Consider the following 71,384-nt stretch of genomic DNA (forward strand, 5'->3'; position numbering starts at 1 on the left):
GACTCACTCAACGGGCCTGGTGGGCACGACCACCTCTTAAAATACAGCTCAGTCCTCAGCGAGAGATCTGCCACACTGCACTGCAGTCAATGCAGATGGAGCTATGTCTCCACGAGCAGGACTAGGAACTCAGAAACAAACATAGGACCATAGAATTGCTTGAGTTAGAAGGGACCCTTGAAGTCCAGCTAGTCTAACTCCCCTGCAATGAACAGGGACACCTACAGCCCAGTGAGGCTGCTCAGAGCCCCCTCCAGCCTGACCTTGGGTTTCTCCAAGGACAGGGCATCCACCACTTCTCTGGACAACTTGTTAGAGTGTCTCAGCACACCTTTTGTAAAATACTTTGTCTTTATATCCAATCTAAATCTCTACTCTTTTAGTTCAAAACCTTTTCCCCTTGTCCTGTCACATCAGACTCTGCTAAAAGAGTCTGTCCCATTCCTTCTTACATCCCCTCTGTAGATAATCTAAAGCCACTGTCGTGTCTCCCTGGAGCCTTCTCTTCCCCAGGCTGAACAGCCCCAGCTCTCTCAGTCTGTCCTTGTAAGAGGGATGTTCCATCCTTTGAATCATTTTTGTGCCCCCCACTCTGCATGCACTCTAACAGTGCCCATGTTCCTCCTGTACTGAGGGCTCCACCTCTGGACACAGTCCGCCAGGTGAGGTCTCACCAGCACAGAGTAGAGGGGCAAGATCCCTTCCATCATCTTGCTGGCCACGCTTCTTTTGATGCAGCCCAGGACAAAGTTGGCTTTCTGGGCTGCAAGGGTACACGATGTCACTGGCTTTAGTCTGCTCACCCCTGAGCACACGGGAGCTCTTCTGTAAGGCCATCATACTCTCCTCTGAGCTTCAGAGTCTTGTTTTCCCTGGAGTGCGGAGAAGCTGCTGGAAGCCAAAAGAGAGTGAGCAGAGGACAGGGAGTGCTGGGAGGGCATAATGGGCTGGAGGGATATGCCAAGGAAGAAAACTTCTTCTAGGAATCTATATATATGCAGCTCTGTGAGGTGGGGTTACAGCAGAGGCTTGTTCCCTGCCCAACTGCAGCACTCTGGGGCCAGAGCTGCCTCCCAGCCACCTGCACTGGCTTCAGAGGGGAAAAAGTTGTGCCTGGCTGCAGTCCCTGTGGGCACTACGGGATAAGCCCCTGGGAGCTGACGGTGCTGGAAGTCCAGAAAGTTGGACTTCCAGGGCTGACAGCGAGCCCTGCATGAGGAGTGGGAAAGCCCAGGGGAAATAAAGCAGTTCTCTAAAGCGTCACCATCACACATAATGCACATCCCCAGATGCTGAGGATGCTGACCCTGATGATCCTCCACCTCCTATCAGCAGCAGTGGTCCAGAAGCAAGGAGGATGATGAAACTCTTGGGAAATATCCAATGGAGATCAAACTCAAACTGGTGTAAGTGTTAAATTTTCCCTTGGGTTTCAGCTCATTGGGAAACTGCACTGTTGAGCTCTTCAGCGGGATGCGAGTGGCACTGAGTCTGTCACCCTGCCTGCTCTGGAGCACACAGCTGGTGACTGGTGGAGTCTGTCCCCAGAGAAATGCGTGGATGTGGCACTGAGTGACAAAGTTAGTGGGCATGGTAGGGATGCGCCGACGGTTGGACCCAATGATCTGATGTCTTTTCCAGCCTTACTGATTCTACATCTGCTTAAGCATGTAACACCCCTTAAGCTACAGGGAAACCCCAGGTCCAGCAGCAAGGGGTGGGTAAGTAGCTCGCACAGCCCTGCTGAGGTATGTGCCACTGAACAACAGCACATAAATAGTAAATACAGCAAGGTCATGAACTACCTTCTGTTTGTGTTTCTAAGAAAGGATGTGTTCCTGCTCTCCCATCCAGTCCCAGCCATTCAGCTCGGAGCATGTAGGGCTGTACAGGGGCTTCCTGCACCAACTACAGTTTCTTCCTGCGGAAATTCCCTTTGGGGGTTGAGCTGTTACTGGAAAGTGTACTCACACGCGCAGGAAAACCATCACAGTGAGAAAGAGCACACTCTTAGCACCATCACAGCAGGGCAATAACTTCCCTGGACAGGAAGTTCAGCTGAAAGTCATCTTCTCTTCCAGCACTACTGTCCCCACTGCAGTGGCAACGTGGAACGACAGCCCCAAACCAAGTGCAGCCTTCCTGCCAGGGCCATCTAAGAGGAGGCAGATAGATAGGACAGGTCTCGCAGTGTCCTTAGGGCCAGAAGGGCAGGCAGGGAAAGCCCCCTGGGCTCACAGGGCACAGGGAACCCACATGAGCCTGTGCTCACAGGAGGTCCCGGCTGTGCAGGCAGAGCCCTGCATGTCAGGTGGGGTGAGGAAGTGGCCCTGGCTGCCCCCAGTCCCGGGGACAGGGTGAGTGCAGGAGGGCTTTCCATAAGCGGAGTGGAAAGCTCTTAATTTAACCTGTGCCCGCCACCTGGCCTCAGCTGTGGCCTTGCCTCTGTCCATCACAGCTTGGAGCTTCGCAGGCATGCCTGGCTACTGCTCTGGCAGGCTGAGCCCAACAAAATCCTTCACAAGCTGAGAATGAGCAACACTCGTAACCCTTTCCCTACTGGGCATGGGAGGAACACATTACAATGCAGTGTGCACCCACGTGGTGGGCATCCCATGCTGCTCTCTGCACCAGTGAGCTTCCCACAGCCCACAGCAGGACTAGGTCCCCCCAGCAGGATCCCGTCACCCTCCCTGTGCCACCCCTCCCTGGGGAGCCCCAGTCCCTGCTCCCAGCCCCAGCGAGCAATGGAAGAGCCCAGGGAAATGACAACAGAAACAACTGCATTAGGGGTGTGACAGAATGACTGATGATTTAATGCTTCTTGAAGTTTCATGTTTCCTTCCACAGGGCATTGGTTTTAAAAACAAACAAAACGAGGTAAAATAAATTAATTTATGTACACTTTACATACACTGTGTCACGTGGAGCTTTGCAGCAACAGTAACCAGAAATCATTACAAAATAGAAAGTTGCATGGCTGGTGCAGGTCCTCAGCAGCCTGGAACCTACAAGGTTGTCATCCTGAGTGTGGTTGGCAAAGTGATCATGTAAACATGTTTAGAAGCATTTACGGTGGACAATGGATGGGCCGGCTTCATCGTACTCCTGCTTTGTGATCCACATCTGCTGGAAGGTGGACAGGGAGGCCAGGATGGAGCCGCCGATCCAGACGGAGTACTTGCGCTCAGGTGGGGCAATGATCTAGGAAAGCCAAGAGAGACAAGATCAGCACAATTGCACGTGGCATGGGGCATGCGCTGCCGCACGCACCGTTCACAGGAGGACCAGAGAAGGTTGCTCCTGTGTGCAGGTCCTCAGTGCTCAAGCCTCACCTTGATCTTCATTGTGCTGGGCGCCAGGGCTGTGATCTCCTTTTGCATGCGGTCAGCGATACCTGGGTACATGGTGGTACCCCCGGACATGACGTTGTTGGCATACAGGTCCTTCCTGATGTCAATGTCGCATTTCATGATGCTGTTGTAGGTTGTCTCATGGATCCCTGCGGACTCCATACCTGGGGGCAGGAGAAGAGCAGGCATGAGCCAAGTGCTACGCAGGAGCTCTGTACCAGGAGAAAGCAGGGAGCTGGAAGGAGAGGAGACAGGGAAGGGGGGGGCACGCACCAATGAAGGAAGGCTGGAAGAGGGTTTCGGGGCAGCGGAAACGCTCATTGCCGATGGTGATGACCTGCCCATCAGGCAGCTCATAGCTCTTCTCGAGGGAGGAGGAGGAGGCAGCGGTGGCCATCTCGTTCTCAAAGTCCAGAGCCACATAGCACAGCTTCTCCTTGATGTCACGGACGATCTCACGTTCAGCTGTCAGGGGGAGCAAAGGCGTCAATGATTGCAAGGAGGGGGAAGAACAGGAAATGCCCGCAACTCCTCCAGAGGTCTGCTGGGTCTCCAGACTACAAGCCACAAGCAAACGCCCAACAGGGAGCACTGCCAGGGCTTGCAGCGGGGCAAGAGGCTGCAGCATCCCTTGATGTACAAGAGTTGGGAACGTGGGGGAAGGAACAGTGCTTACCTGTGGTGACAAAGGAATAGCCACGCTCAGTCAGGATCTTCATCAGGTAGTCAGTGAGGTCACGGCCGGCCAGATCCAAGCGCATGATGGCATGGGGCAGGGCGTACCCTTCATAGATGGGGACGTTGTGTGTCACACCATCGCCGGAGTCCAGCACGATACCTGTGAAAACAAAGAGCAGCCATCTAGGAGCAGCCCTCCAAAAGACCTGCGCTGGGGCAGAGCAGAGCAGCTGGTGGCTGCAGAGGACCCGTCCTGGCTGTCCTTGGGGAACAGGGTCCGTCGGGACGTCCGCACTCACCAGTGGTACGGCCAGAGGCGTACAGGGACAGCACAGCCTGGATGGCCACGTACATGGCGGGCACGTTGAAGGTCTCAAACATGATTTGGGTCATCTTTTCACGGTTGGCTTTAGGATTAAGGGGGGCCTCAGTGAGCAGGGTGGGGTGCTCCTCAGGGGCCACACGCAGCTCATTGTAGAAGGTGTGGTGCCAGATCTTCTCCATGTCGTCCCAGTTTGTGATGATGCCGTGTTCAATGGGGTACTTCAGGGTGAGGATACCTCTCTTGCTCTGGGCTTCATCTCCTACGTAGGAGTCCTTCTGACCCATACCCACCATGACACCCTACAGAAGAGAAAAGCAGGGGCTCAGTGACCTCTCCACGGGCAGCAGCGCGTCCCCGCTCCACACACGGGACCGAAGGACCCCACGGGAAACCCCGAAGCCAATATCGTACCTGGTGGCGGGGCCTGCCCACGATGGAGGGGAACACGGCCCTGGGGGCATCATCCCCGGCGAAGCCAGCCTTCACCAGCCCGGAGCCGTTGTCGCACACGAGCGCGGTGGTCTCGTCCTCGTCACACATGTCGCCGGCTGTCTGCGGGGCACGGGGCCGTGAGGCTCAGGGTGACGTGACGGCACGGCACGGCACGGCACGGCACGGCACGGCGCTCACCTACCTGTGCTGACTGCGCGTCGGGCCGCTGGCAGAGATGCCTCCCGCTCCTCCGGGTAGCTCGTGGGCCGCCGCCGGCCCCGGAGCCTTTTATCGAGGCGGGCGGGAGGGCCGCCCGGCCCCCAGGAATGCGGCCCCGGCCGTCGCCATATTTGGGTGTCGGGCCCGGCGCGGCCCCGGCCCGGAGCTGCCCAAACAAGGCGCTCCTGGCCGCGGCCCAGGTGAGCGAGGCCGGCCCGTATAAGGAGCGTCTGCCGGGCCCCCCCCCCGGGGCCGGGGCCGAAATAATCCCCCGGCAGCGCCGGGCCCGTTAAGGACGAAGCGGTGGGGGCCTCTCCCAGGAGGAGGCCTCGGGGGGGCTCACCTGTCCGGCACTGCAGCCAGGTACGGGCTGTGCACGGCTGCGTGCCGTCCCCACCTGCGAGTCACCGCTTCGTGCTCCGAGTTAAGGCATCGTTTAAACATACAATAGCGGCACGCAATGGGCACTAAGAGAGGGGCCTAAGTCGAAGCAGGGAAGGCACAAAGCGGGTGACTCAGGTCCCAAGCGCGGCCGTGCTTGTTGGTGTCCGTACCACGTCCCTGCTTCTGGCCTGCTGGGTACGGCGTAGCAGCCCCTGTGTGTCACGGCAGCTCAGCCTCTTAAAGAGGGGTGCGGTCTCACAGAGAAACCATCTCTGATTAAGCGAAGGTACAGCGCGAGGGAAGAGGAGCTGTCCATCGCCCGCAGCTACGGCTGTTTTCACAAACAGGTTCCACGTGGGACACGTGGAAGGTTTCACACAGAAAATCCCATCACCAGCCAGAAGGAAGCAACGCAAGCAGGTTTGCAGCCTTGCACGTGATGTTAATCAGCCTTCAAGACGTTCCCCAATGATACAGCTGGTCAAAGGGAAATACTTCTAATAACATGGAGTCACGAGAGTAAGGGGAAGAAGACTTCAGAGAGAGGAAAAAGTTAAAGAGTTAAGACGGGAGCATTCATGCTGCAAGGAGTCTCCTGAAAGTAAAGGCATTCCTGCCACTGCCACACAGAACAAGTGTCAGTAAGAGAAGCAAAGAACTTCTCAGCTTTTGCATCCTCTGTCCCAACAGCATCCCGCTTTACCTCTGTCTGCTCCCTGTTTATTTCAGCTGTATGTTTTCATTTCCTGTCACGTTATTGTACTGAAGTACATGGGCATAACAGATGCTTTTCTCTCGCGCTGTTTTTCAACTTCTCATGTTATTCTTCAGTTCTGTCATCTGCAACTGGGACTTGAAAAATTGGAAGCCGGAAAAGCACTTGGGAGAACTGCAGCCATTAAATCTACTTACAGAACTCACAGATTCCAAAATACAGGCACTCGCATTGAGCAAGCTTTGGGCCTGAAATCAAATTCTAGTTCTGCACAAAAGATCATTTCCCACAGGTAGCTCTGATACTTAACTCCATTTCATTTGGGCCGTAAGTCAGAGAGCATTTGAATTTAGTTTCCAAAAGAGAGCACAAAGCAAACCGCTGTCTACAATAAGTGAAACTTAGCACAAATAGCAACTGATAAACCTCCCTGCTGCTCCTAGGACAGAAAAAAGTGTGGGCATTTTGCACTGCACGTTGTGTTCCCATTAATGACAAAGTGAGACTTTAAGGAACAGTATAAGCTGCCCTTTTGTACAGGAGCTGTCCATACTCCTTGAGCTGTTTTTATCAGAACCTGAACGTTTGAAGGCACGACATTATTTCTGGTTCTGTTGCACTTGGAAGCGATTTGGAGCTCTTGCATGACCTTTGATGGGCAGCGATAAACGAAGGCATCCTGCTGTACAGTAACCCGAGACAAGAGTGCTGTAAAAGAACATCTTATTACATAATGAAACGGAGCCTGGAGGGATAGCCCCAAATCCCCAGCTTTTCAAGCTTCCTAATGCAACAGCGAACCAACTTCCTTGTAGGAGGACGCTTAACTTCAGTTTAGGCATGGAAGTTATTTTAATGAGGTTATATTTAAGTAAACTCATTGCCTGAAGCCTTCTGTTTTGGCAATAGTCAGATGAAAGGCATTGTACAAATGCCAAATACCTCCGAACCCAGCAGCAGAATAAAACATTAATTGTGAAGACTCCGCGGCTGATCCTTTCCCGAGGACCTGGAGAATGCCTTTACACCAACCGGAATAAACACGTCTCTAGGAGCAGACAGCTGTGGGTGAGCAGAAATGGGTACATCCAGAGAAAGCTTTCCTTGGCTTACCCTGTCAGTCCTAACAGACTGCAGGCAGTCTGGGAAGGCTATCTCAGGTATTTCACTGCGGACAGTCAATTACAGAGATTCCTTGTCCTGCAAAAAATACCCACTGAAATTTTAGGTAGAACGTATCTCAGCACAGAGTGACAGTCATTATTCCCTTTCCCTTAAAATGTGACGTTTACCAACCACACGAAACCACCTTCAAAGCAGAATTTAAACAAGCAGGTGGAATTCTTCTGAAGCTTTAAATGACCGTCTGCTTTGAAACCACAGCTCAGATTTTTACCTACACTTCGTTACCAGCCACGAAGGACTGCAGGAGAGCAAAGTCTGCTTCCTCGAACAATCTTAGAAGATGAGTTGTTAATGCATTTCTTTCCCATATTAGTTAGAACCTCTCTAGATAAAGCTATTCTTCCAAACATGTTCAGACTCTCAGCCCGGCTTACTGTATTAGTACAGGGAGGAGGGGAAGCAGCGGAAGGGGAGCTGTGCTTTTAAAACTAGAAACTGGATTCTCTTCAACCAATTTAACTTCTGACCTTCTCAGCTGTTGGATCAAGTTGCTGCAGCAGGCACCTCGCCAGACAAGTAAAACATAAGGGCATGCAACTCACTCTGCATTCATTCTCTGGCTGCTGAGCTACTTGCAAAAGAAAGGTGCAAGCCTATCAGACTAAGGCAACATTTAAATCAAAAGTTTAAATTATTTTGATGGGTAGCAGGTTTAATGCAAATTTAAATGCATTTTTTATTCCTACATTAGAGATAACCAACTGAGACAGAGGGGTTAAAAAGTTAGCAGCAGCATCTAAAGAACTAAAGTCATCAAGTAAGGAAGATCACGATGGACACCCGCTTTCACTAACTGCTCTGGAGGTTTCTGGTCAGCTTAGGTTCAAGCAGTTACTGTGCATGTCTGCAAGGTGAGCTCCTAAATCTTCTTTTTCAGATGCGTTCTAGAAATCTACAAGTAATTTTTATGAACATTAGAAGGGTAAAACGCTAGTTAACAGCATTTTGAAAAAGTTAGTACCATAAAACATAAAATCAGGATGAACTGAAAGAATGGTGTACTTCTGGGCCAGAGGAATCTGAATGAGTAGTACTTGGTGACAGGATGAACAAGCCAAGCTATCCCCACAGCAATCTTCACTGCAGAGCTGCAATTAGTTTCTGCAGTAGACAGTGTACACAGTGCACAGTACACCAGAAGTGTTGGGAGTAAAGCTTCTATAGAAGAACTACATGCTTCCATAAGCAAAATATAGTCAGCAGGCATTAATGATGTTTAATACTTGATCTCAACTGAACTCACAGACCCCATGAAGTGAGAGCAAGAGTTTCTACTCTCTTCAGTGGGTCCCACACGTCACCTTGTGTGTCTTGGCAACTTTCTCTCCATCAGGCAGGTCTCATAGTAAAAAGAAAACACGACAAAACGAGTTTACAAAATGCATGGAAAATGAATGCTTGATTTTTTCTTTTACCTGAAAACATACTCCTACCTCGCCTGACCGAGATGTCAACGTTGACAAATTCAAAACTGCTGTGATTTTAACCCAGCAGGTGGCTAAACACCACACAGTCATTCGCTCACCTCCCCCCTTCCCAGTGGGATGGGGGAAGAGAATAAAACAAAAAAAAAAAGGAACTTGAGTGTTGAGATAAAGCTATTTTCTAAGATAGAAAAAAGGGAAAGGATAATAGTTATGGCTATTTATATACATTCTACACTTATATATATAAAGTGATGAACGTTTCCTAACCATCCCTAAACTGATGCCCAGCTATTGCCCCAAGCAGTGGAAGAGTGAGAGAGAAACTCCCACTCCCTTCAAAACTCCTTCTGCTTGATGTCATATGGTATGGAACATCCCTTTGGCCAGTTGAAGCCAGCTGTCCTAATTCTGTTCTCTCCCAGCTCCTTGGGCCCTTCACTGAGAATGGGCTCATCTCTATACTGCTGCTTAGTAGCAACTATAAACATCAATGTGTTATCAACATTGCTTTTCTCCTAGAACCAAAACATAGCATCATACTGGGCACTACAAAGAAACCAATTCCATCCCAGCTAAAACGAAGACAACCCTTATTCCATATCACTTACATCATGTTCAGGTCCCATCATTTCTACGCATCCTAACTAATTACCATCACCTATCTTGCTTTTTGACATATATACGACATATACACACACACATAATTCCCATGATCTATGGGCCATTCGTGTGAATTGTTCAAGGCATTAATTTCGTTCATAACTTTGGGCTTCGCCTCTCGTTACAGTTCTTCACCACTTAGGGGATGATTCAGAGTACTGGGTTATTGCATGCAGATGCTGGTTGTGGCTCCACTGGAGTTCATTCTTTAACCTGGGTAGTTCTTACTGTAATAGCATTAACAAGAGATATAACACGATGACATGCAGTACTGTGTAGTAATTTAACATCGTGCAATTTAAATCATTGGCTGTTCTCATCCAGCATCAAATTGCCCTACAGACATGTTCATCCTTCCATGCTATCTATCATGTGCACACAGGTCCCTGAGCAGAAACGATCCCAAGGGCTTGCCCAAGGCTGGAATAACAGACTGTCTTACCTAGCATGTTCTTTATATGCACCACTGGCACCTCATCCCCTTCTACACTGTGTACGAGGTTTCATTGGGCAGGACCAGCCTGACTGGCAGATCTCTGTGCGCTGACTAACCAGGTGGCTTTTGCCAAACACATCCTAGTGTTTGAATGTCCCAGCACCCATTGCTTTCCAGTCTTTAACAGTCCATTGTATCATTTGATTTCTCCAGAGACTGCTGCATGATGGGGGATACAATGCACCCACTCACTGCCATGGCTCCCTGGCCCTGGTGGTTATGAGATTGTTTTGGACACTGGTCCCATTATCTAACACGAGTCTTTTTAGGGTGTTGTGTCATGACAAGAATTGCCTTTTAAGACCCAGGATCAAAATATGGGCAGTAGCATGGAGCACAGGATATGTTTCCAGCCATCCAGTGGTTGCTTCCACCACTGTAAGCACGTGGTGCTTCCCACGGTGAGTCTGTGGCAATGCGACATAACCCACTTGTTGCTAGGCCACCCCACACATATATTTCAGCCATCGCTCTCCATACCAGAGAGGCTCTATCCACTCGGTTTAATTGCAGGGCACGTTGCACATTTATGGATAACCTGTGCAGTAGTGCCCATAGTCCAGTTCACCCCTTGATCTATGCGCTGCATCTCTTCCTTGATGGCCCGAGGTGGCATGGGCCCACTGAGCTAGAAATAATTCACCCTCATGTTGCCAGTCCAAATGCACCTGAGCCACTTCAATCCCAGCAGCCCCTCCACCTGCTGACTGTTGTGACGTTCTACAGTAGCACGACTCCTGGGTACATGAGCATACCAGACACTATGAGGGAAACAATTCCGCCCCAGCTGAAACTACGACAAAGGCCAAGTATATTATTTTTATAGACTTTACTACAAAGTTTTAGAAAAAAAAAAAACAAAAACCACAGACTGCTAATAAAAATACGTATGCATGAATTCAACAGTACTATAGAAAAAAAGTATTTCCAAAAATAAGTGACAATCATTATGTTTGTCCGTGAACATAGAATTCATAGTTCGCCTTTAACACAAATTCAAAGTAGGCATTGTATCTCAAGGAGCCGAGTTCATTTGCTTGCAGGAAGTCCTTCACGTCTGGTAAGTATTCACTTAACTGAACTCCTACAATACAAAACGTTTTGTTACAGAACTGGTGACGGTACTTTGTGCTGCATTTAATATCGTTTTAAGTGAGCACCCATTTCTGCATTGTCTGAATTCCAAGAAAATCTCATTAGAATTCTATTACACATATTAAAAAGTGCAGTAAAATGTAAGCATCTTGTAAAACAAAGTCTAATATGCTTCCTGTCCAAGGAGAGCTTCTCAATGACTTCCCCACTGAATTTATTATTAAACCTAAGACGCTTTCTTATGAAGCTTAGGCATTAACATTGCATTTCACAAAGGAAATATTCGTCACATCATCAATACTGGTAACATCAGTTGCAGCACTTCAGTCTGCACTGTGAAAAATCTTACAAAACTGAAGAAAGTGACAGGACTGAACGCACAAAGCCAGACCTGTTGTGAAGAATTTGTTTTCCATATTTCTGACGTAGTGCCTTCTGAACTCAAGAAAGCATTTGTATGTAGTAGTAATATTTTATTTTACACTTCAAGCTGTTTACTCCCTGCCCTTCCCAGCATAACCTGTTCAAAACTGTAACTTCGATGACCACAGCTTCCCACAGTCAGTTTTAGCTTAGGGAGAGTGGTGGTGGTGACCATTTTGGTTTTCCTTTTTGGGGGAAAAACAAAACACAAAATATTTGAGTTTTAGTTTACACTCTTCAGGGTGACGTGATTTAAGATTGACAATCCTCTTCCTCAAAGGAGAGATGCATTTACCTGCAGCAGACATGCTTTCTGCCTGGACACCTACCTGTGCAGCCTGCTCTAGGGAGCTGCTTTGGCAGGGGGGCTGGACTTGATGAGCACTAGAGGGCCCCTCCAACCCCCACAGTTCTGTGATTCTGTGATTTACTGTTCAACAAGAAACCAGTAAAATATGACAAGTGCCCAACTGAACTAACGATCTGAGGGCACTGAGATTGTGAGCAAGAAAATAGCTCATTTCTTTCATCTCCTTGACAAGAATTCTCATATCATTGTAATTATCCACTGGAATGCATACAGAGGGTTTCATTATTCAAAGGATTCACTTACAATCCCTTTCTCTCACATATTAAGTTTTAAGCAGATTTTAGAACAAACTGTATTTCGGGAAGTTTACACATACATTCACCTTACCTTCTTTCAATAGCTTTTGCAGTATTTTCACAAATATACTATCTTTAGTCGCTTCAATTGGATCATCTTTACCTTCTGAACTGGACCACCTACATAGTCAAGAATAGTTTGCAAAGTGAACTGTGTCAATAAAAATTAAAACAAAAAATACACAGGAAATCTGATGAATTTTCAAGGGTGAAAATACATGCTCACACGCAGGCGTTATGCACGCGGTTACAGCTCAGAGCAAGAGATCTCCTTATCCACTGTTACATTATTCAAGACAAGAATTACCCACTCTCTATAACTAAGGATTGAGATCAAAGCAAGGATTTATCTTCTGGTAGAATAAAGCGAAAGCAGCGATTTGCCAATATGGTTTAAAAAAAAGAAATAAGAAGGGACAGACCTTCATGGTTAACTCTTCCCAATAGAGTCTGAGGGAAGGAAAAACTAAGAAGAAAACTAACACTACTTCTTTTAAAACTGTCCTCTTTGTAAGCCTTTGTGAGCTTTGCTGGACTGGAAAATAAGCTGGAAGATCAAGTTTTCAAAATGCAATTAAGTAGAAGTGGTCTCAATCTTACACGGTTAGCTAGTGGATGGGGCAAAAATCTTGTTGGCACTACATATAATTTGAATGGTCCAAATACCATTGAATATTGTGCACAAAACTGATCTTGGCCCAGGACAGGAAGGATGCAAACCAATTTCTAGATTGGTGACATTTAGGAGTTCTTCCCTTTCTATTATTTAAAAGATGGAAGAATCCAGAAAACAGAGTAGTATGAACCTTTTTCTGCATACACTTGTGTCACATGTGACAACAAATCATGCAGATGTATCTTCTTCAGACCACCATCCTTTGGAATCTATCCTACATACAAGCACGAATCCAAATGGTGCCTATTAACTTCTTCATCACAGATGGCACGGTGCATTTGGAACGTATGCTGTGTCTTTTCTTTCTAAGGTCTTTTTAGAACATGGATATGAGTTAGTAAAGCTGGGTAACTTCTGGAAATTAGTAAGAAAGGAAACAGAATGCCATCTGAGTTATTGAACAGTAGCACTTCTTGATGAAAAGGCTCTTCTGACCAATTGGATTCAGCCTGTATTTGGTGCTGAAGTGGCTCCTCCAAGCAGTATGTAGGGTCTGACCTCTTAGAAAAGAATTCAGCTTCATATAAAAAAAAGCCATTAATATGTTAAGGGGGTTCAGTGGTCAAAAACAAATGAAAGAGAAGTTTATAGGAATGATCTATGCACACACTGCTCTTAAAAAGCTTCATCTTGAGAGGCTTCAAATGGAAAAGAAGTTTCACCAGTGATCATTGTTTTCACCTTAGAATTAAATAAATACCTTAGTATTTAAGAATGAAAACTGTATGGCTACACTGCTCTTTCTCAGGTGTTGAAAATGAGTGGAGGGTTGCCAGCGAGCAAAGCTAATGAGGTATTAGAGAATATTCTTTTATGGGAGTTTCACACATTCTTCATACTTTACTAAACTTATGCTATGAAGTTCAATCTTTTTGATGAGCTGAAGAATAACAGAATGCTAATGTTTCACTCTAGAGCAACTCCTACTAACTTTCATTCATGCTGCACTTACCCATCTCTTCGGAGAGCCATGCAAAGAATTTTAAGTTTAAGATCATTTACATCCACCTCTTCCTCCTACATACCATGTAAGGAAAAAATAGGTAATTTTAGTGTGTTTGTTTAAAAAATTAAAATCACTACTGTTGCACAAATTACACTAAGTAGTCTTCAGGATTTGAACACAGTTAAAGACAACATCCTCTTTAAACAAATGAGCTGACAATAACGTTGAACCACTGAAGACTTCATTCCATTTGAAGACAGAACTCAGACTTTCTATATCCCCAGAAGACCAACTGTCTCAATTTGAAAAAGTATTTATTTTAAAACAAACATCTGCCAATTTGTAGAACAGCGCATTCTAAGCAACTTTTACATGCTAAATGGTGACTGACTCAAGGCTCTTTTCATGGCAAGACCAAGCAAGCTGACACATATCAGCATTCATATCAGATGTTATGAATACTTCACGTAGTGATCCAGCACAGATATGAGGCCATAGGGCGTGGTACCAGAGGCCTGGACATGCTCAGGTGCAAGCAGAGGTGTTAAGACCAAAACGTAGTTTGTATCGTACCTGAGGGCAGACCTACCCCTTCTTGTGCCAGTTAAACATCTATACTATTCCCCTTGAGACTATAAAGTGTTGCTCCCACCAGAGGGGAACCACTCCAATATGCTCCAGTGTCCATGAAGAATGGACATGACATCGGGTAATGGACTGCTGAATTTGGGGAAATGGCAAACATGAGCCTGAAATGGTCCTTGAAGGATACAAGCATCCTCAGCAACATCAAGTACTGTCCCAGTAAAAACACAACAGATTGTCAACAATCACCATTTGTGCCTTGACACCCTGCAACACGATGGGCACTGTACAGGCACAGTGGTGTATATTGTATTATGTACTGCTAAAACAGTAAGGGCTCATTCTGATTTGCTCAATTATTGGCTCATGCTGTGAAGGGGTGGAGTGTATGGGAACTGCTAGATCATGGTCTTAACCAATGAACGAGCACCAGGTGAGAGGGTGTGGCCAACCCAGGGACCCCGCATCCTCCCCTCCTTACCCTCATCTAAGGGTTAGCAACTGAGGGAGCAACATTTCTCTTCAGAGACTGCACGCTATTTGGGGCATCACCAGTCTCCAGAAAGGATTAGCTACCTTCTATATTGCTCTCTAAACTAAACCTTGAATACCTTTATAAGTGTGTGCTCGTCCTAGTAGAAGGCATCACCATTGCCTTCCCTTGCTCCACATCATCAAATCAAGTTTACTGAAGGCTAACAAAACATCACAGTGGTTTTATTAAGATTTTAATTTGGACTCCTTTTAGGTAGACACGCAGGAATTGAAATAATCTGAGAAAAGCACTCATTTTCAATTACCAAGAAACACTGTCCAAGCCATCCAAAGAAGAAATCTGGATTAATTCACTGGAATAATACAGCTTTCACTTTTTAGCAAAGACAGCTTTTAATTCAGGTTTGACTTTCCTCAGATGTTGATTTACCCATGCTTACAGTAAAGTTACTCCTGACCATTTACCAGATCATGCAGTGAACAGCAGTGAGTACTCCTAGCTTAAAAAAGCAAATCAGTAGTTTAATGCTACGGCCGTACTAAAAAGTTGGCAGCCCTTTATCCCACATTATCCTAGGATAATCACAGAAACTGCCAACAGTGGAGATGCAAGAACAGAACAACTGAGAACAAATCTTGGTCCTGTTTGCAGAAAGCCTGTGGGGAAGCAAGGCTCTAAAAAAGAAAGTAGACTATAAAAGGGAACTGAAGATGAGAGGAGTGTCATTTTTCTTCAATGATTTAAACCACATTTGGCATTAAATCTTCAGTGACTTAAAAAAAACCAAAACAAAAAACACATTAGGGACTATTTTTAACTACTGTACACTAAGCCAGTATGCTCTGAACTAACTGCACACACAATAGCCCAGCTTAAATGATCAAAAAGCATTTCTGGATAAGAAATTATTCACTTGTCCTACCTCATCAATATACTCCAGCAGATCAAGTGCTTTCTTGAAGTCATACTCATTGGCCCTTCTGTTCTCATCACATATGTACATCTATGATGTAAAAGATGAATGCAGAGAATTATTTTTAGCCTGCAAACTAATGCAACTGATAGCATGAACAACTCATTGTGGGAAGACCACCATGTATTTTCCACTTATGTGACCTTCTCATGAAAACATGCCTTGATTCACTTGCAAGTATTTTTATAGTAAGGAATATACTTCAGGTTTTAGGGTGGCATTCCACCTACATGACAATGGTCTGTGGACAAATGACATTGGATAGAAAGCTGCTAGGTTTCAAATTTAAATGCCATTTAAGGCAGCAACATTCCTGGACTACTGCAGCTAGAGCTCAGCTCCACAAATAAAGTGAACTCACAGGATTGTTTTAACAATTAAAGAGTGAAGCAGTACACAAGCCTTTCCTCCTCTTAAAAACAGGTATATCTGCCAGTAGCATTTCAATTTCCCCTCCCCCATAAGCAAAAATCTAAACCAGGTCTTTAAAGCAAAACTAACATTAATGCACCTTTTGTTTACACTTTCCAAGTTTCTCGTTACTTGCAATGTGAGAATGAAAGAAGGCTGGTTAGAGAATTCAGAAGGCAAACTGGCATGACGCCAACACCTGTCAATTGTGACACTTCCCAACTCTTCCCTATTGCCAGAAAGAGTCTCAATTAAAGACAGAGGCAATGACTTCGGAATCTGCAGGCAACTAGCACTGTTCTGAAACAAACAAAAAACGCCACATGGGACAAGTTTAACAGCTGCACTACCCATTTCTGATTTTCCACAGGACTACAGAAGAAGTAATTAAGCTGTTAAACTGACACCCAGACAAGGCGTGGCTTGTTTTACAACGTACTGTTGCTACTTATCACGCATGTTTTATTTGCATTACTGGATGATAAAAATATGCTGCCAACGGGGCAGGAACAGTAAGGTTAGTGGTTCCAGGCTACCACCAGAAATGAGTGTAGAAGAGCAATGAGCTGCAGCGATCCCAGAACTAGAACTTTTTTTTTTTTGTTTGGTTTTAAAGACAGGAAGACAGAGTGCTCTTTACAACAGGTGACTGAAAGGCCCTTCCTGCTCTTTCTTTCTATAGACTGTAGCATCTTTCTTCGTTGAATTGGAATTCTTTGTTCCTTCTATTTTCCAAGTTCTGCCCTACCAAGGATGTGAGAGAAGTTGGAAACTGTACTGGTTTTGGAAAATGAGAAAACAGCTTCTGGCACTGACTTTACTTGCTTCTCCTTGTAGCACCCAGAAGCATATATTCAAAGAAATTCTGTGCTAAAAGAATAAAATATTTTTGCATTTGCTGCTGGTAGAAGCTAATTAAGATAAATTCATGTCAGATCTTCACACGGTTAGCAAGTTATAAAAGAGAGAAAAACATCTGTGATCTCATTCATTTTATAACACCAGAAGCAGAGAACATTTTGGAACTTTTAACTGTGTACTGAAGAAAACGTGACACACTTACATCAATGAGCTGAGTTGCAGACAGCACTGGCATATCATTGAGGTTCAGCTGTTTGTCTACCAGTAACTGCTCAGGAAGTGTCTCCTGATGCAGAAGAAAGCGTTCCTGTTCTGATATTTCTTGTCATCATTGAAGGAAAGAAATGTTTTGTATTATTAAAATGTATTACATTTTATGGCACAGCAAGAATTCTCAAGTAAGCATTTTTCAGGTCTGCAAATGTTTGTTATGAAACACTTGATTCGGGCACTTATCTGTGTTGTTTAAGCACAGAAATCCTTCTATCCCAGTGAGCTAGCTGTTACTTTTCCCTCACATTCCCAGTGTAAAGCAGACCAGTAACTCTTTTTTTTCTAAAAACCACAGAACAAATCCATAGGAATGGAGGGATGCCATGGCATTAGGTAGGAAAGCAAGTTAGCTGTGATCTCTAGGAGCCACCTGTGCCATGAACTTACTCCCCCTCATTAATTATTCCTCTGTGAATTGTTTTGTTTTCCAGTATAATCTGCTACAGTGTTAGAAACCTACTGGGCTGAGAAAGAATCAAATAAGAGTAACTGTACCCATACCATGTGAATTCCAACCCTTGCAGTTCCACTGCGTAGTAGAATTATTTATTTTCTCATTTCTAAAGGACTATTTTATCTGTTTAAGAGGATAAGCAGAACGTGGCAGAAATAATTATTCCTTCCTTATAAATGTAAATCTATACACAAGCAGTATAAGTTTTCAAAGCTAATGTCCTCTGTTAAACAGATATGGGTACCCAAGTAGAGCACACCAAATTCTGATAATCAGATCCCTGAAAAATAAAGCTTTCCTTTCCTTATTTTTTATGGTTTTCCTGCTTAATGATGAGATTGCTCACATCAGCATTAGTACACATCTTAAAACCACACTCACAGATTATATGCAATGTTTTATAATTATATAATAAAGAAATTATAATTATATACTGAAAACAGTTTGTGACACCTACTTATCTATTACTCTAAGACTTGCAAGTTCTCATTCAAGTACTGTATGTAATATATACAGATAGATACACAGCTAAATACAAGTAAGCTTGTGAAATCATCTTCAGCAATATTTCAGAGCCTCCCCCTGGTGGCCAGTAATAAACTATCAGCATAGAACATGCTTTTTCACAAACTCACAGAAGCACACACTGTACAAACAATAGCAGGAAGAGTATTTTCAAGTGTGATGGGGTAAGGAAAAACAGGGGAACTCTTCTAATTGCAGGTAAAGCTGAATACTAAGGTTACTGCCTCACACTCTCTTTCTTGTTAGTTGCAGAATGAACAGTCATCAGACCCTTTATCCTTACCACACGCAAGCTAGAGCTTCATCTAAGAAAATGAACTATCCACAAAAGCAATGAGATTCTAATTTCAGTAACTCCATCAATCTGCTCTTTACATTAGTCTGTATTTATTTCTTACCTTCTATCTTTTCTTGAAGGATGTCTTCTGAGAAATCAGATGCCAGCGCAGCTAATTTACTCAAGCCAAGAAGGGTTTTCTTCTTAGCAAAATATTTGGTCTCCATGTTTGCTAAATTTTGAAGTGTTCTGTGAGCCTATAATTAATAACCATGCTGGAAATCAGTTTCAGAAGTTCACATCAGAAAGCTAACAGGTAAGAAGGACTTAATTTAAATTGCAGTCTCACGCCTATTTAATATTTCTCTGCTTTCAATCAATTAGTTTTGAAATATAAATTTCAGTTCTTCCCTTGCTGGATAGAACGTTACTGATGCCCATTGTGAACTCTCACTACGACCAGACTGGTGATCGTATCTGTGACTAATATTTTGTCATCAACAAGGGGTGAAAAAGCAGCTCTGATTTCCACTGCACAATGCAGCAGATGATGTGACACACCAGATGGAGCCTGGAGGGGTGCTTTTGGGACTCCAGTAATAATCTGTGCCTTTACCCCCTCATTCATGTAATTCAGCATCATTATTTTGACCATGAACTTTTGACTCAGTGGCTAAAAGTTTTAAAATATGACACTTCTGTCTGTTTGTATTAAGAAAACCCACCTTCTGCAAATCCTGACTATTGATTTCATGTAACCAGCTCAGGTGCTCATGTGCTTGCAAGAAACTGGCCAGCTGTCCATGCTGAGCAATAGGCTGAGATAACAGCTTTCCTCGCTTTCCTTTTTCTAAGTACCAGCGAAACAGGAAATCTGAGAAATTCTGAGTAGGAAAACAAACACACATTAAAAGTTATCCATTAGAAATACAGTCTTAAAAAGAATTAATCAGATGCTGATACACTAGAGCTCATCATTCAATAGAAGAGAAGGAAAAAAATCAAATGCAAATTCTCTGTTAACCCACAAGAATGAACAAGTCATCACCTCATCCACAGTGCCAACCTTATTACTGCAACTGCCCCTTTCCCACACAAATCTGTGCTTGCAGCTTCCTTTCAGACTTGGACACTTACTTCTGCCACTGTTCTTGAAACACACCCTCCTACCTCCATCTGAACCAGCAACCTTTCCCCCTTGTCACTGTCAAAAACCCTTGTTTTTAAAATAAACAAAAAGAAAAAACAACTGCCCCCAAACTACTTTATCCTCATAAACTTTAGTGTTAACTAACTGATCAGGATTTAAGTTTGAGATTTAACTTACTCTTTTCAGAGTAATCTTTAAATAATTCTGTTTTAAGTGCATTAACAACTTCAGAAAGTTTAAATAAACCATTAATCTGACATTCTACACATTAATCTATTCCATTCCATGTTCACCACGGAAAGCTCTCTTCAGAAAGCATTACTTCTTTTGAAATGAAACGAAAAACGAGTAAACAAAATTCCACAACACCAAAATCAGTATTTAATATGTGTATGTCTAAGAATATATGCATTATACAAAAATACATACACATTAAAAGAAATTTTTTTTTGCAAAACTTCAGGTGCAAAGTTTTTAGAAAGCATTATCTAAAGGAGGTTGGGGAGAAGAAAAAAAAAACAAAACAACTGAAATACCTGGTCTGCAAACTGACTCATGTAACGCTGCAGTCTGGCCTGGTTGTCTGTCTGCTCGCACATTTGCACCAGGATATCAAAGTCACAATACTTCTCTGCCAAAGCAGCTGCCATCTGATACTGCCCCAAGGAAACTAAGTAACCAGGAAGAAAGAAGTTACATCAAATATATTCACTTTTAGATACAGGACATCTGAATGAAATGAAAACTAATTTCAGGTGTTCAAGTCACAGAATCATAGAATGGTTTGAGTTGGAAGGGATTTGGAAGATCTTCTGGTTCCAACCCCCTGCTATAGACAGGGACACCTCCCTCTAGACCAGGTTGCTCACAGCCCCATCCAGCCTGGACCTGAACGCCTGGGGAGGGAGCATCCACAGTCCCTCTGGCAACCTGTACCAGTTCAAGGAGCTTCACATACACCACCATGCACATGCAAGTCTGAACACCTACCCACCTCTGTCCTCCAGCACTAGAGGGAAGAAGGGAAGTTGTGCACACTGTTTTCTCTGGAATTTAGTATCTGCTATTTGCAGCTCTTTAGGGGAAGGATGGAAATCATCCACGATTTAATATTTTTATTAGTATCCATCTAATTACACAAAGTGAGAAAACAGACAGCAGAAGCTTTTGGTAACAGATAGAACTGAATCATGGCATCTGTATTCCAAATATGTTGTTTAAACTCTTTCATTTGGGTTTTATCAAGTATCTGTGTTCACAGAATGATTTTATTTGCAAGGAAATCTAGACTTAGATTGAACACACTGATGTGAAATGTACCTGCAAGCTACCAGAGCCCGCCAATGTCAGTAAAACTGAGATTGATGGTTTCAGAGACTTCTTCTAAAGCTCAAGAACATTAAAAATTGGTGGTGGTTAGGTTATTCTATTCATACCAAAACACTTATTTAACTAAAAAAGTTAAAGTTCATAAATTCAGTAAAGTGAACTTGCTTAAGGTTATTTCCACTCAGCAAGGGGGCACTGCTGTCAGTTGTTTACTGAAGATGTGACTGCATCTGATATGTTAAACAAGTTTGACTAAATCAAGATCCAACTTTTACACTGATAAACAAACTTGTTGGAGGTATGTGTATGGAGGCGATCTTAGAAGGAACACTCAGCTGTTCTCGTTTTACAAATATCCCATCAAATCATAAAAACCAGACACCAACTTTCTGAAGTCAAGTACAAAACAAAGAATTCATATACAAATGCTATTTACGCCATTACGTTTGCATCATTTCTCAGTGAACCAAACATTTAAAACCTTGCATTAAAGGAAAACTAACAGTACTTACGGAGAGGAGATAAGAGCTCTGATCTCTTCTGCACATACTCCATTTCCAGACTGCTGTATCTCTCCTGATCAGCAGGTCTGTCCACAGACTTCAGCTGAGAAACATAACCATCTAGAAAGTAATTGAGCAGTGCCACCACCTGCTCAGTCACTATGCTACGGAGGCTGCTGTCCACCTGAGGGTACACCACCTTCAGAATGATTCCATGCTGGCGTGTTATTGCTGCACGCAGGCTGCTGGATGCTTCAAAAAACAACACGGTAAATGTTAAAACATCCATCTCACCTATTAAGAAATCCAAGCTGAAGTACATTGCCAAGTGAAAATTAAAAAAAAAAAAGGAGAAAAAAAAGAGAGAAAAGGGAAAAAAAGCATCTTAGGTTTGACATCAAAACATTATTAGAAATATCACACCAACTACATGCTCCCATCTTCCTTGAAAATGGAGTAAACAAATAAGAAAAAACACAGCCCCCAAACTACACAGATCAGATCAGCTACTCTGGGAAAAACCTGCACAATCTCTGAGAATGCAAAAAAAATGAAAATAAAAAGCTTCTGTTAACTCCGTAACCATAAAACATCAACAGTCAGATCCTGCTTTTCAAAATACTTTGATCTCACGAGCTAAACAAGTGTTTTGTACACAAAGGCCAGAAGAAAGCCTAAACATCAACCCAGAAGTGCTTGCTTCTGCAAACATTTCTTCTGACAAAACATATTCAGCACATGGAAAACCACTGGTCCCTTTTAAAACAGCTCTAAATCACATTTTACTTTTCACTTAACGTTGTACATCCCATAGCTCTGCCAACTAGAAACAGCACACAGTTATAAAAATAACATATATTAGCTTCGTCTCCTAAACTCTGTAGGTGAATCTGCAATGCAAGTTTTAAAGAGCTATCACAAACCCTGGACAGAATTAAGTGTTCATTTATCTACTCACTGACCAAGCAAAACCCCTCGCTTCTCCCACTCTTACTGACCACCTCTGAGAAGCTTTAGACAATACATTTAATGTCCAGATTGGGACTCAATTTTTCCAGAACACGAGGGAAGCCCTTTTTGTCTAGAATAATTACTGAACCAGTAATAACAATTTCTCACCCGTCCACGGAATATATTCAGGTTCTCTTTCTGGAAGCTCTCCTGTTTTATATAACGATGCTCTAGACTGACGATACTGACAGGCAGCTTGCAGCATATCCTGTTTAAAGGTAAGCAGATACATATAACACATGGTAAGCAAGTAGGCTTGAAAATAAAAGACAGCCTTTTATAATTCTGAAATGTTATTTTATTAGAGCCTTCCTTCTCAGTTATGCAGAAGGGAACATACTGTCTGAGCGAGACATCTCAGTTCTCAAACACAAACACCTCACTACTACAAATACATGTACTGCTTTCAATGCTGCAGCTTCTCAAACTCTCTATAACAGTGGCTGTAGAGGAGTAGGAACGTGCCTAATTCTGCAGGAGACCATCTCTTCCATTCTAACACATGTAGGCATATGAAAAATGTGTTTACTTCACACATCAGAAGCTCAGACGTACTGATGTACTCAAACTGAGCGCTCCTTAATATTTGCCCTTCCCGAGAACATTCTAGTTGGTGCAGTTCTATACCTTAATGATATTGTTCACATTGACAACTACTTGGGCCCACTCAATTGATTCGATATGCAGCTCTCTCAAAATCTGTTCCTCCTCTTCTAGTAAGCAGCCAAAGATGGAATCTATCTGTGACACCTTAAAATAGAAAGAAAAATTACAGCGAGCACCAACACATCCATCCCCAGCTGACAACTGAAAGCCAAAGAGTTGTAAATAGAAGAATCAGTTATATATATATATATATATATATATATATATATATATATATATATATATATATATATATATATATATATATATATATATATATATATATATATATATATATATATATATATATATATATATATATATATATATATATATATATATATATATTAGTATAGCATAGAAATAGTAGTATTAGTAGAATACAAATCAATGTCCAAAAATATTAATTACTCCAGTGGATAATGACATCACTGGTGTATATTTCAAACAATATATAGAATACAAACTCTCTCACTGCCGGCCTTAAATCAAACAAAAGAATGCTACTTTATAACAATCAAAATTAAGTCTCTTATTTTCTATATTTGTTTTCCTCCATTAGCAACTAATCTCTTCTACGGGGAAAAATATACAATATTTAAAAACAAACAAACTCAAGTGTTCCATGCAATTCTTAATTACTTTCAAGAAGGAAGAATTGAAGGACTGGCTACACAAATTAAATGCAACAAACCAAGCACTAGATTGGATGCATTCGTGTTAGAGAATTGATTTTTGAAAGGAAACACTTCAAAGTACACGTTAAAGCATTCCAGCATTCTCTATACACAATACAATTTAGAAATAGAAGAATTCTGTGTGGTCTGCTGCTCTTACCTCTCGAAAGAAAATATCTGCAGGGGTAAGACTTGGTGGAATTTCACAGTCCCTTTTGTTTAAAGCAATCAGTATAGCAGCATTCACTAGATCGGGTAGCCTGGAGTGATGATTCTTGAGAACAATAGCAGCTGCCAGTTTTTCTGCATGCTCACAGAGCAGCAGTCGAGTCGCCATTGGCATCCCCCGAACAGGAAAACTGCCCAGTCGTTCAAATATGCCAACCTTTCATAAGACAAACACACCATCCACACTTTAAATCATTTTACTTTAAGTCAAAAACAATTTTCTGTGTTTTGCTGTAAATTATTACCTGGTGAAGAAAATCAACAAAGAAGGAATGAGCTTTTGTTTTATCCTCGAGCTGATGAAGAAGAATGAGGGATGTGTTGCTGAAACCGCTGGCTTCTAGAAAGATAAAAAAGTCTTAGATCAGAACACTTCATATCTTCATGTCAGAGATCACTGCTTCCCTTTACCCTCTGAGGCAGATGTGTTTCTGTAAGTTTCTGTACTGCTACAACACCAGTACTTCTCTTCAAATATATGCATGCACATTTATATGCTGCTGTTTTTAATGGAGCTTTTGAAGTCTACTGTAGTTAAACAATTAGGTTGTTCAAGGAGTCAGTAAGGACGATGGGAGCTTCCTCACAGTAAGGACGATGGGAGCTCCCTCACAAACACCCTCACAGGCATCTCACCTCAGCACAGTTATACAGCTATGCTGACAAAGAGTTAAGCATAAGCAAATGAACGTGTTATGAAAGAAAAGAGTTTATCAGCAGAAAACAATTTAGGCCTACCCAAGGAATCATGGTACCACATACTCTTTGCAGAAAGTCCCATCTGCAGAAACACCCATTACCTTTGCTGTTTCTGTTACTATATGAAGTCAAAAACTAATCACAGCAGACTGGAAGCTAATGTGGCAGTCTCATAATGCGCACCTTATCGTCTTTCTGAAAATACATCTAGAGGTGGAGGAAACACTTATCCTTTCTTCGTAAATTAAATTATGATTTTACCTATAAACAGTTTTGCACAGATCAACCAAACACTTAGCTTACCTTCAGGTACAGATTCAGCCCATCTTGGATCAGAGGCGGGGTAATCATCCATTAAATCCACACTGATCTGAGTCACTGCCCTATCCAGTTCACCATCAGAATCCACATCTGTATTACTCGGAAACAGTTCGACTACCATGCTTTGAGCATTAACTATATCCTTCCTGAAATAAAAGAAATACCATGTATGTGAAATAAAATCATGTGATAGGACTGTAGGAACAAGAACACCTCAATTTGTAGCATCTTCTGAGATACTCATTTGTATTTTAGACTATAAATATTGAACATAATTTGGGCTTTCTTTAAAGTAATCACAGATAAAAGGTATTCTCATTCTTTTAAAGTAAGCAGACTGCACAGTGTTCAGAAGCATAACCAGCAAGTGTTTGAAGTTACTTTTTATTATCCCTACTCTTCTTAAAAGAAAAAGGTTCAGCCTCTGCTCTGTTTATTGAAAATCTCCAAAGATCAATTGCTTGCTGTAAAATCCTTGCAAGAGTACATGATACCACACTCAAAAATCTGACAATTGTTGTAATACATTATTCATACTTTCTAAAGTTTCAGAAATTGTTTTTCTGTTCAGGTCAATAAATTAAGAGTAAGTAAGAAGCATCTAAACATTCTTCCAACATTCAAGGTATGACAAAGTACTGAAGCTCTGTCTCTAAGAAACACCCAATATAGACAAAAAGCATTAATTTGATTTTGTGATTAAAAATTATTGTACTCAACCAAGGATTACTGCGATTTCAAAATATTACCTGGAACATATTTATGCTTCTAGTGCTAGTCAGACTTTGAACAAATGCTTATCTAAGCCAAATGCCTTGAAACAAAAACAGCAGTACATCCAGAAATTTAACAGAAGTTTACTGAAGTAAAACATAATTCTAAAAATGAGGTTTTCTAAGTCCTTTGCAAGTTTACACCTCATTCTGATATCCTTTACTCCATGCACTGAATCTCTTATATAATCTTCTACCTCACATACACAGCTGTATGCCAAAAACATTCCTACTTAAGCTGCTTCTCTCCCAATCTTAAGATTCTTTACAGAGATTAGTCTTAAGAGGTTGGTTGTTTTGATCAGGATAGTTTGAAGAACAATATTTATTTCCACTTTTACTCCCCAAAAATGTCACTTTTTTTTCCTCACTTTTTTTCCTAACTTCTATCAGTCAATCTTAAAAAAGATGCATCTTCCCACAAAACCTGCTTTGTTATGTTGATGGGAATATAAGTAGTAATTCAACACATTTTAAAGTGTTACTGAAAACCGATAAGCAAATACAGGTGAGAATTAATAAGAAACCAATTTACCTTTAACAACAGTGTCATACTGAAAGAACAGAGAAAATAACAACGCTTAGAATGTTCTACTGGCACTAATGGAGTATGGCAGGGTTTACACACAGTAAGTAGTATCACTCAAATATAAGGTCTGCTGCTTCTTCGCACGCATCCTGAGCTAATGAAGTGACACACCTGTGCTATTCTAACAAAGTGCACGTGTCACTAACACCATTTCTAATAAAGGTTTATTGTCGTGCTCCTTAACCAAGACAATCTCCTACTCAAGTACCCATGTGCCTTCAAGAATAGCAAACAAAGATCAAGTGCATATTTTACCTGCAGTATTGTAGAAAAGCAGCTTTCAGTAATTTTATCTTATCTTCTTGAGCTACTATTTCTAGCTTACTGGTTGGATCAAATGCAGGACTCTAAAACACAAAAGTATTTCAGATGGAAGACCAATAACAAGCTTTGTTACAAAATTAAAACTGTTTTTTTTTCATAACAATACAGATTCAAAATAAAAGCATCACTTGGAAGCAGTTTCACTTGTTAAGCCCAGAAGATACTTTACAATAAAGTAAAGTAGCCCTGTGTACCGTGTGTGTACATGTAATACATGTACGCATAACATTTTAGATGTTTAAAAATAAGTTCTATTGCCCACAAAAAAGCACAGACAAATCTAGACAGAGATTAACTCAGTAAATATACTTCCATCTGAGCTAGCACCACAAACGTCTTCCACTAAAAAGCCAGTTCATAGTAACACATCTAAAAAGGTGATTTAACAGGAATATAAATGGAAACTCACTATTAGCCCATCAACATAACCCCTATTTTCTCCCCTATTTTCCATTTTAGCAAGATTTTCTATTCTTCCCACCTACTCCAGTGACATCTTGACAACAAACTCCATATACATTTGAAAGAAAATACATTTAAAGTATTTAACAGCTTACTAAATGCACATTTTTACTGACTCAAAATATCAATAAAAACTCTTCCACATACATTTTGGAAGGGCTGTATTCAAACAAAAATACATGAAAGAGCAGAAACAATATTCAGCACTTATCAATTTAGACTCCATAATTTTCAGAATGCAATAAGAAAACTGTCTTTTACATACATAAAGCCTTTTCCTTTAGGAACCTTCCTGCCAGAAAACTGAGAGCAAAATCACCAGTCTCTACAGTTTGAACTCAGCATTCTACCAGACCTAGTGACACACAGTAATATACCCACAAGAAAAACCATAAATTTCTTAAACAAATAAATAAAACCACCCTAAAAAAAGCTAGGATTTCCACAGGAAAAAAAAAAAAAACAACCACAAACTGTCAGAAAAGCATCTTGTTTCTGTTGTCACTTTTCAGCCATTACCTCACTTCTTGGTCCAGCGATGGAAGAGGACAGAGAATCTTCAAGATCTTCAGGAAGCACAGAAACGTTTTCTCTGGATAAGATTGTAAAAAGTCCACTTCTTTTGGCAAAGAAAATGGGGAGGCTAGTACAGGAACCTGCTCCTAAAATGCTATCTCCTAAGATCCAACAAAGGAATAAGGCATGTAAACGCAACACTAAGAACAAAATACAACACGTTTTCATAAACACAGATTAAAATAAAGATTCACAGACATTCAGTTATTGGGATCATAGATTTATCTAATTCAAAAACAGCACAGAACAACCAGGAATGGTGCCAGCTTGCACATTTGTCCATACACGTATAAAAAAAACTTCAACTTGAAAACTTAAAGAGAAAAGGTGTGTAAATATGACTCTCTATGAAATACAACAGCATAAACACGTTAAATTAAAAAACATCAACAAAGCGTTATTTTTTTTTTCCCCAGCACGTTACCTTGAATGCCAAAAGCAAATTTCTCCTGTGGTAATGAAATCCTTCCAGTTCCGGTGGAACAAGCAAACACTTCACCTTCCTTATAAAGGTAAGCAGCATGGCTGAAGTAATCTGGGACCACCAGATGACACATCACTTCCTCTTCAGACTGCAAGTGTTACACATGAACAGTATCACGATCAAAACTTGAGAAATAATCTCAGTACTGTTAATAAATATCTAAAATATGGGAGTCAAGATGATGACAGAGGACAGTCTTCAGTGGTGAGCAACAACAGAACAAGGGAAAACGATCAGAAATTGGAACACACATATATAAGGAAGAACTTCTTTACTGTCAGAGTGATGGGGCACTGGATCAGGCTGTCCAGAGAGACTGTGGAGTGTCCTTCTCTGGAGATATTCAAGACCCACCTGAATGCCAACCTGAACAACCTGCTGTTGTAGGGAACCTGTTTTAGTTGGGGGGGGTTAAACTCAACAATCCTTAAAGGTGCCTTCCCACTACTAAAATTTTGCAATTCTGTAATCTCTTTATTGTTTTTGTTTTTAATTCCATTCTTTGCTCAGTTTTAGAGCTTTCATTTGCATACCTGAAAAGATGGATTATACTGGGTGACCTCTACAACAACATCATCAGACATCTGGAAACCTTTGTCTTCTACTGTTATCAGAGTATAGTAGACAAGACACGGATGATCACCAGGATGCCATGCTGCAGCAAGTATCACCAATCCATCACTGCTCAACAAGAGATCACATCAGTAGAGGTGATTATTAAATATTTTGCTTGCTTGAACTTGGAAACTTGGAAAAAATATATTTAAGTACAATTACAAATAATCACTTTCCATACTATATAGTAGTACAATATTTTAAAAGGAAGTTATTTCTTCTCTCAAGAAAGCAAACTCTTTGTTCTTTCATCCTGTTTTATTAATAATATGATTAACAGTATGCATATTAGTATGGGGCCTGCTAAGTTACAGCCTGAACCACTGACTTAACACCTGAAGGAAAGACCTGGTCTGCCCTGGGAGCACAGGTGAAGGCGATTCACCTGTGTGATTGGAAGGGGTGGAGCCAGGCTACACCCCACTTAGACCTCACGTAAGAGCTGACCGCCACTAAGGAAGGATCTCTTGTTGGAGATCCCTCCTTTGGAGCTCCTTCCCTGCAAGCTTTGATCCTTAGAGAGGGGTGAGCATTATTTTCCTTCCTTTTGTAACATCACCTTGTTTGCACTGGTCCCTTTGCATTTAAAATATTGCAGTGCAAAGCTGAACTAATCTAGCTGTGGAATTTTTATGTAATTAAATCGAATACAAGAGGCGCAGAACACTTTTGACATTTGCTGGAATAAAAGTTATACTTTCTACTCACTGCCTTTGTATTACAAAAGCCTAACAAAAATGACATTAAAAAAACAGAAGAGGTTATTCTTAAGTAAAGATTCATAATACTAAAAAGCTGATGCTGTGCTTCATGCTATTATTATCTAGTTATCTGACATGCCTATTTTATCAACAGTGGCACTCAAATTTCAGTTTATTAGAAAATTATTAGAAGATTTTTCCAAGAAAGCAGAATGAAACTTCTTTATTTAATTTTCCAGATTTAAGTGTACTTCCTTACCGATTCAGCTGCAAATCCATATACTGTATGTTTACTCCTCCTTTAATATCTTCATAGTTACTTTCAGAACCCTAAAAGACAAACAAAAAAAAACAAAACAGAAAAACTACAATAATATCTGGTTTAACACCATACATAAATAGGCTGCTTACTAAGGAAACAAAAGAAAACTTCCCAGTGAGCTTGCTCTTACCCAAATTGCATCTGAAATATGTTCCTTCAGGATTCTGTTGACATCCCAGCTGAAGATATAACGCTCTGATGAACTGTCAATCTCCCATTTGTTTAAATTTGAGCTTGTCAGCATATAAAAGCTTGATCTCTCTTTATCCCAAAGAACACTAGAAACCTGCATTTAAAGAAAATAAATCTCAAAAGATTAAAGCACAGTATTATGAATATGATACAATGATCTGTATCACTCAGTCCACAAACAAATCACTTCCTTGGGGAACTGGAACAAGAGCTGAGACTTTGAGGCTTCGCATATTCCCCAGGAAACACTGTGCTTTAGAGTTAAGGGTTTTTCAGATCTAAAGAATAAAATAATTGTTCTCCAATACACAACACACATACTGATTTGATTTCTGTCTGCCTTTTTAATTTCCAAAAAATGTATATGATGTAAAATAACTTTTTTTTTTTACATCATACATCCATACGCAGACCTGTGGTTTTTCCTTTCCAGAACACTGAGACTAAAAAGTATAAACAGAAATTGAAGTACATTAGCATCTGAACTTTTACAAGCTTACCACAGCATCATTTCCAGGTGACAATATACCCAGAAGTGATGAAACTTTTCGCCCAATTCCAGAAAACATGCCCTGACCGTGTGGCAGAGCATGCTGATGAATCTTGCCAGAACTGTCTGGAATCAATCGAACCAGCTGGCCTCTGGAAGATGATAAAATGAAGCTTCCTCCCTAAAAACAAGCAAACAAGAAACAATTATGTGAAAAAAAATTAAAAGCATATCCTTGAAGCAATTAAATAGTTATGAAAATCTTTGTCAACTCATGAAAAGAAAGATGAAAGAAGACACCAGTCATTCATATTACTTGAGCATTAACAGAAAAGTTATGCACTTTTGTATCCATCTGAATAGGGCATTAGCAAATGTGCAACTGTGGAAATATATTGTGATGCTAGTGTCACACAAGGAAAGAACATACTATATGCAGATACGAGAAAAAATTGGGGCTTTTCCATGGCTTTTTTGTTTGTTCGTTTTGCTTTGTTTTTGTTTCTAAGAAATCCTAAAAATTAGCACTTGCCAAGTATGTAACTGGTACTCAGTACCAGAAGAGATTTAGCACTGACAGCGCTGCGTTTTTACCCATGAAGCTCATTTCAGTCTAACCACAGTACTAAAATCCCACATAACACTCTGGACCTTATACTGAAAATCAGTGTTTTCTTCGCACTAGAAAAATGTGAAGTCTTGTACCTATGGAAAAGCATGCATTCCACTCTAGGTGCTTCAATGCCTTATTTTAAAGGCAGGAACATCTGAGCCTGTGCATATTTTTTTTTTCCTGTGTGTGTGTCCCCTGATGGGTACACCTACATTCAATTTGTTTTGGGAGTGAGTTTCTGAAGGAAACAAGCAGAAGGTCACATGCACTACTTGCTAGATTACATCACAGCACTCTGTGTGTACCAGCACTATACCCTTTGAAGGAATCTAAACTGAAAGATGGTCTGTGACCACCAACAGACATTATTTCATGAATAAATTTGTTTCAAATAAACTCATAAAAACTAACCTAGCCTGGAGGCTACTAAAAGAACAAACTTGACCTGATTTTCATGATCGCACCATACAAGAGTTATTCTACAGATAAAGCCCGTCCACCAACAGGTGGACTAAATCATATCTAATAATGAACTTTTAGATCAATGACTTGAAATGGTTGCTTTACCTCTGAATTGTCATACTTGCAGTTTTAACACTGAAATAAATGTGAAGATTTCACTTTCCTCAGCTTGACACTTGAAAACTGGGCACAGTAAAATCGTATTTTTATATAAATCTATTGCACTGTACCTTCACTGCTGTCAGGAAAATGCATGGAGAGCCTCCAAAGTCTGCAAAAGTCTCAGTATAGGAACTTTCATGGGCAAGATTGGGCCAGTAGCGCACGGAACCTTCGCTGGTAGCTACCATTATTGAGAGGGACTTGAAGTGAGAAAATAGTGATCATTACACGAAAGACAAAAACAATCAGACCATAGTTCTATTTAAAGCATGCTATTTTATAACAAGATATCAAGACTGTGAGGGACTCATGCACAAATACACGCCAGTAAATACACTGAACAGCAAAATGATCCCACAGCATACCTTGATACACGCAGGGAATGCTATACTTGCTTATTTTGCTAACAATAACTTATATGGGTTCATGTTTCTGATAATTCAGTCTGCTACTGAGAAGCAAAAATTTACAAGACGAGCTGTGAGACAGAAGGGCAAATGGGGAATTCTGGACGCCAAGATGACCACGTAAAACGGAAGATTATAATTTAACAAAGAAATTGCTCTGGAGTGACTGATGAGAAAATGAAATCGGACAGTTGCTCTTCCCTTCAAAAAGACAGCACATCATCATGTGCCTCTAGGAGGGCTCAGCTGAACTTTTCTTTTTGCTAGCACACAGTTAAACTGCATCTGCTTAGACTGAGTACTTGAACACCCTGGTTAACTATATATATATATATTTAAATATAATTATTAATAAATATAATATATGTGTGTAATTATATATACTCCTAACATTATAACTTATTTATAACATAGTATGATTATGCTATATACATAAGATAAAAATACATATATATATATATACACACATAATAATTAACCATGTATTTCCTCCATAGTTGAGAAAGCATGCTAAGTACTCATTATGGAAACTTCAAAGTATTCTGATTCTATAACACGTGAAGGGCATAAAAAGAAGAGCAGGATTATGTTTATTTCAAGTATATTTAACACAAACCAACAATCCTAACTTTAAAATAATATGAAGCATACAATTATTAAATAGATTAAGAAAAACAAATAAAATACACTGGATAAAATAGAATATATTCAAAGTTGGTCCAAAAGTATTTTTAAATGCAAACTTTGAAAAGTTGGATCACCTGCAGAGAAGGTGCATCACCCGAGGAACTGAGAACAGCTGCTAGACTGGAACTCCACTGGTAGTCACTAGGTGGCAGCTGGAGCTCCTTGCACAGAGATAACTGTAAGAGATACAATTATAAATAGGAGACTGAAAGAACTTACTCCTGTGCCACAAAGTCTCCACAGCTGTTGATCCTGATGGAGATTGTTTTTAAACTAGCTAGTACACTGTACAAAAAAGAAGAAAGTCAAAAGATTTTTCAGCAAGTTTATCACAACAGCTAAAACATATTTACATACACATTTAAACTTTAATTACCACTGTTAGCATGACTTCATATCAAATGCTGCTTTTGGTGGAAAAGAGGCAAACTTCAAGGTATAAAGAAGCCCTTGGTTTAAAGCAACACAACTGGGTAGCTTATCCAACAGGCTGAAAACATACACATTTTTCCATCTTAGCCTCTCATTTACCTTTGAAACAGGAGACTGACCAATCTTCCAAATAATCAGCCTCTCTTTATGGACTAGCCAGGCCCATCCACTTTCATCCACCTGAATGCTCAGCTGGTCGTCAGCTACACAGAAAGTAATTTTTCAAAGGGTTACCATTTTACGGCAATAGAGTAAGCTGAAAAACAACTCACCTTCATTCTCATATGCAGAGTACCTTTTGCACCAAAATTCAATTTCGTGTTAGAACTTTCACATATTTGAGATACCAAATTACAAAATGCAGTAGAAAAAAAAAAAACATTTGACAAATACTCAACTTTTGAGAGTAAAAAGCAACACAACCCTAGAAGCTGGACACTTAGTGCACATAAAAATCATCTTTAAAACAGCTGAAGAATTCTACAAAGCTATTATAACGCTACAAGTTCTTGGTTCCTCTTAAGCTACGTTTTCCTAACAAAGATAAGTAATTTATTTAACTGACAAAACAGTTTTTATTATCGGGGGGGTTTAGAACTGATAATAAAGCCATCACCTCTGTTTATTTTCATCCACTGGTTTTACCATCATTACTTGAGCAGAAGCTTAAGTTATGTGTATCTAATGTGCATCTAATTTAAAGGCTCAGAGCACATGGATTAAAAAACCAAAAAATTAAAAATGAGAACATTCAGTTCAGGAAACAAGAGAATCCAAAATAAGACAGTATCTTAGGAATACTTACATGAACTCATGCACCTGTACTGCTATAACTGCAATTACAGCTAAGCATGCTGGATTCTAACAAACTCACAAGCATATCATTTTCCACTGCAGTCAGTTTTTAAACAGCATCAAAACCACATAAGCTGAAACTTCTAAAAGTTGACAAGTAAAAGGAAATAATGGATAAAATCCATTCTTACCATCAGCCTTTTTCAGGGCTTCCATCACCTTAACCGGCAGGGAGGATCCAAAAACTTTCACATCATAGTTAACAGTCTCACTTCCTGAGGGATTCTGTATAACTCTGGTGGGAGTTGCTCTTAAAGAAAACAAGAAGTTGTGATTAGTCTTCTAGTCTCTTCAGGAATTCCAACAGTCCTTTACTTCAAATGCCTACACTTTTCCACGTTTCTGTTTTGTTTTCTACGCAAAGCTTCTTGTTCTTATGCTATTCCAGATGTATCTGAGGAATCCTCAGATTCAAAAGTTTGTAGGAGAGGGTCAGAATCACAAAATGCTCAATTAGAGGATGTTTTAGTCAGAATTCGATAACGTGACATGAAATCAAATATCCTAGTGAGAAAACATGTCAATCACAGAAAAGTAGGTGATGGAAGGGACCTCAAGAGATCACTGAGCCCAACTCCCTGCCAAAGCAGCTCCCTAGCCCAGGCTGCATAGGTAGGCATTCAGGTGGGTCTGGAACATCTCCAGGGAAGGAGTCTCCACCACCTCTCTGGGCAACAATACAACCCAGACAACAGTGAGCGCTTAGAATTTCCTCAACCTTACAAAAAGATCCCTTACCGAATATCTCTAAATAAACCAAGTTTAGAGATAGGCAGAAAACACGGGCCGAAATTACATACAGGAATAAAAAATGAATTTAAAAATGAATAAAAATTAAAAAAAAAAAAAGAAAAACAGACTCTGAGTTAAACACTGCTTCCAGCAGAACGCAAGATCCTATTCTACCTTTCCTGAAGTCTAAACCCTTCAGCGCAACAGTAAGAGCAACCGGAGGGAGAGTTTATTGGCAGTTCGGGGTTAGCCAGGATTTCTCCACCACCAGCCCGAATGCCGATTACTTCTACCAACAGCTAATTACTGCGACACCGCGCATCCCGCCCAGACTGCGACGCGGCTCGTTCCTCCTCAGCCTCACTCACCGAGCCGAAAAGGAGCCGCTTCTCCGAGCCACCGGTGAGAACAGCCCGGGGGAACCGGCCGCCGCCACCATCACGGCCAGGTTCTTCCTGCCGCCGGGCCGGGACAGGGGGCTCGGAGCGGCGCTGCCGAGGGCCCTGCGGGCCGAGCCGCTAGGAGTCCGCGGAGAGGCGGGAGCTGAGGGAAACATGGCTCAAAGAAAGCAGCAAGCGAGCACTCCCGCCTGGCCCCGACGAATGACGTCACCGCGCGGCGGCCGGGAGGGCGGGAAGGGAGTCCCTGCGCTGCAGCCAGGGAAACCCCGCGCGAAGCAATCGGTGAGCGGTTGAGCTGCTAGGTGTCTGGGTGCGTGTGGGGTGCTGCAGCTGAGGCTTTTCCAGGGAACGGGAGCTGAAACAAAGCCAACACCAGAGAGTAGAGACTTTGAGTACAGTCAGCAGCAGAGCACAACACGTGCTTCAGGGGTGTGGTTTTATTTAATAACAACAAAAAAACAAAAGAACAAAACAGATTTGTGCCCTCTTAGAAGCACAGAATCATTAAGATTGGAAAAGGTCAGTTAGGCCACCTGGTCCAACCCTGAACCCCTATCATGCCCACTAAGCCATGTCCCAGAGCGTTACATCCACACATTTCCTGAACACCTTCAGGGTCAGTGACTCCACCACATTCCTGGGCAGCCTGTTCCATTGCCTCAACACTCGAGAGGAAATTTTTCCTTATATCCAACCTGAATTTGTTCTAAATATTACCAAAATTGTCCTTGGAGCAATAAATGCCTTTAAATACCTGCACTGGTGACAGGAGAAGCCTTATTGACTAATGATCCCCAGGAGAATCTGACTTATCCTCTCCATGGCAGCAATTAAAAGTTTGAATACGTACGACAAAGCTGAGTGCAGAGCATAAAGCCTTTTGTAATCAGAATGACTTTCTGAATCGCCATTTAAATGCATGAATTATAATAACACTGCAACAGAAAACACAAAGCTGAATTATATGTACCCTGCTACTAACGTGCTTTTAGAAGCCACCGTTTGTAGGAATTACCGGAAAACATCCTATATGAAGGCCTGAGGCTACTGCATATACAAGGCTAATATGAATCCACGGCACAATCCTATGAGATTAGCCAAAACAAACTGTCCCAGGAAATCACAATCTGCCTGCCACTAGGAACTGTGACAGCTTTTTAAGGGAAGCTTTATCACTCAAAGGCCGCTTGTAGTTTGATACTGAGCCTCCTGGTTCAGCAATCTTTTTCTAAGTTGTTCATTTTGTTACGGTTCAGCCTGGGGACTGTTTTTGACACCCCAGTGCAGATGAGTAAGGGGGCAGAGTTAGGACAAGTGAAACCTAAAGCTGAATGCACAGCAAGGCTAGAAGCAGTGGGACAAATGAAACTCATCAGCAGAGATTGTGTTATACAGGATTATTTATACGCTTAACTCTGGAATGCTGCCCCTAGGCTCACCCCTAGAAAGCCTTAATTTTCCTCATTCCCCCTCAAACCCAATCAAAAGTGTCATGGTTTTGTGATTTTTGGTATTGGTATTCCATATCATAACATGATGTAGTGCATTAAGAGTTAAAGAGTTAATGCTTCAGCTCCGTGGATCATCGATAATTCTGGGTATACCTGTCTCAGAAGAGAAGAACAACTACATTCCCCAGAGGACTATGCATTGCTTTGTATTTTTACGTTTCTCTGCTCAGAGGGAAAGAAAAAAACTGTCTGCGTGTCATGAGACATTCTTCCTTTGCGATTGACTCAGCAGGGGGTAGCTGAGTCAATCGGTACATTAATACATTAGCGCTAGCTTGGGACTGGCTGCTCTCACTCGGTTCCCGAGAGACTGGAACCTCCCGAAAACCCACCCTGTACCTCAATCAGCCACTGCAGCTCCGGCTGTGCCGACTCCAAAGCAGTTGATCACGAGGACTCCCTAGCCGTCTCACCTTCAGCATTAGAGTAAGGCTTTCTGGTTTTTTGGATGCTCTCTCTTTTATTTGATTTATTAGCTTCAATTCTAAATATACTATATTATTTTGCTTTAATTTGCATTCCAATACCTTATTTAGTAAATTAGCTTTTTTCCTCAGATTGATGCCACTGTTTTGTTTTTTGGCCCATCTCCCTACCCTTTCCCTTTTCCCCTTTTTCCTTTCCCAGGGAATGGATCTGTGTGTCCCCCCACCCCATTTATCACGGAACCGGGCCAAACCGGACCATAAATACTTGGCAGCACAGCTGTTTTCACCTCTCTAGCTTCCCTACAAGGAAGCCAGAGGCCCTGCACTGAGAACTAAATGTCTAACAAAATACCTGAAAGCAGTGACCACAGCAACAAATGAACGCAGTGTGGATGATAGAAACGGCACACCAGTTTATTGGACTAAAGAGGCTGGGCTCTCACTTCTGTCTCATTCCTTTTTGGCCTGTTTCTCAGTGCTATCTTCCAGACTGTGAGAATCATCTGTAACCCGCTGCAGTGGCCTGTAGGCAGGAGTGGATAATCAGTTCTCACAGGTGCTTATTTGCCGCTTTAAGCTGCACTGACTGATGGTGTTCCAGCTCCAGCTCTGCAGAAAGTTCAAGCACTTGTACACAACAGAAAAAAAAACAATCTCCCTTAATCAGAGCACTCTGAAATGTCCACCTTCTGGAGAACTCATTCCGATGCGTTGATGGAGGTCCCAAACTGTAATCCACAGAGTCTGTGGATTTCCTTGTGCCAAGGAAAAGGCACGTGGTTTTTCTAAAGCAAGCATGACTTTCTAAGCCTTGCTGAGAGGACTGCTGCAGTCTCCAGCCTCCCCTCCTTTCCAGAATGACTCCACAGGGAACAGGGAACAAAGTCCTCATTTTTGTGCCGAGAACTTTCAAAAAATAGAGCAGCTGAACTCTGAAGCACCTTGTGAGGGCATGACTTGTGATGGTACAGAAGGGCCACAGCACATGGAAGGGCATCAGAACAGCAGCGAGTCTCAAAGGAGGACAAGCTGCTGCGTTCTTACTTCCCTGGATGCTGCTCCCAACCCACTGCTGTGCCCCTCAACCTGAAAATGAGCTCCAAGAAGCTGCCTTTGTTTTGTGAGTTGAAAGGGGAGGAGGCAAGGAGAGTAAAGTACTGTAGAGCCCGAGCAAGAGCTTCCACTGCTGCTTTGCAGGACGGGACTGCCTCTTTCTTGTGACTGAAAGCAGCTGGCTTTGTTGAGGTTTCAGATTAGATCATGCTCTGATCAATCTGTCAATCTGTCCTGCCCTGGTTTTCAGATTATTTCTTCTCTTGCACTATTTAGGGGAAAAGAACAGCTTAACCTATGCCCGCATACTCATGGGCGTTGCATAGCTTGGCATTAGCCTTGTCCAAGCCTTTTTGCACTTTCAAGAGGTTGTTCTCCAGGTAACGGCAGTAATCTTGAGAACACTTCAGAGATGTTTCTGCCATCATCTGCTTTTTGATAGTATCATCAAGTTTCTCTTGCATTTTTTCTTGACTCTGCCTTTCGTTCTGCACTGATGGGGGACACTTTGCCACTGCAGCCTCCACATTACTCTTGAGAACATCCACCGTCACGTGCAGCCCCTCAATTGCACTTTTTAGCAGCAGCGACTTTGATTGTTCCAACTCCAGCTGTGCAGAAAGGTCACGCACCTGGACGCAGTGGAAAAACAACACAGACCTGTATTTGTTCTCAGCTTATTCCTCTTCTTGTGCTATTGGCAGGAAATGAGCAGCTTCACCGACATTAATGCACTCACAGATGTTGCGTATACAAATGTTGGCCGATTCGGGACCGTATTTACTGTCATAGCGCGCGGTCTCACGCTCTTCTTCCCATTTCCCGGAAGATAGCAGGGCCGTGCAGCAACAGGGAGCTTAGATCGGCAGTCGCTCACCCAGTGTAGCCCCTTCCCGCACCGGGGACAGGGTTGAGTAGGAAGAGCACAAGCATTTTTATCTGCTTTTGTAGGCTTTTCACAGTCCCTTTGTACATGACCAGGTTCCCCACCGTTGTAACACTTTATTTTTTGAGCTGTCCCCGCACCAAGTCGGGCTGCCAGGGTGTCTGCTAGCGAGGCCATTTTATGGCTTTCTGTCCCTACATCTTGACAGGCCTTAATCATGTCAGTAATGGATGGATCTGCATTCTTTAAGGATTGTAGGACTTTCCTACAGTCTGCATTTGCATTTTCTATTGCTAATTGCTTATCAAGGCAGCTTGATTTTCTACTTAGCGTATTTTGTAAACGGTCAAGAAATTTAATGTAGGGCTCGGCAGCCTCCTGCCTAATTGATGTAAATGATGTGTTAGATGAATTAGTGTTGGGTATCCGATGGATAGCACGCAACACCAAAGTCTTAACTTGTTCAAAGCATTGCCTGTCCATCTGTGCCTGAGCCTGAGGTATTGCCCGGACCCCCTCCCCCATGAGTTCCTCCATGCCAATGTGATTAAGGTTATTCAGATTATTCATAGCCTGGATGGTAGCCAGTTCCTGATACTGTCATAAACACGGTGTATTGCATGGGAGACATTATTCTTCATAACAAAATTTTCCAATCGTGAGGGGTCATAATATAACTGTCACCAATTGCAGCCAAAAGATGATATGTAAAGGGAGACTGAATTCCGTAATCTCTGACTTCCTTAGTTCCTTCACTGCCTCGTAAGGCAGGGATTCCCACCGGGGGGGCTGATTTGCATGATACAACACAGGAAAGGCTTGCAACGTATCAGCATCACCCCCTAATGCTGCTTCTTTTCTGCACTGCTCTAAAGCACCATAGTATGCTGTAGAAAAAATCTTCTTTCCCGCTCCCTTCAAGTTATCATCAGGAGGGAAAATGTTCGATTTGTCGTCCAGATCTACTGAACCAGGATCTGAAAGATCCTCTGGTTCTGGTTCGTCCTCATTTTTTCCCAAGTTACAGGCAGGCTGCGGAGCAGCAGCAGTAAGCGATGTTACTGGAGCGGAGGGCGGCAGGGGAGCGGCGAGCGACGGGGGCGGAACATAGGGCGGGAGCGCGGCGAGCGTCGGAGGCGGAGCGGAATGAACGACAGACGCGGAGCGGAGGGCGGGAGCGCGGGGTGGGGCTGCGATTTCTCTTCTCCCCGGTCGCGGGGGGGGGGGGGTCGGAGCCGCGGGTCGGGTCCGGGCAGGGGCTGCTTCCCGAATCGGAAGGCAGCGGCGGGGGTGGGAAGGAGGGCGATAGAGAACAGCCGGAATAACTTCTTCCTTGTCGAATTTGTTTAAGCCCTTCCATTATTTGGTGCCAAGCAGGTAGTTGGCAGCCGTTCTGTCTTTAGTAATAGAAGCCTCCCAGAGTTTTGTGCCAATTTTGTCCCAGAGTTCTCCATCAAGAGAGAACCCAGTTTTCGGAAATTCAGGGATATTTTTGCTTATCCATTTAAGAAAAGTAGCTAGTTCTGAATTAGATACAGGCCGATCCTGGAACTTTAACCGCAGTACTTCGAGATTTACTTGTTTCTCCTTCGTTAGTGAACTCCCCATAGTTCCCGACTGCTCACCTGTCCTGCAGAACGGTGCGGGCGCGCGCGAAACAATCTCTCTGAAGTTCAGTCGGGCGACGCTGCCGGCCCGGGCTCGCTCAGCCGCGGCTTGATTTGCACCACGCAGTGGGCGCCATTTGCAGTGTCTCGGGCACGGACTCAGACGTGAACGATCCAAATCGTTTATTACAGGTTTTAACATCCCTTATATACTTTCACAATTTCTCTCTTGTAACTTTCCCACCTGCCTTTACATATCAACAATATAACTTCCCAAAGTAGTCCTTAACCGTGCATACAGGCGATTATCCAATCAGGGCTGTGAATCTTCCCAAGCCATGCACTCTAACTCCAATTAGGGCCTGCCATCATGCAGCTTATTTGAACTTGTTTTCCTCTTTTCCTGGAAGTGTCCTTAGTTCTCAGCCTTCCTTTCTCATGCTGTTTATCCTGTTCCACAGCTGCAGCTCTAAATATACTTTTTGTATTCCCACAAGACATTGCTCAAGCTTTCTCTCAGACCTCTGCTCAGCAGTGCTTAATAAGCTTGGTTGATTTTCAGAGGTCACACTCCCCAGGAAATGGGGAAGCAGTTTCTGCCTCTACTCCGTTTCTATTGGAGAGACTGAGCAGGGAAGAGCTTGCCACCGTTCCTCCATCTGCACTGTCTTCTGCCTGCTCAAAATTAAGGAATACAAATTGTCGACACAGTGGAGAAACAACATAGTCCTGTATTTGTTCTCAGCTTATTCCTCCTCTTGTGCTATTGGCAGGAAATGAGCAGCTTCACCGACATTAATACGCTCACAGATGTTGCGTACCTTGGCATTAGCCTTGTCCAGGTCCTCTCGCAATGTGCAGGTAATTTTCTTATCCATGACAGAGGCACAAGGGACGAAATTATTTTTCTTATCCATGACAGAGGCACAAGGGACAAAAGGGAAAAAGAGGGAGAGAAGGAAGGAAGGAAAAAAAACCTGCACCATCGGTTGCAATGGCTGCCTGAGCAGAGCCGTGCGCTCCGGGGAGGGAAGTGTACGTAGGTAACAGATGGGTCTAAAAAAAACCAACAGCAATGATTTGAGGAGGAACAGTAATTTTACTAAATCTAACAAAACTGAACAACTGGGAGAAACAAAAGTGTCCAAAATCAGAGAATCTTATGGTAGTAAAACTGCAGGGGAAGCACACATAGGAGAGATAGGAGTAAAGATTAAAGTTCAAGCTCCTCTAGATATGTTATCAAGAGGGTAATTGATTGCCAACACTGAAATTAAACATTAGGTCAGTGGTATTTTCAGCATAACTTTAATAAAAACACTGCTTCTCTAAGACTCTAGCAGAAGATGCCTTATTTCCATTCTACAGTGGAGGGATCTTTTCAGCATTGGGCACCTATTCCAATTAGGCTTTGCAACAGCGATCAGATTTCCTAGCACAGGGAGCTCTAATGTGACCCTGTGAAGCATTTGGCTTTGTAAATGTACCTTGTGGTGCTTTGCAACTCCCGAAAGTACAGAGAGATACTACTGGAAGAAGTTCTTAAGTCAGAAATGTGAAGCCTACTCTTTACTGCCAAACACACTTCCTGCAGTTGTTCAGATTAATGGAACGCTATTATAACAGATTTTTACTAATTGTACTTGAGAAAGTGACACAAGGTGGGGGGGCAACATCCAGGATTTCTATGAAATTTTAAGTAACAATAAACCCAAACTTGTACATGCCTTTAAAAGGACAACAACTCACATATGTAAAAGCACCACCTTTTGGACATCATCTTGTGACAGATATGAAACTAAAGCAGGGAAAACAGAAAAAGGGAAGAAAATGCATGCAAACCTTAGCTGAAAACATACACAGTATGAATTATACTTCCTTTGTTCTTATATGTAGAGTCAAGTTGTTCATATTTTCGGTAGCTTTCCTCCAACGTCAGTTTCTGTACTCAAAATACAAGCTCTCAATTCTCTATGCTAGCTGTAGGTGGTGACCATCATTAAGTTCTTATTTCAGAGCAAACAGAATCTGAAACGTGCATTTTTCAAATTCCAGCACTTTAAGATTAGCAACAGACGTGGAAGCAAAAGTTCCTCGAAAAGGGAAGAGACAATGAAGGGAAAATGATCAGACTGTCACTTGATTCCCCTTACAATACTGATTTACTTGAGAATACAACACATCGTCATACAGCGCGTTACAGCAAACACTGTTCTAAATGGTCTCAGTTAACGTGATGCAAAGCACAAAAATCTATCCTCTGCAATTGTCTAAATGTAATAGACATTTTAAAAACTCGCAGTAATTATTAAAAAGCTTTCAATACAAAGTTTAAACACATTTAAGTTTCAAAAGGATATTTTGTACATTTTGGAAAAATATAACATTTACTTTACATTACCAAAACATAAGTTACATTCTTCATAGTTTGTAAGCTTCCATCGTTCATACATTCCATCATACATTTTCTTTTAATAGATTATTTTCTCTGGATTTTATGTCTAATGCAAAAGCATCACTGTTCTGGAGAAAAGCTTGTTTCTGCATCAGTTTCCTGAAAAGTCCATTTGGATTTGCAAGGAGGTCCTCGTGTTTTCCACATTCAAGAATTTTGCCCTGGCCAAGGACTGCAACACAATCAGCATTCTGAATAGTAGACAGACGGTGAGCAATGATTAAGACCGTCCTCCCTTCCATCAGCCGGTCCAGAGCTTCCTGCACTAGATACTCATTTTCAGCATCCAAAGCACTAATAAGAAATGAGAAGCGGAAGGGGCAGAGTGAAAAATTAATAGTGTTCCAGTTATCCTTCCACTTTACATAAACAAAGCTTTTAGCACAGGTCTCCCAGTCAACTGACGCATTCTGGAATTTTAAGTCTTTGTGGGCAGAGAAAAATAAGAGGCTACCTAGCTTGTCAAAGGGCATGCAGATACAGAAGAAAGAACTGAGTTTTGGGCGGTGTTCTACAGAGAGATCACAGATCACAAGTTTCTATTTATTTCCTCTTACCTTGTTGCTTCATCTAATAGAAGAATTTTGGGATTCTAAAGAAGAAAATAAAATTGGTTACAATTACAACGGGAAAAGATGTGAATATATCAAGAATACCATGTTCGTACAGCTTAGCAATCATTTCTTCAGAAGAACTGGGTGTCACTCTGATAATTAATGTACAAAGGCAGTACAAGGGTGCAGCCTTACCTTGAGCAGAGCTCGAGCTATTGCAATTCGCTGCTTCTGTCCACCTGGGGGGGAGAAAGTAAATTGAAATAGGAAAACACATAAGAAGTCCTTTTAAATAGAGGCCTGGGCTGAGCTGAATTAGGCATGTATGCACTAGGAGGGGATTGGAAGTGATGTTAAAAAATTCAATTCTGGCTTCACTTCAAAGCATCAAGATTTTAAGATGAAGTAACAAATGTACCTGAAAGTAGAATGCCTTTTTCTCCAACTACAGTGTCAAACCCTTTTGGAAAATCTCTGATAAAATGAGCAGCATTTGCTATTTCGGCAACTTTCTGAATCTCCTCTGCAGTCACAGTAGATGGATCCTCTGCACCATAAGCAATATTTTCAGCAATAGAACAGGAAAACAGAATTGGTTCCTAATAAGTTCAAGAACATAATTACAGATGTAACATGTCAGTTACAAGCAAGTATCATCTGTGCTTCAGAAAACATAAATTCCAATTACAAGACCCAGCATTAATCCATTGCAGATCCATATAAAAGAATGTATGTGCTAAAGTTAATTGAAATAGAAAAAGAAAAAAAAACAACCCAAATTCTCCTAATATCAAAAAGGGAGTCAAAATCAATTCAAAAATACATTTTTTAAACTGATAAAATGTATTTAAAATGACACTAGGAATTGAGAGATAACCGTTAAGAAAAAGCTATTCACCCAAACATCAGAACCTCCCTTCATACTTTAATACATCGTCATCTGAAGCAACAGTGAACCTACTCTTAATTATCTCTGCAAATTTTAACAGTATTCTGTGCATTTAGTTAAAGTAGAGCAGAGCACTGTCAGACAGGAGAAGTGATGTACAATGGGAAAACACCTGAAATGAGGGAAGTCTGGTCTTCCTACAATATAAGGAAGAAACATGCTGTAGTAGGAAATCTTGTACCAGTAACTCAAGCCAGACTCCACTCCTTCCAGTAACACAGGTGAATTATCTTCACCTGTGCTCCTGCGGCTGACTCAGTGCTCACCTCAGGTAATCCATCAGTGGTTCAGGCCATGATTCAACAGTTCCCATAGACCAGGAAACAATGCAGAGCACAAGTCATTTTTCATATGGCTGTGCAAAACGTGATCGTGCAGATACCATCAATACAAAATGTCATTGTTATGTTTTGCGTTACTTTCTTCAACAAATCATAGCAAACATCAGGGTACTCGTATCTATATAATTTACAACAGTGCTTCCCAGTCTCCATACACGCATTTTTCTTTTAAGCAAGTTGTTCAGAAAATTATTTCATTCACTTAGGACTTTTTTTTTCTTCCTTACCTGACTCACTGTTCCAATCTTCGTCCTGAACCACAGTGGATTTAACTGACGAATATCAAAGCCGTCAACAGTGATAGTACCTTAAAGTAAAGAAAAAGAGTAATCAAAGGTGTTCTGGCTTGTACTTAAGAGGCAGAAGAAATAGCTGAGAAAAAGGACCTCTGAGGAATCACATCCCAGGATGCTGTCAGGACCGATCAGAGATGCAAAGCAATGCAGGTAACACTACAAGGTAATCACATACCCCAGAGGGAAGCACACTCACACCAACTAGATTGTCCCATGAGGACCTCAGTGCAGGAACCTCAACTGTTTATAAGGTGTATCAGAGATGCAAAGAATCACTTGTCAAAATCAGAACAACATGCAAAACATACCTGCGATAGGATCGTACAGCCTTAGTAGAAGGGATACTATAGTTGACTTCCCTGTGCCACTTGAACCAACCAGAGCCATTACAGAGCCAGCTGGAATGGAAAGGCTGAAATCTTTGAAAATGGATGTTTCTGGACGTGTTGGATAAGCAAACTCAATGTCCTTGAATTCTAAAGCACCTCTGAATGTGTCTTTGCCTAATGTGATTCCCTCTATATGAGGAAATAAAACAGAAACATACAAATGGATGTTAAAATCAGCTCAGAACCTCCTTAACAGACAGTCAGTAGAAATTACATGTCTCAACATTAAACCTAGGGATAGTTAGAAGCCACAGTGCCACAACATTGGACCACAGAGGTTATGTTTCGGCCATGATTAAGTCAATGTGTTATACTGCTCAGTCCAGACTGCCATTTCAGCCTGCTTGCCAGCAATGAAGATTTGAGCTGCTACAGCAACAAGGATAATATGGAACAACTTCTGGTGTTTGTATCTAAAACAATTACCTGAATTTTTAAACATATTATAAGCAGAATGCTTTATCAGTTTGGAGCAATTAAATAAAATGACACAGTACTGAAGGCCAAAGTCCTGTTGCCATAGAACAGAAAAGATAAACACTGCAAATCACTTTCACTGTGCCACAAAAGTCACATGAAATGCCCTCCCTCCCCTTCAGAGGAGAGCAGATCGCTTGGAACTACCGTTTAAATCATTAACTTTTAAAAGCTTTCACTAGAACTAAACTGATAGATTTGTTAACAAATGGACATTTTAAAGACTTTTTTTTTTTTTTTTTTTGAAGTGGAAAATATATTGTAACAAGTTCAGGACCAGGGAGATCAATCAGAGGCAAAATACGCAGGCAACAGGTCATAGGAACTAAGGCTTCAGATTGTGAAATAGCACAGCAAGCCACTATGAATGATTGTCAAAATTAAATACAAGGAACTTCTTTCTGGAGCACAGCATTTGATATAAATAGTTTTCTCAGTATCAGAAGTATTTGCTGTTCATAGAGCAAACTGTTGATTTTGCTTCTCTTTTCCTCAAGCTTTCCTTCTCCAGGCTTTAGATTCTAATGGAAGTAGCACGGAAACAGTAAAGGCAAGAACATGCTATTTCAGGCTCCTTCCTTGATTTTAATCTATGGACATACACATAGCTTGTTAGGTAAAGCACAACAGCCTGTAAACTCCTCTTTGGGAAAAGAAACTGTATGCTAGCAACATAATTCTTAATACATCAAAGAACAAGTAATTGCTTATCTTTATTGTCAGATCCAGTTATTGCATAGTCTATAATGTTGCCTGAAACACTGAAATCTACTGCAATACAGGAAGTGTGGTACCACAAGTTCTTCCTCTACGTATTGCTCGTAAAAATATCTAAAAACTATATGCAGGACTGTGCTCATTTTGTGTTTGGATCCCAGAAGGTGGTAAAAAAAGACATCGCCATTTGTTCTTGATATATTTGTTGTCACCATTAAAAAAAAAATCATACAGTAGGAGTTCAGTGAAAATGAAACCTAAGTAATCGTGAGAGGAGGTGTTTCACAGGGGCTTGGACAGTAGTGAAATAGTCTCTTGGATAAAGAAAAAAAAAATTAAATCACATCCAAACGATGATGAAATCAACAATCACACTGGATCTACAAAGGACATAGCATCCTGCAGTGAGCATTAGATTGCCCGTCACGGTGTAAAGTTTATGCTAACTTCATAGATAAAGACAAAAGTATGTGGCTCCCCTTCATTATCCAGCTGGTAGTTATCTTTTGGACAGATGGCTTCTATTCTAAGTCTCTTATCTCCATCCGTGGAGACTATATTACTTTTTCCTGCTTATTTAGTGCCATACACATTGGAAAGTGTCTTATAGACATGTTTGCACCTGTGAAGAGAAATGAGACAAAAAGCCAGACTGTGCCTTAGGGTCAGCTGGATTAAAAACTACACTAATTCCAGTACTAGGAGACAGGAGCAAAATAAATAAATACGTGAAGTAGAGGACTTAAAAAATAACCCTCAGAATCAACCACTTCAAAGATAAAACTCCGTTCTCCGTGCCATAGCTCACTGAAAAAAATAATAAATAAGAACTCTATTAGGTCTGTTGAATGCTCTTCAATTCACACCAATATATCTTCTGTAAGTAACTCGCTGAACTACTTTTAAGACAGGCAAACGCTGTTTTTGTACAAAATATATTCAACACTGGAGGGCGCTGCCTGGCTTCCAAACAATGCAGCTGTAAATAGGGCTGCTGACAAAATTTTAAGTCGCGAAGTCAAAAGGGAGATTTGTGGATGGTGTTTGTGTATCTTCTTTTGGGGATTTGACAACTACGGGGACAAGCTACCCTTTATAAAAGCTAACACCTCTCAAAGGCAAGCAACCTTTTCCGTAAAACTACTGATAAAAATAGATGTGATTTCAGACACACAAATCTTAACTTCAGGCCTAAAGCAACCCATGAGAAAAATCAGACACAAATGACTGAATTGTCACAAAAATTTCCTGGTTTTCCTCTCGCTTCCATCAGTGTCAAACCTGATTAATCAAGTTCATTACCTCCCCTTCAAAACTCTTATTTATTTATTTTTCCCCATAGCTTAAAACACTGCATCTATATCAAAAGTATTATAAGCCTGTAACCAAGGCCAACATGACACACACCAGTCTAGCAGACTGCTCATGCACAGAGGCCCATAAGTCCCTTACCCATGGTGAATTAGGCAAGCTGTATACCACAATGGCTCCTTCCCCTTCTAAAGGCGTAAATGTGGGCAGTGCTACTGAGAGGAGAAGGGTGAAAATCATTCCAAAAGCCACACCTGCTGTACCAATACATCCTATATTCAACATCTTCCATCAGGAAACACTTCTTTACAGAATAGGCTCCCCAGGGAGGTGGCTGAATCTCCATCCCTGGATGTGTTTAAAAACCTTTTGGATGTGGTGCTCAGGACATGATTTAGCGGAGGGTTGTTAGAGTTAGGGTGGTATGGTTAGGTCGTGGTTGGACTCAATGATCTTTAAGGTCTTTTCCAACCTGAGTGGTTCTATGATTCTATGTCCTCCGAAAGATTCTCCCCCTCCGCTCCACCTTTTCCTTCCTTTCATTCCTGTCACATCTCAGTCCCTACTGATATATCAGAAGAGCTAAAAACTAAAATTGATATGTGCTGCTGAAACACCTCAAACTGTTTGTGCTTGCAAGTTAGATTTCAAATTGACACCTTACCAAAGAGCCATTTTTTCACTAGATCAGTGTGAGTTGTTTTGCGTAAACTTGAGATATTAATGTGAACTGCCTGCTTCTTTTTTCAGACTGCAGATTTCAGAGACGTTAGAAATGCACATGGCAAGTCTTGTAGTGAAAATATGAAATACAGCCATCTCTCATACAGAGCTCCTCCCTCTCCTTTTTCTTCCTTTAACTCTTAACTGTAAAGCTGATGCAAGAGAAAGTGGTGCTGACAATAAAGCAAGGAGCTATCAGTGAGGCGTGTCTTCAGTCAAATAACTTCCAAAGTTACGATATTTAAAGGTATGCCCTGAATTAATCAAAAAAGGAAAAAAAATAATTGAGCATCTAAAATTTCTGATTAAAGGAAATTTGTGTTTCAGAGTTAGTCAGAGTTAGGAAAAAGTTGAAGAGTTGCCACCATATCTAGGTTCTTTCTGGAAAGGTCACATTTAAGCAGTATCAACTTCTTTCAGAAGTGCAAAGAAAATCAATCTATGAACAATAACAAAACAAGGACCCACCATTAAATGGAAGTTGGGGCTTCCTCTCAATAAGTTCCCACAGACGTCCGCCAGCACCTAGGCCTTTCATTAATTCGGAATAGAAGGAACTTAGACCTAAGCAAAAAGAAGAAGTGTTATGCATCCATATCAAATGGAAGACATTAGTAGGCATAAGGTTGCATTGCACCAGCACCAAAGCGTCAGCTATGCATAGGGGATCTTGAACTCCAACATACTATCAGATTTGCTGATTTGAGTCCTATCTAGTGTCAGTTGAGAGCTCCCAATAACCCTTACCTTTATATCTGCAAAAAAATAATTCTGAAAAAAAAAAAAACAACCCAAGTGTATACATCTAAGCTTGTGTATCCTCAAAAGCAAAGCATGTCTTTTCTATTCATCTGTTAGCCTTAAACTTCAGAGAAACAGCTTTGCGTACAATCAGCTATTTTCAAAGGTTTTCAGCGAAGTAAAACACCAAATGCCCTTCAATGTCAGACATTTTACTAAATGATCTTAAAGGTCCCTTCCAAGCAAAACCATTCTGTGATTCTATACAGGCTGAGTCAGTCACAGGAGACGGGGGGCACAAACCGCAAGGCTGAACTGCCTGTGCCTATGTAGAGAACTGAAAACATAAAGAAATATGACTCCCAGGTCTGCATGCTTCAAACATTACTGGGAAAAGCAAAAGTTAAGGACAAGGTGTGCATGTAGTAGTGGGCCACAGCTCTTCACAGCTGTGTGAATCATCTTGGAGCTGGCTGGACTAAAGGGTTTTCCAGCTGAAATAAACACATAAACCAGCCTAGAACCAAAATTGAGTAAGATGTAAATATAAAATGCTTCAGTTGTTGATTTTTTTTGTGTGTACTTCAAAATAGAATTAACCAATTTCAGAATCCCTGAATACCAACAGAATAAACTCATACAGAATAAAGCACCTTGGCCTCAAAATGCATATAGCGTAAAGAGTGATTTCAGGAGGACAGAAAATCCAGGGTAACCTAAAACAAGCTTACTGGTTTATTCTTGCAGAGCAACAAATCCAGCACAAAGTACAGATAGGGTTTTTCATCTTCCACGTTATTGTGTAAGACGGTCTGAAAGCTGGCAGTACAAGGCACAAACCACAGCCAGAAGCTGTCTGCTTGACAGAAAAAGCCAAACCTTCTGCAGCTTACTGCCCAGCACAGAGGCAGAAGGTATCACTCCCACGTAGCCCCCCTTGAGACTGAGACACACGTTAGCAAATCCATAATCATTCATAAACAAGACTGTATAATATAGACAGCAAATACTAATTAGAACATGTTTTTAATTTGCTCAACTTGTCTTCAATTTTTGGTAGAGGACACTTTCAGCAAACTTCTGTAAACAGAACACAATGGAGCAAACAAATAGAGGCAGTGTTCCAGATTACACAATGAACTCCAGAGCTCACTGCATGTATGTACAACTCCTGTATGTACTCAGGACAACATATACTGAGCTGACAAAGTGATCGGCGGATTTCTATGGTTTTAGGTGTTGAGGAAGGCAGGCACCTTGCAGCAATACACCTTTACTTCAGAGTCCACATGAGCTCTGTGCAGAACTACAGTCCTCAATAAACTTAAGCAGAACTTTAAAATATATTTTTACTGCAAATAAATAACTGGTTTGGGTGTTTCTAATATTATTTTTCATTTATTTAATATTATTTTTCCCCATGTTTCCAAAACCTGTCTGTTGACCAAGCGTAAATGATTCAAAGACGACAGATTTTTGGTGGTTGGAACGGGTTTCCACTGGGGCTCTGACAGCCAAGGAAGCAGGTTTTGTGAATTTTGTCCTCAGGCACATCTTTGTACTTCCCACAATAACAGGCTTTGTCACCACTTTAAAGAGTACCGATGAGCTGCATCGCTTTGCCAATCTATCAGAAGCAACAGACTCGTTTTTAAAGAACCCTTTCAACCAGTAATCAAGATTCAAAGTACCTTATCTTTATTTTTGCCTGTATGCAATAGCGAAGGAACGGGGACGTCCGGGACGGGGTGCATAATGCACCCCCTGTGATTCAAGCAGAGACGGTCAGAGATCTTCTCCTCCATCTGAACTGCCACAAGTCCATGGGGCCAGATGGGATCCACCCAAGGGTGCTGAGGGAGCTAGCAGAGGTGATTGCCGAGCCACTTTCTGCCATCTATCAGCATTCCTGGTTATCTGGAGAGGTCCCACAAGATTGGAGGCTTGCCGATGTGACTCCCATCTTCAAGAAAGGCCGTAAGGAAGACCCGGGGAACTACAGGCCTGTCAGCCTGACCTCGGTATCAGGGAAAGTTATGGAACAGATGATATTGAGGGAGATCACACGACACGTGCATGACAATAAAGGGATCAGACCCAGCCAGCACGGGTTCACCAGGGGCAGGTCGTGCTTGTCCAACCTCATCTCCTTCTATGACTGGGTGACCAGACAGGTAGATGAGGGAAAGGCTGTTGATGTAGTCTACCTGGACTTCAGCAAGGCCTTTGACACGGTCTCCCACAGTATTCTCCTAAGGAAACTGGCAGCCCGTGGTGTGGACAGGTTCACTCTTCTCTGGGTGGAGAACTGGCTGGAGGGCCGTGCCCAGAGGGTAGTGGTTAATGGAGTTAAGTCCAGCTGGCGTCCTGTAACGAGTGGTGTCCCCCAAGGGTCAGTTTTGGGGCCCATCTTGTTTAATATCTTTATTGATGACCTAGATGAGGGAATTGAGTGTACCCTCAGTAAGTTTGCAGATGACACAAAGCTGGGAGGATGTGTCAAACTGCCTGAGGGTAAGGAGGCCCTTCAGAGGGATTTGGATAGGCTGAACAGTTGGGCTGAGCAAAATGGGATGAGGTTCAATAAGACCAAATGCCGGGTCCTGCACTTTGGCCACAATAACCCCATGCAATGCTATAGGCTTGGGGCAGAATGGCTTGAAGAATGTAGAGAGGAAAAGGACCTGGGGGTGTTGGTTGATGCTCGGCTCAACATGAGCCGGCAGTGTGCCCAGGTGGCTAAGAAGGCCAACAGCATCCTGGCCTGTATTAGAAATAGTGTAGCCAGCAGGAGCAGGGAGGTGATCATCCCCCTGTACTCAGCTTTGGTACGGCCGCACCTCGAGTACTGTGTTCAGTTTTGGGCCCCTCACTACAAGAAGGACATTGAGGCCCTGGAGCGTGTTCAGAGAAGGGCAACAAAACTGGTGAGGGGCCTGGAGCACAAGTCTTATGAGGAGCGGCTGAGGGAGCTGGGATTGTTTAGTCTGGAGAAGAGGAGGCTCAGAGGAGACCTTATTGCACTCTACCACTTCCTGAAGGGGGGTTGTGGTGAGGAGGGGGTAGGCCTCTTCTCCCTGATAAGTAATGACAGGACGAGAGGGAATGGCCACAAGTTGCGCCAGGGAAGATTTAGATTAGACCTCAGGAAGCATTTCTTTTCTGAAAGAGTGGTCAGGCACTGGAATGGCCTGCCTAGAGAGGTGGTTGAGGCACCATCCCTAGCGCTGTTCAAGAAGCGTCTAGATGAGGTGCTAAAGGACTTAATTTAGTAGTTGGGTAGAGATAGTGATAGGAGGATGGTTGGACTAGATGATCTTATAGGTCCTTTCCAACCTTATGAACTTATGAACTTATGAACTTATGAAGGCTGCTCTCTCAAAAAAGACGAACAGTCTGTTTCTGGGCCAGTAGATTACTGAGTCTGAGCTTCAAGAAGAGGGCAGTAAGGCATAACAAAAGGTTAGCACCAGAGTGTAGTGTTCTGCTGGCGTTTTATTTAATCTTCCAGCTCATGACACTCTTTATACCAATTTACCACTGAATTCTACATGCCTTTCTAACTTGACTACCTTTAAAGACAGAAACACATATTAAAAAAATTAAAAAAACAACAACAAAACAGCCCAAAACCACAATATTATTTCTTTGTATAATGTGCCAAATATTTTAATTTAGATCCAAAGAATATTAGAGCAATACTTATCTGACACATATCCACACTGAAAAAAATATATATATCATTTCCTGGGAAGAGAATTTGGAAAAGACTTTTCAAGAACGCCAGATTGTTTAAGAACTACTTCCCTCATACCTCCATACTGACTGTAATGCTTTGAAGTGAACAAAATCTAATTCTTTATTCCGTACCTCCTATGCTTATTCCAACCCAGAAGGCATACATCAGGAATGAAGAGAGTTCACCAACTGTCATATAAGCGTTGCCCATCAGTAATCCTCCTTTGTATAAGACTGAGAGGACAATTAAGTTTCCAGAAAGGCCAGTCTAAGGAAAAAAAAAAAAAAAGGAAAAATCAGACTGGCCACATACAGGAAATACTGTTTCAGAATTGTCCTTCTACTGACAGAGTTATCTACGATTTTAGAGGACTGAGTTAAATCTGAGCAAAATCAAGCCAAGCCAAAAGCCATACAGACATCTAATAACCCTGCACTATGCCATCCAATAAGTGTAGGAAGAGCAAGGAACCCTCCCCCCCTTTTTTTTAATCCTCCTTTCCTGAAATGGAAAGGAATGCCTAATTCAAGAACAGTTGATAGACTGTGGGTAGGCTGAAGTTTTAACTGTTAAAAAAAATTCAGTGCAAACTGTTATGGACAAACACAATCCCACTCCAGTCCATACTTCCTTTGCATGGCTGCTTGTCTCATCAGGAAGCCAAACATGAAAAACACCAAGTGTAGGAAAGGATTTCCTCTGGTTTAGCTCCCTGAGCAGGAGGTATGGGCTTAGATAGATAGTACAAAGAAAGGTGTGAGGAAGAAAGAGAGGCTTAAACTGACTTTATCATACCAGTTCATCTTGAGGTGCAGTTTCACACCAATTTAGACTGATTTAAGTACAATCTTCCCACAGATTTACGTTGGTTCAATTTACACTCGATTCATTTATTTGCAGATTTAAAAGTATCCTCGTGAATTTTATAATAACTGACACCTGGAATAGCACGGTTGGTTTCCTTTCATCGAAGCATACTTACTGCTCCAAAGAAGCCTGCCCGAGCTAGTGCCTCTTTTTTAGCCAACTGTAGCACATAATCAACTTTGTTCGTGTATTTCTCCATTTCAGCCACTTCTTGCCCAAAAGCTCGAACTGTTCTTATGTTTCCAATACGCTCTTCAGCTAACTAGATTAAAGCAGAAAAGGAAACAAATACACATAGTCATGCCATTTTCAATGTTCCTGCTGTAGATCATTTGAAAGTCAAACCGATATTACTATGCTAATCTCCAAATACATTCCTTTGAATACCACTGAAAAATTTTCATTCCCTCCTCCTGACTTGTTTCTTTTTTTTTTTTTTAATTTTATTATGCTAATTTTATTTTGCACGCCCAGGCAGTTTAAAGACAGAACTTCAAGACTAGCTTGACTTCAGTGTTAGCAGAGAATGAAAAGGATGAAAACAGGGTTTCCAAAAAATCTTTATTTGATGTGAACAGTGAGCGTCTGAAATTACTATTCACAGGAACTTGCAACGGGGAAGGGAAAAATAAAGAATTTGAATGACATTTCCCCAACTTCAGTTTAAGAGGAAAAGATCATTGTATCACTATTTATCTCCTAGCACTTTTATAATATTTCACTGCTCTCAGCAAACACAATTAAGTCCCTTTTACAACATCGCCCCTGGAAACAAAAATTACTCCTATTTTCCTCTCAAAAATCTAAGTACGTACACTGAGATGCCCAGAAACTTTTATATATATATATATGTATGTATGTATGTAGAAAAAATTATAGCCTCAAACATTAAGAAGATGAAGACAAGTCAGTGATTACTTTCAGAGGTCAACTCACTAATTAAGTTTTCTTAAAAAAAAAAGTCTATCTAGAATGCTTCTAACGGGTTCAAATTCTGTAACTTTAGAAACAGTAACCTAAATACATTAGAGCAACTCTGAAGTTAGCTAGAAGGGTCTGCTGCAACATTACCTGTGTTGCTTCTGCAAGAGAATCTTGGGTTGTTTTAGTAAGTTTCCGCAAATATCTTCCATAAATCACAGCAAGGACAGCCAAGGGTGGCACAATGCTCAGAACAAATGCAGCAAGGCTAGGAGACACAACAAACTAGAAGAAAAAGGAATGTGTCAGGGGCTTATGTCCAGATGAAAAATAACCCACTGGAATACCAAATTGCAACTTCCCTTGACTGAGTTTTCTGAAATCAGTAAGATTGTAATTTAGTGCTGCCATACTTTCATTTATCATCTTTTATTTCTTCCAGACAGAACTTTGGAGCCATAATTGTTATCAGTGACAAAGTATTAAAACTTGAAAGCTTCATAGTGGGAACTGTTACCAGTTTCTAATAAAATCAGTCTTGGAAGATTATTTTTTTTCCCATTCCTTGAAAGATAAAAGTATGGTAAATTCATTTAAGGTAATTACCAGCATGTCTTCTCTTGGATAAATGTATCAAACTTCATGGAAACCACCAAGTGAAGTCAGATTTTTTGTAAATCAACTGACTGCTGGGGAATATTAACTGATGCACTGCACCAAAACCTTCACTCACACATTTCCTACCTAAATACAGCACTAAGTGACATGGTTTAGTAATTAGAAGGTTGCTGTTTGGATTTAGTGATCTTGAAGGCATTTTCCAAGTTAGGTGGTTCTAGGACTCTATGCTATGTTTCTATAGTCTTTATCAATGAAATTACTACCATCTGTAAAAATCTTGAGCAGTAAGTTCACAGCTTGTTCTCTTTGCTCACCTCAGCTTTACCCTGAATCAATGAGCTTTAATGACCTTTATATCAGGCCCATCACATCTTCATATTCTACCAATAATCACTGGAACACTGTCACCAATTTAATTACATTCAGTGAGAATAGAGTTAAATTATGTGCCTACTATATTTCATTTGATAAATTAGGGAAGCAAGAGCAGTTCATTTCAAACCTTCATTCTCCATATTATGGCTTGTGAATAAACATTGAGTGGCCACAGCCACATCATCTATTGCAACCAGTGCATAATGAAAATTGTAGCTGTTAACAACCCGTGAAATTTACTTGAATCCAAGAGAACACACACTTTGCGGTCTGAACCACATTCCCTGAACTGAAAAAAAAAAAAAGATGTAGCTACAAGAAGCAAGGGTCAGACTGCCATACCATCATTCCAACCCCCACAGATGCCTGAGCTCCTGCTCGGAGCCCATCAGAAAGGTTTTCAGTCAATGAACGGCCCAAGAGTGCTGTATCTGAAGATAAGCGGTTTATCAGCTCTCCTGTTCTGGTCTTGTCAAAGAAGGCAGTTTCTTGCTTCAGAATAGAAGAGAACATGGTCGTTCTCAAACGTTTCACAATTCTTTGACCTGTCAGAAACAGAAGGCAGTCAAGCATGGCATATAACACGTTACACACACCTACAATGCAAAAATCACTCACTGTACAGCACTGAACAGTTAACATTACAGTTACACCATACCACAGGAGCACAAGCACTGAGAGATCACACAACAGTAAATAAAAATGAACAATTATTCAGATTGCTTCTCTTTGCACAGTTAATTTATCTTTGATCCGGAAAGGAATTCTACTGATTCCAAGAGGTTTTCTCAGCCAGTGCCAAGACTTTATTTCACAGCACCAGATATGTCTCTGTGAAAAAAAACAGACTCTCAGGTCTGCTTTTTTGTTTTTACCTGCAGTCTGCATGAGGTAGACACGAGTAGCATTAGCAGCAGCACCACACAGAAAGATTCCACTCAGCAAGGCACACAGGCTGGACAGGCTGTCAGAGAAGTCGTTGCTGGGATTTGTGTAAATGACGTCGATCACTTTCCCAAGAAAGAAAGGGGCTGACATGGTAATGACACTGGAAACTGTCAGAAAGCCAACGGCAGCTGCAAAGTAACAAGAAGGCGAGAAAAAAGAAGTCTGAATTTGCAAGATCATTAATAGCACATACGAAATATTTTTTCACTTGAAATTTCTATTAAGCTTGTGAGCATGAGTACTAAATGACGCTTGTTTAGGTCATGTTCTGAATGGAATATTTTAAGTTGCTGTATAAATTACCCTAGGCAAGGTACACATTAAAATTCTGAAAGTCTCTGCATCCAAGCACAGTTCTGAAATCGTTTGTTTCATCTAACATTTCCCTTCACACTTGACAAAGTTTCCTTTCCACAGATGTCATCCTTAGAAAGCATAACTATCAGTAAGTTTTCCATATCCCTCACACAATCTTTCACTCCTGTTTGGTTTGTTTTTCATTACTTGTGCTTTCTGCCATAATAAGGCTTCCAGCTGTTGGTTTCTGAAATAGTAATGGACTGAAGTAAAGGTCCAATGTGAGAACCATCTAAAGCAAGCAATTTTACCTGCAAGAAAAATATTATATATATATATATGATTTACTCTTGATGGGCAAAATTGTGTATGATTGTTTTGTTTAACTCTTCTCTATTGCTGTCTGAAAGCAACAGCTAAGTACAAACAGAACTGCTTGCTAAGGAGCAGTGCTCATCATCAAGGTTTGAATTCCTGTTGCAAGATCGCTTTGGTAGCTCTGTTTCACACAGCATGAACTGCGCCGGACCAAGACTGAGCTTTATGAACTTTCCTCTGCAAAGAGATTTCCTGAGCCAAGAACACAACTTGATCCTGAGAAGGCAACCCAAGCCTGAAAGGCTGAGAACTAGAAACCTCCTCTTGTTCAAAAACTGAACAAACCTGATATGAAAACCACTGAACCACAACAAACAATGCCATTTATACAGCATAATTTTCAAACAGACAGCTCTGCACTGAAAGCAACCATTCATAGAAACTCTTGCAGATAACGTCTTTCAAAGCAAAAAAGGTACTCTACTGCAAATCCAAGAGTCATCTGAGTTTTCCTTCAATTATCCTGAGCTTCTCGTATTGCTTTTATTAAGATGTGAGAGCAGCTGTACACTGCTGTAGAGCAGTACACCCAGCATCTGTCACAGATGGTGTGACATCCCTTATCACCTCTGTGCACACATGTGGAAAGCTTTGCTTCAGTTTTCCTTTAAGCAAAAATACAGCTGTGCATTTATAATGAAGAATTCAAGGCATGAAGAAACACATATCCACCACCACCTGAAGCACACACACTAACCGCTGTCCCCGGATGGTTCTGCACACTGCTAGGCCACCGTGTCCAACCTACCACACACAGTTCTTATTCACGAGCTGCACATGGTCGTTCAGTTGTGTTACACTCAGGCTATCAAGTGCATTAAAGGACTCGGAGCTTTCATTTGAAGCTACAGAAATTGCATGGAGCCAGAGTAGAAAGCGTAACATTTCCTGCTACAAACCTAATCACAGCCAAATCTCATAAACACATTGTTTAGTAGATAGAACTTCATACAAGCAAGTGACCTCATTAACAGACTGGCTGCAGAGGTGTATTCAGGCCACGAAGCAGCAGGGAAGAGTCTAACAAATCTAGCTTTTCCTGTCAAGAAAAGCTGGTCCGTGAGACAGCGGGAGATAGCCAAAAACACTGCTTTTGTGGGCACAGCACAGTGTTGCAGTTTGGCATTTATGAGTCCTGTCCCCTTCTCAGTTATGGATGGAACTGGACAACTACATAAAACAAACATTCAGCAAAGTAAGAGGAGTGTACAGCTAAAAGTCCCATCTGTCTGTCCAGTGGTACAGCAATCCTGTCCCGGATTCACCATCCTCTCTTCCTCACTTAACCTAGCATGGATTTCACTGTAATTACCTCCAACAGCCTTAGCTGGAATAAAAGTCAATGCCAGTATGTAATGCAAACTGCAGGCTGCTAAGCTACTTAGATATTAGTCAGTGAGTTGATAATAATACACAGGAACAATGCAGTCCTGAAAATCAAGGCTCATATCATTCAGACTGCTAATTTTCCCCCTTAAGCAGTATACACGTCTACGGTAATTTAATCACAAATCACAAGTAAATGAGGCTCCATAATTGAAACTCTCACTTTGATTATAACAGCAGAACAACTGCAAAATTGCACAGATGTCAAGCTGCTGAGCTGCTGCTGATTAATTAAAGAAAGAGGACTCGGCAAACACTCCTATCTCCGTGCACAAAGAAGAGCTGTCACTGTGATAAGCAGCTGAAGGGAGGAGCACGAGGTGCTCAGCGAGCAGATAGGAAGGCACTTTGGTGCCACTGAGGGTTGTCACTGACAGAAAAAAAGGTCAGGGTGAACTTTCTAGTGTTCATTTCACACGGCCTGCTCTGTTACCCAGAAGATTACACCTAACAAAAGAGTGCATTTTGCAAGCTACACACATATACGTACATATATAGAGTGTAAACCAGTTTTGCAGGCTATGAGATGAAAAGAAAACACAAAGCAAATCAATGCACGTTATAAAAGCAGGGTTACACCACACAGACAACAGAAGTGAAGACGAGGTAACCCTGCCCCAGCAGCAACAGAGAACCCTGCTGGAAAATCTCAGCAAACATTCTGCTTGTCTGCCTGCACAGAAGCCCAGACTGCTGTGCACACCAAGCTGTGCCTTCATAGCCACAGTGATCAGCACGCTCTCTTGTAAGGCTGGAGAGGGCTTGCTTTCTAACTGTGGACCTGCAACTGCATTTTGTAGCAGATTCACTCTTGGCACAGAGGATTGGCCACCAATTGCTAAACTAGGACACATTGACAATCAGTAATCAGGCAGAACTATCAGAGACCTCTCTTGAGAACAGGAACGAGGTGACTCCAAAGGGTCATAATACCAATTTTCTGCATGCAAAACGACCACCATGAGTGCTATGAACATTTCTGATCTTGCTGGTCCTCGCCAGAGCATCGCTCTCACCCCATGCACTACACAGAAGCACCTAGCACTTCCCTTTCAGAAAGGTTATAGATGTTACCTCCCAGAATCTTTCACGCATCTTAATAGTTTCATTTGAACACTGGGGCTGGCAGGTCAGAGCTTTGGGTTTGTGATTTACCACAGGCTCATTTGGAGTGATAAATTACATCTACTGCGAAGCATGTGCACGGGGATAAGGCTACACAATTATTATTTTACAGCAGAAAGACATGCTGATAAGTTCCATACTTGTTGTTTAGGTGAAATCCATTTCTGTTTGCCAAGTCCTGGCCCACAAGGAGTTTGTTGTGAATTATACAGAGAGGCTGAACAGCTCTTATCAACACCACCAAGAGGCTGCTCTGAAAAGAAGTGTTTCAAGATGGAATTTTCCTCCAGTAGGCACTGGGAGTACTTGAAGATTTTATGCATAGTTCTAGGTGAGGTATGACTGGAGTGGTTTATTTTTTATGTTAAATTCATACATGCTATCTGGGCTGCATCTAGTATTGTGCTAGAACAACCTTTTAGAGATCTTAGATTATTAGAATGAGTGTAACGCTGCTCTCAGAAAGACAAGCGTGTTCCTGACAGCACTGTCGTGTACTGCATCCCTAGGGCACTCTGGAGAGCTGCTAGCTCTTTTTGTGGGGGTGTGTTAACATGCAGGGTCAGTCAGTAGGCTGAATCTTGCACGTTACTATCCTCTGCAATTAGCATGGCTTTTAGAATTTGTTTTTTTATAGGAGGATTCTATAGATAGTTTCATCTTGTTACTGCATCTGTGTGGGTATTTTGTTGGTTTGTTTTGTGTTCTGTTCAGGTTTCCAAATGACAAAAAGATTTTTTTTTTCCTTCGGTACAGCAACAACAGCATTGTAGTACAACTTAAAATATCTCCAAGGCAGCTCATGAGAAGACTGGTATACTCATCTGACTGACCAAGGTCATACAACAATTTTGAGAAGTTGTCAGAGGAAATTGTGGTGGGACAGAATTAGACAAGAGACAGACAAAACCTCTGAGGTAGCATCTCAGGAGCAAGACCTGGAGGGTACAGCAAGGCAGCAGCACCAGACTGAGCCCCGAAGCATCAGCTTGTGGCATCCCTTGTGCTCAGAACATTTCATCGACGTAACTTAGAGAAGTTTACTATCTTGAAGAAGGCCTGCTTTTTGAGTTATGAGGCGTTCAGGATTCATAGAAATTGTCCTCAGTAGTTCCTCACTGAGGCTCCTATGATCAAGGACTGACCTACCAGGAATCCTTTGCTATGCAGCAGCCAGGATGAAAAGAAGCCACTGCAGAGTGGGCTGCAGAGGGTTCACCAGAGGAGCTTTCAGAGAAGATATTTACAGAGGGAAGTGACCTTCCACACAGAGTGGTTTGAGGAAGTCCACGCTAGGAAGGAGCAAGTGAGTCCACTGCTCTGCACAGCAGGGGAGGAAGAGGCAGCAAGGCACACCGACTGACTGAAGGCCAGAGCAGGGCTGTGCAAAACCTCTGCCTGACAGCAACAATGGAAGCTGGGCTCAAACCCACTGTGAGGAAGTACCTTGCTTTCTCTCAAGAATTACAGAATCGCTGTTTTACCATTTGTTATTATCAACACAAATGCTGGTCTTTTCTGATGCTCAAAAAGAGCCTGTCACAAGCTGGCCTGTTTAAGAACCCATAGAAAATGTTCTCTCTTAAATTTTTCTGCCATTGTGGGAAAACCTTTGGAACTCACTGACCAAACATAAAATGCAATCTGCCTGGGAGGAAGGAGGTTAGGAAAAATTCATTCTTCTATCCAAACCCATTTTAAAAGGATGCCTCATATACCTGGGCCTGAATCCTCAAAATGTTTTCCCTGGACTATTACTTTAGGACAGCTGATCAGTCTGTATTTACAGATAAGCAGAGACACAGACCTTACACCAAAGAGGAGGAAAGCGTTAGTAAATTATCTGCATTTATCACTCTATGCTAAAATAGCATAAACTTCTAATCATGGACTCGTGGTGTTTCATCAGTCTTTAAAAACCAGACTGCCTTCCAATGACAAAGTATTTAAAAGCTGCTATTATATTTTTACGTGCTATTGATCGCCCTTGGTCATAAAAATCAGCCAACCTTCCAAACACCAGGTTTTGAAAAACAACCAAATAACTCCAGGTTTGCTGCAGAAGTACAATTTCTTTTTTTTTTTTTTCTTTACTTTTAAAATGCAAGCACTCAACTTGCTCCTTCTCACCCAGTACAGAAGTCTTTTTATCAGACCAACCTAGCCATTTTCCTTCTATCTTTATGATTTACTTAACCAGATGTCGCAGTAAAAAAAAACTCCCCAGAGAAATCAAATTCTAAGCCCCAAGGTGATCATAGTGGTCTACAGTTGCCATTACTGCAACATGGTCACAATATACATCCTCTGACAGTTCACAGAGGGAAGGGGAAGGGGTTCTTTACTACTCCAATCAAAGGAGCTAGTAAATTATTAAGATGGTTTCTGAACCGCTTTACAAAGAACACACCTAAAAGCTTCAGGTAGTCTTGGATACAATACTTTGCACCTCATTTTTTTTCTTAAATTGTCTTTCTATAAGAATTGGTTTATACAGTTATTTATTCCTTATTAAAAACAACAAAAGAAAATTCTACAGCAACTCAAGGATTTCTCATTCAAGAAAGTGCATCACCTGGCACAACTTCAAAGTACAGAAAAATCACATTATGAACAAGGCAGCATTCTTCTAATGTCACAGCAATCCTAAAGCACAGGGAAAACATTATCTCAAAGGATGCTCAAAGTTCTAAATTTAAACTAAAGGAATAGCATTTCTTGCACATCTTAAGAGAAGACCTGAATACAACCCCAATTTTCTTACTCAACTCAGCCTGCAGTAAGAGTCACACAGAGGAAAAGGGCACACTTTGCAGTTGGATTAAACATTTCAAAGTTTCTCATGCTTACTCTGCAATTGAATAGAACTATTGTTGACGTGGACTGTGGTTTGGATGAAGCGCAACGAACAGATTCTCACAGGGAGAAACAAGGAAGCGGGAAAAAATATAAAGGATCATTTTGAAAAGGCATTTTTGTGGCCTTCCACAAGCACTGTGATCTTGTAACTTCAGCAGTGGCTATATCCTATTCCTTGGGAATTAAGTTTAATTTTACAGTTTACCTGACTTGGCTGTACAACATCAGCCAAAGAATTCCTAAAACGATTCACCCCCTTTGTTAAATCTGGGAGGTATTACAGAACTTAAAAACCTCAGAATTCCACTGCAAAAGAACACAGTTACTACCAGAGTGAATTCCCACTGTAATATTTACTCATCTTTTTAGCACTGTTAATAAGAACTATGAAATGTAATGCACATGTCCCACTGAAGCTGTACCTGGCTCTAGGAGTAATGGAGGATGAAAGAGCACATTACAACTATTTATTTATTTCTGACACTGTGATGTTTGGTACATCCACAGACTCTGGAGGGGTCAGCACCTTGTGTGAGGAAAGTGAGCAGTGGCTGATGTGTGTTAGTGCATAACAGCTCCTTGGCAGAGCACACCACTGCTTCCTGAGCCATCAGGGAACAAAGAGTCAAGAGTAAAAAAAGATGCGAATATCTCCTTCAGTGCCAACTGGAGCAGGTCACCTTCACCTTTGTATCAGCACCTCACCAGCTGCTCCGCTGCCCCCTGCACCAACATAGCTGATGGCAAGTTGAACACAAGCCAGCTGTGAGCCCTGGCAGCCCAAAGGGCCAACCATACCCTGGGGTGCAGCAGGCCCAGCTCTGCCAGCAGGCGAGGGGAAGGGCTGTCCCGCTCTGCTCTGCACTGTGCTGCCTCACCTCCAGTGCTGGCTTTGGTTTGGGTGCCACAGGATAAAAAGGATGTAAAACTATGAGAGAATATCCAAAGGAAGGCTAAAAGATGGTGAGGGCTCTGGAGGGCAAGGTGTATGAGGAGCAGCTGAGGTCCCTTGGTTTGCTCAGCGCTGAGCAGAGGAGCTGAGGGAGGCCTGATGGCGGCTGCAGCTCTCCCAGGGAGCGGAGGGGCAGCGCTGAGCTCTGCTCTGTGTGACAGCCACAGGGCCCGAGGGAACGGCGTGGAGCTGTGTCAGGGGAGGGGCAGGTGCTGCATCAGAGGGTGGTGGGCATGGAACAGGCTGCACAGGGCAGTGGGTGCAGCTCCAAGTGCAGAATTCAAGCTGTGGTTGGACACTGCTCTCAGACAGAGGGTTTGGATTTGGGGTGGTGCTGTGTGGAGCCAGGCGCCATGATCCTTGCGGCCTTCTTCCAACTTACAATATCATGTGATTCTATGAACAGTGTCTTGCACAAGCCATTCAACCTCAGAGATGATCATCCACACTTGGGTCCCTCAGCCTTCCCTGACATCAACTCCATCATCACTGACCGTGAATTACAGAATACAATTACAATGCTCAAAACATCATGAGCCCTACTACGTGGTGTAACAGAAGAGGAGCACTGCTCCACAAGGGGTACTGCCACACACCTGTGTTGCCAGCTACAGCCCATACAAAACACAGAAGATCTAGGAAAGCTAAGCCAGCCTGCAGAACAAAACCTCACCAAGTAATCCTCTTCAAAGAACCCACCACATTGGTTTGCCTGGTTAACACGTGCTTGAAGATGAAATTAAATGTTTCACCCTAAATTCACTGTCTCCTACAGTGATACTTCTAACTCTTTCTTCCAGAAAAGAAGTAACACAGATGCTGAGTTTGTAAGGACTAGTTTTTCAAGTGCAAAAGAAACAAAAGACAGAATTTAAACACATTTAGATACAGGGGCAGGTGTGATTTCCTTACAATCACCTACAAGGGCATGTCTACATGTATTTTTTATTCCCGTGCTCTATAATAACCCAAGGTATCTTTCATGTTGGCGTTTCCATCCTCAGATTTAATTACAACTTAACATCAGTTTTGCCTTAAGTAGGATGTCACTGAGGATGAAAGATCTGGCATAAATGCCCTTATCTTCCAGAACTAAAACCAATGTTAAGAAGTAATTACTACATTTGCATGTTTTTTCTCCATTCTCATAATTTGCAATCAAGTTAATTAAAAAAAAAAACACAGAAAAAACAACCACAAACATGCCATTTTGTTACCTTTAAAGAGAAAATTGCAGGCACCTGATTTTTAGTAACTGATAGTCAGTTTACTTAAAAACATCAGCAGACAGCACAGGTGAAGGGTACTTAGGACTATTTTCAAATATAATTGCAAACTACTGTACTTAACTGTAAATTAAGTTCTCAGTTAGATAGCAGCCTCCGAATCCCCAGATCCTTCCTTAAAACAACTGCAATTTCTGGAGTATTTCACGGGAAAACATCAAAAAACTAGCAGGCAATCCCTCTGATCAGATGCTCAGTTCTTCACCACAATCTGAGCAGACTGAACATCAGTGCCTGTCAAGGGGCTTTCAATTTTAACCTATAACACCGAACAGAAAGCAATCCAAGACTGACGCTTTACTCAACTCCACACCTTTATTCCCTCCCCTCAGCCTTTCCCATTCATCTTCCCCTGCTTTTACTATGCAAGCACAAGACAGCTGCATAAAGCAGGAGTTGACGGTAAAAAAACACTTTTTTTCAACAGAAATTCATTTGGATCCAAACTGTTTTGTCCACGTGTCAATAACGTGTGAAGTCCTGCGATCATCCACTATGAATAAGAACTTGCACAAAAGTAGCTCGTATTTCTCAACGCCACCTCCTCACTCGAGCCAGCCTACCCCACCTCCCCTCCCTTGCTCCAGGGACAAGATTCACCCACAAATCAAGCTTTTGCCAAGTCCGATAGGCCCAAAGATGACACAAGACATCTTTGTCACCTGCTGTCCACCGATTCAGGTGACTTTAGAAAAAGCAAGCCAGCAAACAAATAACGATTTGATAGCTTTTCTTCTAAGCAAGCTGCCTTAGAAGAGAGCACCGAACAGGCACAAAGGCGGGAAGAAGCAGCAGCAGTCAAGTTCCCGAACTTCCCAAACTTCTACCTTCGAGCAGGAGCCCGGGGCTGGGGTATGAGCCCGACGCTCCCCGCAAGGCCTCCCGCGCCCGACCTCGGGCTGCGCTCGGCCCCACCGCCCCTCGCCCGCTCCGCCGAAGCCCCGCGGCCGGTACCTGTCAGTCTCCAGCGCTCGGGCCGCGCCAGGGCCAGCAGCCTGCCGGCCTGGAAGCGCGGCGGCCCGCCGGCAGCTCCCTGCGGCGGTGCCGGGGCGGGCGGCGGCGCCGGCTCGGGGCTGGCGGCGGCGCTGCTGAGGGCGCGCGGAGCGGTGCCCGCCGCCCCGGGCGGGAGGAGGGGAAGGCGGCAGAGCGGCGGCCGGAGCAGCGCCCCGCACCTGTCGGCCGTACGCGGCGGGGCGCGGAGCCCGGCGGGCCCACAGACTGCCCGGGCCCAGGGGGGCGGCACCGCGCGATGCAGCAGCGGCAGCAGCCAAGGCAGGCGCGGCGCGTAGCCCGCCATGCGGCCGCGGAGCTGCGGCTGCGGCTGCGGCCGGTCCGCACCGCGCGGCTCTGCGGCAGGAGGAGGCGCCTCAGAGCCGCCGCCGCCGCCGCCCATGGGCCGGCAGCCGGGGCCCCGCGGATGCCCGGGCAGCGGCCGGCGTGCGGCGCGCTGATAAGGCTGCGGGTGCGTCCTCCTCCCGATAGCTGCTTCTGCCGCCGCCCGGCTCGGGGAGGGAGCTGCGGCCGGGCGAAATGGCGGCCGAGCCTGCCCTGCCCTGCCCTGCGGCGGAGTCCCGCCTGGGAGAGCGACCCCGGAGAAGAAGGAAGGCAGTTGTGCCCCTTTCGGTTACGATGCACCGAGGCACGGGGGTTGCTCCCCTTCGCTGAAGCATCCTGATGGAAAGGCGTCCCGTGCCCAGACTGGAAGCTACGGGATCCGGACAACGAAGCCTTCAATAGCGCTGTTTTATTACTATTTTTTTTTTTTTTTCATACTGCCGCCGATCAGCACACGCCGCCCCGCCGCCCCCAGGACGCGGACCCCGGGAGCGCTCCCGCCTGGGCCAGTCTGGAGCGAGAGGCGGTTTTTTACGCCGCTTTTTCTCAACTGGCTTCCGGGGGACGTTTCTGGCGCCCGCGGCCTGCGGCCTGCGGCAGAAAGGCGCGACTAATCGATCCGTCGGTGAGAAGACGGGCGGGACGGGGCGGGGTTGCGGTCGACCTCGCTGAGGCGGGTCGAGGTTCTGCTCTCCGGACCCGAGCTGCTTGCCCCGTATCGCTGTGCAGAGCCCCGCCGCCTCCTTGAGAGGGAAATATTGACCTGACTCCTCTTATCACCAGTTTGGGCTGGAACTAAGCCTTTCTAATTCTTTCCTGTTTTGCACATCGCCTCAGGTGATGAGGAGGCACCCGCTGATAGCCTTGTCTTGAGGCCACAACTCAGAGCAAAGAGTGAAACGATGTACAGCATCTTATAGCAGGGGAAAGACTGTTAAACAACATGCTGTTGTTACAGTCATGGAAGCCACCATGGCCTGCCACACGCAGCGGCACTTCAGATGCTTTCCCTTGAGGGACTTGGAGAAGAAAGCAACCCCTGCCACACACAGCAAGGAGATCTGATAGGCAAAGATGATGGGAAGTTTAAAGCTACCCTGCATCTGTGTTCAAGTTTGTTTTAGGCTTCAGTTCTAGAACTATATAGTGCTTAAGAACAAACAAACAACAACAACAAAACAGCAAACCCCAAGCTCACAGATGTTTACCCAATCATCATAAGTGGTCACAAAGTATTTTTGCTAGTGGACTGGAGTTGCCAGAGGGAAAGAGCCTAAAATTCTGGCTATTCTTTTCCAGTTTACCACATACAGATTGCTCTACTATTCCCTTCAGCAATAGGGGCAAAAACAACAGCAGTCCAGCACATAAATCTCCAGCTAAGCTACTCACCAATGCAAAAAATGAGCAAAAGCTGTGCAAACGTGCCTTGGTTCAATGCCAGCAATGAATTGAAGTTGTGATGTGTTCACCCCAAGTACCACAAAGTTGTGTGTGTGCTCACAGCTCCAGATCTCAGGGTGCTCAAGCTAATAGTTGAGGATGGCTAATTTCTATTTTCGAACTATGTGCAGCTCAGGAAGGATTTTTGTTAATTCTAAAGAACAAATTATCATTATGTGACTTCTGCTGTACTTTTCATGGATGCTGGACGAATGCATGCTCCACATGCAGTCAGCACCAGTTTTGTCTGAGTTTGTCTTACAATGCAGCTCTAGGTCCAGCTTCTGCACTTAACTGCACCATGGCTCCCTCTCACAGAGCGACACTGGCTATTGCAAAGCCAGGTCTGGGACTGGCCCAAGGCAAATATCAGAGGCTGTGAGCATGGATATGGTAAGTGTTTGGGTGAACAACACCCTGTGCACATGGTAGAGGTAATGCAGTGGGAGGAAGAACAACCTTTGCTCTCTGCTTCCTCAGAAGCTTAAAAGACCAGCTGCCTTTTATCTACCTGTTGCTTACAGGATTTCCCTGGGACACACGCTGACCCCCACCTCTGAGTGCCTCAGTGGGAGCAGTGCTGTGCCACTGAGCAGAAACAGCAAGCACCATGGTTCTTGTCTAGGCAACTTACTTTCTTAAATGAGAAATAGAAAGAAGGGTCTGGAGTGAATGAAGCCTTCCAAATTAAGGTTGGAGGGCTCAAGATCCCTGAATATCTCAAAGAATGTCACATCAAAGGCTTCTCTCAGATGGAAACGAGGCATGTTACAGCCCACCGGTATGATTTAAAGTCACTGGAAAAAATATACATTGTATTGCTTTAATCAAATGAATCAAATGTATAAGCAAATAACAAGGCTTGATTATTTCAACAAGCTGCTTGACCGGCCCTGCTACACACCAAAGCTGCTGGAGTTGGCGTTGCATGATGGGCAGTGGACAAAAAAGCACCACTGCTGGGTGGAGACAAGAAGCAGTGGTAAAGGAACAGAAATGGATGCCATCATGGCGCAAATTTCATACCCTGGTAATAATTGCTTCCACTTTGTAACCAATTCTTGATAGCTGTAATGATACTTGTGCACCCTTCTCTCCTATGACAGGGATAGAGGGATTCACAATTCCTCTCTTACATCAGAGAAGCAGCGCCTGTGGGCTTGCTGTGCCCTGGGGAAGAGGCCAGCTGAGGTCAGTAATGGCATGCTGAACTCTCCTCCACTAAGCAGTTTCTCAGGGACCAGCTGTCCCTAAAATTTGAGATCTGCAGCAGGTAAAGGGCACAGAGGAAAAAGAGCTCTCTCCCTTCATACATGCGACACCTTGATAGGAATTCCAAAAAGATCACAGCACTATGAAAAAATGAGGAAGAACTGCCTATAAACTAATTGAAAGATAGCGTGAATTAGCCCATTCTGTTTTTTTTTTTTTTAATTGTTGTTTTACTTTCTATTTAATCCTGCAGCACACTGACAATGTGAACTATTACATTCACACTGCTGAGCTCTATTTCTCCTGGGAACTGGGGTAACCAGTATGCTTATATAGCACCAAGCACCATAAAGCCCTGTTCTTAGTTGATGTCCCAGCTATACGTGCCGAGAGAAGTTTTGTCACCAGACTCATTATAAATGGAGGCTCATAACTTCACAGAAGATTACAAACCTACACAAAGATAAGACAGCTTTACTTTAAACTGAACCGTGAAGATCTGAACCAGAGAAGAAACCAGGGCTGCTGATAAAGAAAGTCTTCCTTGTCTAATTCTCAGCTTAAATGCAGCTTAGTGTGCATTGTTGAGTTATTTCAGCCAGTCCTGGTTCCTATCCAGTACTTAAAAAAAATATATATAAATCATAGCTAACGTGCAGCATGATGGGATAGTGTTTGGCTAGGGACATTCAGGCAGTTAATTTAACTGTCACATCGGTGTCTTGTAATGGTACAGTTTTAGACGCTGGCTCACTACGAACAACTCGACACCACTCACAAGGAAAGCCATTTCAGGATGTAGCTGAAGAGCATACTGAGCCTGGAGGACTAAGTCAGCAGCAGTTAAAACAAGGTTAGCAAAGTTGAAAAAAGTCCTCTCTTATTTTTCTTGGCAAACCCAGAGGACCTATTAATAGAAATATCATTTGTCAGACCGCCTTTTAACAAAGGAAGCTGAGTGGGGAGAAATACAGTGAATTGCCCTCATAAGGAAGCTGAAACTTCTGAACGGTGTGGCAGCATGCTTATCAGGAGATGCAAGTGTTAAAAATGGGAAAGGGCAGCTCTAACAGAGCTGTGAATGGGCACAGCACTTAGTTTACCAGAGCAAACACCCTTTTCCTTCACCAGCATTTGGTGACTAAGCATGGACTTGTACCTCTCAGCTTTGTCTGTATTTATTGCGGCCTGGACCACCTGACACCACTGTCCATCGCCTTTATCAGTTCAAGGGGTTAGTGAGCAGAATAACATCCATCAACAGATGTCAAGAAAGCACAAGAACAACAAGGGGAGCAAATTGAACCACTGTCTGCTACTGCAACGCCTCGTGCACCATCCAGGCTGCAAATGGAACGGCACAAAACACAGGCTCACAAGCAGCAGCAGTCCCTGCTATGATGCTTATTAACATCTGAGCATTTAACCATGCCAGCCTAAGTGTCTTAATGTGTTTTATCATATATTTAAAACAGAATAAGGAAGAGGTCTCTGCAAATGCAGACTTGCTTGAAATACACAGCTAACGAATTACTATGCAAATGTAGCCAGACTTAACAGTATTTCTTCCTCCCACTCAATACGTTCCTTCTAGTTCTGCCTTGAAATTCAGGCTGTCAATCAATTGCAGACATCTCTTACAGTCTAATTTTTTTCCTGGCTTCCTGCCTTCAAAGATTTACATTTTATAAGCACCAAAACAAAAACCATCCATACAATACCTAGAAGTTGATGGCTCTGAAGCACCTTGTCAGTGGTATCATTTTGCTTATACCTCTGAAAGTCACTTTTGTTTCTTTTGCATACTTTCATATACAGTGATAAG

The 71,384-nt window shown here is 42.5% G+C and overlaps 3 protein-coding genes across 5 annotated transcripts; all 3 read right to left on the bottom strand.

Moving 5' to 3' along the window:
* Window positions 1-2,786: 2,786 nt before the first annotated feature.
* ACTA1 (actin alpha 1, skeletal muscle) lies at window positions 2,787-5,093 on the bottom strand. 2 transcript variants are annotated; one of them, XM_065730310.1, is made up of 7 exons: window positions 4,991-5,093; window positions 4,768-4,908; window positions 4,331-4,655; window positions 4,030-4,191; window positions 3,627-3,818; window positions 3,336-3,517; window positions 2,787-3,204 (listed from the first exon to the last, which is right to left on the bottom strand). In XM_065730310.1, exons 2-7 carry the CDS (start codon window positions 4,894-4,896, stop codon window positions 3,061-3,063), a joined length of 1,134 nt encoding a protein of 377 aa, XP_065586382.1. In that variant the 5' UTR covers window positions 4,897-4,908; window positions 4,991-5,093; the 3' UTR covers window positions 2,787-3,060. The 2 variants fall into 2 exon arrangements, with proteins under 2 accessions (XP_065586382.1, XP_065586390.1); XM_065730318.1 differs by having other exon boundaries at window positions 4,987-5,026.
* Window positions 5,094-10,699: 5,606 nt separating this feature from the next.
* NUP133 (nucleoporin 133) lies at window positions 10,700-35,648 on the bottom strand. Of its 2 annotated transcripts, XM_065730384.1 has the most exons (26): window positions 35,345-35,648; window positions 34,376-34,494; window positions 33,489-33,592; window positions 33,032-33,133; window positions 31,932-32,063; window positions 30,637-30,807; window positions 30,075-30,230; window positions 29,882-29,952; window positions 28,840-28,987; window positions 28,247-28,394; window positions 27,766-27,923; window positions 26,716-26,807; window positions 25,081-25,244; window positions 24,324-24,418; window positions 24,011-24,235; window positions 23,156-23,278; window positions 22,637-22,736; window positions 21,527-21,769; window positions 20,222-20,355; window positions 19,261-19,419; window positions 18,657-18,792; window positions 17,209-17,327; window positions 15,684-15,764; window positions 13,687-13,751; window positions 12,090-12,178; window positions 10,700-10,958 (listed from the first exon to the last, which is right to left on the bottom strand). In XM_065730384.1, the coding sequence occupies exons 1-26, from the start codon at window positions 35,530-35,532 to the stop codon at window positions 10,822-10,824; spliced, it is 3,459 nt and encodes a 1,152-aa protein (XP_065586456.1). In that variant the 5' UTR covers window positions 35,533-35,648; the 3' UTR covers window positions 10,700-10,821. The 2 variants fall into 2 exon arrangements, with proteins under 2 accessions (XP_065586456.1, XP_065586454.1); XM_065730382.1 differs by lacking the exon at window positions 35,345-35,648 and having other exon boundaries at window positions 24,324-24,415; window positions 34,376-34,643.
* Window positions 35,649-42,769: 7,121 nt separating this feature from the next.
* Window positions 42,770-66,881, bottom strand: ABCB10 (ATP binding cassette subfamily B member 10). The gene is made up of 13 exons (XM_065730329.1): window positions 66,524-66,881; window positions 57,214-57,414; window positions 56,681-56,883; window positions 55,493-55,627; window positions 54,537-54,683; window positions 53,686-53,821; window positions 49,543-49,638; window positions 45,766-45,975; window positions 45,389-45,468; window positions 44,290-44,470; window positions 44,067-44,110; window positions 43,875-43,909; window positions 42,770-43,611 (listed from the first exon to the last, which is right to left on the bottom strand). Exons 1-13 carry the CDS (start codon window positions 66,864-66,866, stop codon window positions 43,320-43,322), a joined length of 2,103 nt encoding a protein of 700 aa, XP_065586401.1. The 5' UTR covers window positions 66,867-66,881; the 3' UTR covers window positions 42,770-43,319.
* Window positions 66,882-71,384: the final 4,503 nt, after the last annotated feature.

Source organism: Cyrtonyx montezumae, unplaced genomic scaffold (genome assembly GCF_038088225.1).
Source record: "Cyrtonyx montezumae isolate F1298 unplaced genomic scaffold, pur_monq_1.0 scaffold_0, whole genome shotgun sequence".
Taxonomy (NCBI): Eukaryota; Metazoa; Chordata; class Aves; order Galliformes; family Odontophoridae; genus Cyrtonyx; species Cyrtonyx montezumae.

Bases quoted from the DNA above. Each gene is read 5' to 3' on its own strand.
- ACTA1 (XM_065730310.1), bottom strand. From the start codon at position 4,896: ATGTGTGACGAGGACGAGACCACCGCGCTCGTGTGCGACAACGGCTCC. The intron at 4,656-4,767 runs GTACGATATTGG...TCTCTTCTGTAG, and splicing joins TGGGCAGGCCCCGCCACCAG to GGTGTCATGGTGGGTATGGG. The intron at 3,205-3,335 runs GTGAGGCTTGAG...TGGCTTTCCTAG, and splicing joins CCAGCACAATGAAGATCAAG to ATCATTGCCCCACCTGAGCG.
- NUP133 (XM_065730384.1), bottom strand. From the start codon at position 35,532: ATGTTTCCCTCAGCTCCCGCCTCTCCGCGGACTCCTAGCGGCTCGGCC. The intron at 25,245-26,715 runs GTAAAATATGCA...CTTTTATTTCAG, and splicing joins GCTTTTCTACAATACTGCAG to GAAGGATATAGTTAATGCTC. The intron at 23,279-24,010 runs GTAAGAGCAGCA...TTCTATTTTAAG, and splicing joins CAGATATTTTCTTTCGAGAG to GTGTCACAGATAGATTCCAT.
- ABCB10 (XM_065730329.1), bottom strand. From the start codon at position 66,866: ATGGCGGGCTACGCGCCGCGCCTGCCTTGGCTGCTGCCGCTGCTGCAT. The intron at 45,469-45,765 runs GTATGTTTTGCA...CTTTACTTTAAG, and splicing joins GCTGTACGATCCTATCGCAG to GTACTATCACTGTTGACGGC. The intron at 43,910-44,066 runs GTAAGGCTGCAC...TTTCTTCTTTAG, and splicing joins TAGCTCGAGCTCTGCTCAAG to AATCCCAAAATTCTTCTATT.